A 60,948-nucleotide genomic window follows, 5' to 3' on the forward strand; every position below is an offset into this window, starting at 1 on the left:
CAATTCTGACATTATACCTTCTACTTCCATCTTCCAAAGCAGCCAGTCTGTCTCCGAGTTTTTTGCATTCGGAGCTGATATTTTCTGCTTTTTCTTCAGCACTGGTGGCTAAATTTTCTTTTAATTCAATCCTAGTCGTGAATGTCTCCTTGAGATCCTCCAATTGATCAGTAAGCGTTTCAATTTTACCCAGCACCTGTCGCATTTCCACTTGCATTTCTTGTCGCAGCTTTTCATTTGCCTGTTGCAGCATCAGCCGTTGCGTTTCGTTTGCTTGCTGCCATTCCTGTTTCAATTCCAGCAACTCTTGTTTCAGCCTCTCATGTGCCTTTGCCCTTGCTTTCTCATTTGCCTTCTCGGTTTTCTTTTTATCTTGTACGATCTCAGCGAGCATCACCTCCAGTTTAGACATTTTAATTGTGCTTTCTTGTACCGTGGGTGAAGCGTCAGACTCTACTGCAGCCAGTGCCCCCGCTATTCCCGGCTCGCGTGGAGTAATTGAGACTGTAAGGCCCCTTCCAGTTTCAGGTGTTCTCCGATCAGCGAGCTATCGAGATCTGCACTCCCGATCGTACATTCGCTCCTCTTTTCACTCTCAGCCGGCGACGATGTAGCGGACCTTGGTCCCGAAGAGTCTGTACTTTCGCCCAGCTGTTCCAGCTCTCTCTCTGAAAGGCCATATCTTGAGCTAGGGCTTGCGAACCATGGTAAATTTTGATACTGTATCTTTTTTCACAGCCAAAATTTTTAGTTTACCAATTTAGTCTATACAAATATAAATTCCTACTTATGTTATGGCCTTACATCTCACTTGAATGTTTTTTGGTTAATGATACGCTTTGGACATTACAGGCTTTCATGATTTGTACTGAGCTTTCCTATTAAATCTCAATTGAATATTTGTCTGTCCAGTCATCAATTAGTCTAATCCAGCCATTTTTTATACCCACACTTCTAATTATTTATTTCTGTTTATTCCAAGGCATCACTTTTTGACACTTTATAGATGTATTCTCATTCTGAAGAAAGGCCTCTGCAGGCTCTGTATTGGTGACCTTAATTTCCAGGAGATTTAAATGAGGCATTAACTGAAAATTGCAAAGATAATGAGGAAGAGCTCTTTCAATTTTCTTTATTCTAATTTTACTTTAAACATGGCTTTGTTTAGATGCATTCTTTTTCACACAGGAGAGGAATATAACTTTGATAAACTTGGGACCTCAGAGTAGATCAGCTAGCATCTAACGAGAATACAATTTGGGTGCTTCCTGCAGGAGGTGAGAGGAGACACCACACAATGAGCAGCTTATCAGCTGGCCTGGGAAAGCCTCGGAGTTCCCCAAGAGATACGGCAGATTGGTGAAAGGGTAAGGAAAGACTTTTGTGTGTTCAGCCTATTTTTGTGAAAGTTCTAAAGAAAATGAAAGAAGATTAGGTGATGCTGAAAGAATGAAACAGATAATATGGTGTGCTTAAATTTACACTCAAGAGTAGAAGAAAATATATATGAGCAGCTGTTATTTGCATCCATATTGAAATTAACCTCAAAAGAATGTTAATATATATATACAAATTTTCATAATATATTTATTATCTCTCAGAAACAGTTGTGCAAAAAATACATACAGTATCTAATGAGTCAATACAGCAAGAAATCATACTCTCACTTATAAAGTTTCATTTAGTTAAACAACCCACCCTCAACTGAGAAACAAAACCAAAAGATAAGGGTTTACCCGAAAGTGATGCTGTTGAAGTGTTAGCTCTATTATTAAGGCCAGGTGGAAACTTCAACAAAATCACGAGTTGACTCAGATTGAACTTTAGAAAAGGAAAATCCATTATGTGTGTTTCAAACCCTCTTTTTAAATGCATTTTCAATTGTGTTTTCTGTTGATTAAAAAAAAGTAAACTTTAAGTTCAATACAAGGAAGCTAGGAAAGCCAAACTGGCACTTGAAGGATCTCCCTGTGTAAAATAAAGGATGGGTTCCTAATGCACAAGTGACAGATACTGTACATGGGCTCTTCTCATTATTTTCATGAAATGTTACAATTTTCCAGAAACATTGTGAAAAGAGCACTGGTCTGGTGAGCAAACTGGTGTAACAAATCCACTTAAGAAAAGTTTCTTAGAAAGGGACTTGTCTGTTTAAATCAGTTAAGAGAACAGGCTTTCAACAGAGAACAGTGCAAAAAAGGCTGAATGAAATAAAGAGGGGTTAATAATAATAACGTATGCATTAATAATGAATGCATTAAAAGCACACAAATACACAAATAAGCCATGTAGTAAAGTGTAATTGTAACTGGCATACTTAAGTAAGTATAAAGTATTGGCAAAAGTAGCCAATGTACTCTAACAAGAATAATAACCTATTTTCTGAATATCTTCATTCATTTTAATCTGTTTGTCCTAGTGAAATGGATACCATATCATCAAGCAACAGTCTCTGACTTCTCCTACAGACTCTGCTGATGCTTGTATGTCTGCTAAAGGGTGTAATCCATTCAGCATGCCCTGAGTCAGCCTAGGTCTTCTTGGAGCAAGCCGCACATGAAACACTCAGTTTGAGGTGCCAAAAGTACTTCTTTCAATCAAAGCAGTGATTCATCTTTGAGAATCTTCTATGCTCCTCACAAAGAGTCAACCCTGCTTGAGAAGCTCACTTTATCTGCTTAAACTCACAGACTCATTCTTGTATTCTCTACGTGGGTTTGTTATCAAAGGAGAAGATGGAAAAGTGAACTGACAAGGACTTTAACTACTACTTCTACACTGTGGTCTGATGTAATTTCTACACAACCTTTACCTCTGCATCAGGTCATTGTTCAGTCTCATGACCATGATAGCCAGAAGTATTATTACAACTGTGGTTGTCAAAGGTTTTCAAACAGTTAAAAAAAGTTCTAGCTACTGAAAAGGGATTGCAGCAGTTGATATGACCCATTTCCAAAAAATACTTCACAATCCAAGTGTCTTCCTTTTTAAAGGTTTAAGTGAAATTCAAAGCAGGAGAAAGGTAATAATACAAGTATACACACACAAAAGAAAAACTTCTTGTCTATGATTTTCCATTAAGGCTGAAGTATGCAGCTGGAGCATAATCAAACTTGGGGCAATGTGTAATATGACTTAATATCTTATTAGTTATTTTAATATTGTGACTATTGGTTGGGGATGTTCTTAATGTGGCTCTGTAAACCACAGAATAATCCCAAAGAGGCTGAACTGATCAAAAAGCTAGATATATTCTTTGTAAAGGGCTTACTAAGTGAAGTGCACAAAATACTGTAAATAAATGAAAAATCCTTTTGCCTTTCTGGGCCTTCCTATAGGTCTGAAACTCAGGCTATCAAGTAGGATTTGCTCGCCCACTTGTTGGTCACAGCATAGCATACCAATAACTCCACTCTTTGTCTTCTGTCTTTCTTTTTCACCTCTATCTTTGTTTTGGGGTCTCTTCCTCCAACCTTTAAGCTCTTGCCCTTCTCACCTCCTGATTCTAAGCTCAGTGGATCATTCTCAGGGAGCAGACTTTACAACCTCCTCGAGGGGGATAATTAAAATACATCTTCCTTTGTGGCCACAACAATATCTAAAGTCCTGGGCACCCGCTTTTACTTAAAAGGTCAGGCATTGATTGCAGGTACCAAGTGGCATTCCCTTAAAAATATACAGGAACTTCGTGGCCACCTATGTTCTAAAGGAGTTCCCCAGGCAAATTACCAACCTCATGACTTCTGTCTTATGTCAGTGCTATTACTTGGAAAACACTCTTTAAATTAATATGTCACACAGCACCTAACAAAGACCTTCTTTCCACACTGCCATAAAAGAATGCATCTCCAATGCCATTATGTTTTTTATTCACTGTCTTAGGGCTTTTCTGTGATGTGTATTGAGCAAAGCAATGATTTATTAACAGAATGTGAATGACCAAGTGCTGTTGGCCAGAGTAGTAACAATATTAAATGAAGCCTTGTGTTGACCCTTCTTGGATCGAGGCCTTGCCGTAGCAGAAGGGCTTGCGCGGTCTAGTGATCCTTGGAGCTATGTTGTCAGGAGCTACATGCTCCTGGTAGGGCTTCCCAAGGCAAACAGGTCTGAGGTGAAGATCCAGACTAACTCAATCTTGAGACCCCACATGGATTTAAAACAAGGATTGGTGTTTCCCTTGCCTGTAAAGGGTACCCGTGGCCCAACCCTGGAGCCAGGCCTGGGGAAGGGGCTCGCTGGCAAGAACCTGGTGGCTGGACCTTTGAGCACAGGGCCCAGGCGGGCTCAGCCCGAAGGAGCAACGTGGTTCCACTCTCTTATGGGCCTACCACCTTCAAGAGAGGCCATATGGGTCAGGTGCAATGTGATATGGGTAGTGGCCGAAGGCGGGAACTCTGACGTTCCGACCTTCAGTTGCCAAAACTGGCTCTTGGGACATGGAATGTTACCTCTCTGGTGGGGAAGGAGCCTAAACTGGTGCGAGAGGTTGAGAGGTACTGGCTAGATATAGTCAGGGTCACCTCTACGCACGGTCTGGGCTCTGGAACCATTCCTCTTGAGAGAGGCTGGACTTTGTTCCACTCTGGAGTTGCTGTGGGTGAAAGGTGTCGGGCAGGGGTGGGCTTGCTTATGGTCCCCTGACTCGAGGCCTGCATGTTGGGGTTCTCCCCAATGGATGAGAGGGTTGCTTCCCTGTGTGTTCAAGTTGGGGGAAGAACTCTGGCTGTTGTTTGCGCTTATGCGCCGAACAACAGTTCAGAGTACCCGGCCTTCTTTGAGTCCCTGGAAGAGGTGATGCGAGGCGCAGCTCCTGGGGACTCTATCGTCCTGCTGGGAGACTTACACTCTCACGTTGGCAACAACAGTGAAACCTGGAGAGGTGTGATTGGAAGGAACAGCCTCCCTGATCTAAACTCGAGTGGTGTTCATTTGTTGGTCTTCTGCGCTGCCCATGGATTGTCCATAACGAACACCATGTTCGAGCATAAGGGTGTCCATAAGTGCACTTGGCGCCAGGATGCCAGTGGTCGCAGCTCGATGATCGGCTTTGTAATCGTGTCATCAGTTCTGGACCTTATGTCTTGGACACCCAGGTGAAGAGAGGGCCTCAGCTGTCAACTGATCACCACCTGGTGGTAAGTTGGATCAGATGGCGGGAGAGGCTGCTGGACAGACCAGGCAGACCCAAACGTATAATGAGGGTCTGCTGGGAACATCTGGCAGAGGAACCGGTCAGAAAGATCTTTAACTTCCACCTCTGGCAGAACTTCAACCTCATTCTGAGGGAGGCGAAGGACATTGAGTCTGAATGGGCCATGTTCCGAGCCTCCATTGTCGAAGCAGCAGAACGGAGCTGTGGCCGCAAGGTTGTCGGTGCCTCTCATGGCAGCAATCCATGAACCCGGTGGTGGACATCTAAGGTTTGAGAGTCCGTCAAGTTGAAGAAAGAGTCCTATCAGGTCTGGTTGATCAGTGGGACTCCAGAGGCAGCTGAGGGGTACTGGTGGGCCAAGTGTTTGTCGGCATCGGCTGTTGAAGAGGCAAAGACTCGGGCATGGGAGGAGTTTGGGGAAGCCATGAAAAATGACTTTTGGTCGGTACAGAGAAGGTTCTGGCAAACCGTCAGGCGCCTGAGGAGGGGAAAGCGGTGCTCCACCAACACTGTGTACAGTGGAGATGGGGCCCTGCTGACCTTATTGACTGGTGGAAGGAATACTTCGAGGACCTTCTCAATCCCACCAGCATGTCTTCCTTAGAGAAAGCAGAGCTAGAGGACTCTGGGGCAGACCGTCTATATCAGGGGCCAAGGTCGCAGAGGTAGTTAAAAAGCTCCGAGGTGGCGGGGCCCCTGGGGTGGACGAGGTTCATCCTGGGTTCCTCAAGGCTCTGGATGTTGTGGGGCTGTCCTGGTTGACACGTCTCTGCAACATTGCATGGACATCGGGGTCAGTGCCTCTGGATTGGCAAACTGGGGTGGTGGTCCCCCTTTTTAAGAAGGGTGACCGGTGGAAGTGCTCCTCAGCCTCCCCAGTAAGGTCTATTCAGGGGTGCTGGAGAAGAGAGTTCGGTCGATGGTTGAATCTTGGATTCAAGAGGAACAATGCGGATTCTGTCCTGGCCATGGAACACTGGACCAGCTCTACACCCTGTCCAGGGTCCTGGAGGAGCATGGGCGTTTGCCCACCCAGTCAACATGTGTTTTTTGATTTGGAGAAGGCATTCGACCGTTCCCCTCGAAGTATCCTGTGGGGTGTGCTCCAAGAGTATGGGATACAAGGCTCGTTGTTACGAGCCATTCAGTCCCTGTTCAGGAGGAGCAGGAGCTTGGTCCGCATTGCCTGTAATAAGTCGGACTCGTTTCCTGTTGAGGTTGGACTCTGCCAGGGCTGCCCTTTGTCACCGATTCTATTCATAAGTTTTATGGACAGAATTTGTAGCAGCAGCCAAGGAGCGGCGGTGGTCTGGTTCGCTGACCTCAGAATCTTGTCTCTACTATTTGCGGATGACGTAGTTTTATTGGCTTCATTGGACAGTGACTTCCAGCTCTCACTGGAGCAGTTCACAGCCAAGTGTGAAGTGGCAGGGATGAGAGTCAGCACCTCTAAATCCGGAGCCATGGTTCTTAGCCGGAAAAGGATGGAATGCTCACTCCGGGATGGGAACACATTACTGCCTCAAAGTGGAGGAGTTCAAGTATCTCGTGGTCTTGTTCACAAGTGAGAGAAGAATGGAGCAGGAGGTGGACAGACGGATCAATGTGGCATCCGCAGTAATGCGGGCTCAGCAATGGTCTGTCATGGTGAAAAGAGAACTGAGCCAAAAGGCAAGGCTGTCAATTTACCAGTTGATCTACGTTCCTATCCTCACCTATGGCCACAAGCTTTGGGTAATGACCGAAAGAGCAAGATTGCGGATACAAGCGGCCGAAATGAGTTTTACCCAGAGGACTTTCCCTTAGAGATAGGGTGAGGAGTTCAGTTATCCGGGAGAGACTCGGAGTAGTGTCGCTGCTCCTCCGCATTAAGAGGAGTCAGTTGAGGTGGTTTGGGCATCTGGTCAGGATACCCCCTGGGGGAGTGTTCCAGGCATGCCACACTGGGAGACGGCCACGGGGCAGACCCAGGACACACTGGAGGGATTATATCTCCCAACTGGCCTGGGAATGCCTTGAGGTCCTCCCAGAAGAGTTGGAGGAATTGGCTGGGGAGAGGGAGGTCTAAACTTCCCTGCTTAAGCTGCTACCCCCGCGACCCGACCTTGGATAAGCAGTGGATAATGGATGGATGGATGGCCTGGTGTTGAATCTAAGCTCATTTTGTGAATGTAACTTAGGAGTCCTGAGAATATGGTTTCACTACTGCTCATAAAAGCATAAATTGCTGTTTGATCAGAACAAGACAGCTACTTTTGAAAGGGTACGTTTTTACTCCCACCAGAAAATTGCAAGCTTTTTTTCCCTTTGTGTTCAAGTGTTTGAAGCCACTAGCATATTGTAATGGGAACCCTTGGTAATATACCTAGTACTCAATAGCAAGAAGGTATTATGGTTACGGTAAGTTTCTCTCTTTAGTACCTAACTGGGTGTTTACTGTATGTAGGAAGACTGAAATATTTTATAGTAGTCAAATTAAATTTTTTATAAAGTATGCACTTTCAAGACGTATGTAAAAATATTCTGCTTACAGAATATGAGGCTAAATATAAGTATACAAAATGGTGCTGTTGTTAAATAAATGAGTTTCTGTACAATAAATGTCAACGAGTGGCATGTAATAACCTAGAAATTATTTAAATGCTTTATTGTCATTGAATGTTTCCTGTTACAAGTACACGAAGAGCATAAAGTAAAGATCTGAGTACAGATTAAGCTACCACAAGTCTGAAGAAAATGAAAAACGAACAAATGCTTAAACAAAAGAACAAAATGTTCTAGTGAGCTGTTGTGAAAAAGCTGCATCACTAATTTTTATTTCCAAGTGGCTTGTTTGCAGAAGATGAATTATTGGAATGCTAAGTAGAAAATTAAATAGATAAGTAATTCGATTTTCTAATGAGATATTAAAAAATAAAAGCTGCAGCAAAAACAGGAAACAATATATGCATTGCATTCTGCACATGCTGAGTAATTTAGGATTAATACAATGGACTATATAAAGTAAATGTTTAATTTAGAAAACATGAACTACAAAAGCGCAAAAACCTTAAATAAGAACTGTAAAATAGCCGACACTGATCTATGACAAAATTACCTGACAGCATATTTTCCATGATTTAACAAACACACTTAATATTTTTAAACCCTGCTTAAGACTGCAATAGCCCTGGACAAATGTTCAGATAAAAGTTTGTTTGCATGAGTTTACTGCCAGCTGTTTAATCTCAAACAGTTATAATCAAGGAAATTGATTCAATTTTCCCAGCGTCGTACGAACTTTTTATTCTCCCGTTATCACCATTTCCAACGATAATATAAAAGTGCGGACACTTTTTGAACGTCCCTCGTATATATGATAGAAATACATGATCCCAAAGCCATCAAGATATTACTCAAATAAGTAAAATATGTAATTTATATTTCAACGTAAGTTAAGTTCTACCTGTAAACTGGCCTGTTGTGCATAATGTTTCACGTGATTGTGTGTTCTGCGACAGACAGGAGGCTGTCTTCTCTTGTTTAGGATTTGCTCCTGCTGTCTGCCCTATTTGTAATGCTACCTGACTATGATCAGGCTTCCCACAAATACTATTAAACAGGTTAAGACAATTGATTAATACATTTATCTAATATTATATCAAATAGTTTTTGAAGCTTGTCGTTTCTATTAGTTTTCAGTCACCTGTTATTTTCACATCATTTACGTTCTTCCTTAAAATTTTAAACATAGCGTTGCAGGGATAGGCTGCGTAATATAGAAACAGTGCAAACATAATTTTCAACAAAGTAACCATTGTGAATTGTTTAATAAATATGCGATTAGATGTACAAATTATTTAATATATACATTCCTTAAATGCATAGATTTTTCAACAAGACATTTTTTTTATTATAGCACCCTTTGTTATTCTGATGTCTTTAAGAAAGCGGTCAGTTTAGGAATTAGTGTCTTTAAGAATTTAAAGAGTAAAAGAGGGATACAAATAAAACAAATAAAAACTATTACTTTCAGCTTACACATCCCATTTAAAAATGCAAATTTCCAAAATGTTCTTCATTTAAATTCTGAGTTAGAATAGAATGAAAATGACATAGTCTTATTTTCTAGAGTAGATGCATGTATGTATGTTTCTGTCACTGAGTAAATGCATTCATTCATTAAAGTGTCGCCTGCCTGGATGCTATCCAAAAAAAGGAAACTCAACTTAGAAAATGAATGTAGTACTTAACATTCATTGGGATCAGTGAACATAAAGAAAATAAAATTTAACTGTGTAAAACTGTATAATAATAATAATAAAAATGATGACAATGATAATAAAAATACTACTATCACTAATATTAATAATAATAATAATAATTGTTATTATTCCAGACTGAGTGGATGAGATGAATTTAGCCCTTACTAATGAATTTCACTTCATTTGAAATACATATGACCATTACATTTTCTTAATAGTTAACAGAGGTAAAATAATTAATCATGTTTTTTGTGCAATAATAATACCTTTATTATTATTATTATTATTATTATTATTATTATTATTATTATTATTATTATTATTATTATCTGTGTAACTCACGGAAGTATCCAGTTTTTATGTATTGCATCTGTTTAATTTGGAAAAAAGAAAACATTAACTTCTTCAATTTCTGTTCAGTTTAAGAGCTACTGGAAGGAAGTAACTGAAAACGGTGATAATGCATGGGCATAAGAAACTGCCTGGGTAAAATAGATCTGAGCTAGTCTGTCTGGTTTGAGATTTATCTAGGATATAAACATACAGACAAACAGAGAAGATTTTTCTTTTCTTTTCTTTTTAGGCAAGAAAGAATAAGCATGAGTGAAATATATGATCACATTTTATGGTACAGGCTTAAAGTAATAAACCCACTTAATATAATTCAAAATCATGAGCACTTTCCATTAAGAGAGAGGAACTAACCATGGACCTCACCTCTTCTTTTTACATTTACTTTAAATATGTGCAATAAACTGAGACAATCTGACAAAGAACAAGAAAGTCTTCCAAACTGTGATATATGCTTCACACACAAATTATATAAATCAAGCAATTGTGATCATTCTTGAAAAATGTCAAACCTTCTAATGCTGATTTTATGTGCAGTAAAATAATCAGTGTTAGATTAACACAGGTTTAATGTACATACGGGGTTGTTGTTTGTCAGTGTTCATTTATTTCAGTCAATTTTTCTGTGTATAGCTTTAAACTTAATTTTCTTGTCATGTAATAATTAACATTTAATTTCTGGTTATTTAATAAAATAAATTTAATTGATATACATGGCTTATTTTTAAGACTTTATATGTACTTTTTTTCAAGCAAAGTGAAACAATAATAATTAATAAAGGAAAAACACACTGATGATCACAAACTGTTGGGGCAAACTTCTCACAACTCTACAATAGGATGAGGGGAATTTAAAATAGAACAAGACACATACAGCTTTGCTCGAAAATTTGTGAACCCTTTAGAAATTTCTATATTTCTGCATAAATATGACCTAAAATATCATCAGATTTTCACTCAAGTCCTAAAAGTAGATAAAGAGAAACCAGTTAAACAAATGAGACAAAAATATTATACTTGGTCATTTATTTATTGAGGAAAATGATTGAATATTATATATTTGTGAGTGGCAAAGTATGTGAACCTCTAGGATTAGCAGTTAGTTTGAAGGCGAAATTAGAGTCAGGTGTTTTCAATCAATGGGATGACAATCATGTGTGAGTGGGCACCCTGTGTTATTTAAAGTACAGGGATCTATCAAAGCCTGCTCTTCACAACACATGTTTGTGGATGTGTAACAAAGGAGATTTCTGAGGACCTCAGAAAAAGAGTTGTGGATGCTCATCAGGCTGAAATAGGTTACAAAACCATCTCTAAAGAGTTTGGACTCCACCAATCCACAATCAGACAGATTGTGTACAAACGGAGGAAATTCAAGACTAATTGTTGCCCTCCCCAGAAGTTGTCGACCCACAAAGATCACTCCAAAAGCAAGGCGTGTAATAGTCGACGAGGTCACAAGAACCCCAGGATAACTTCTAAGCAACTGAAGGCCTCTCTCACATTGGCTAATGTTCATAAGTCCACCATCAGGAGAACACTGAACAACAATGGTGAGCATGGCAGGGTTGTAAGGAGAAAGCCACTGCTCTCCAAAAAAAACATTGCTGCTCATCTGCAGTTTGCTAAAGATCACGTGGACAAACCAGAAGGCTATTGGAAGAATGTTTTGTGGACGGATGAGACCAAAACAGGATTTTTTGGTTTAAATGAAAAGCGTTATGTTTGGAGAAAGGAAAAAACTGCATTCCAGCATAAGAACCTTATCCCATTTGTGAAACATGGTGGTGGTGGTATTATCATGGTTTAGGCCTGTTTTGCTGCATCTGGGCCAGGACGGCTTGCCTTCATTGATGGAACAATGAATTCTGAATTATATCAGATAATTCTAAAGGAAAATGTCAGGACATCTGTCCATGAACTGAATCTTAAGAGAAGGTGGGTCATGCAGCAAGACAACGACCCTAAGCACACAACTCGTTCCACCAAAGAATGGTTAAAGAAGAATAAAGTTAATGTTTTGGAATGACCAAGTCAAAGTCCTGACCTTAATCCAAATGAAATGTTGTGGAAGGACCTGAAGCGAGCAGTTAATGTGAGGAAGCACACCATCATGCCAGAGTTGAAGCTGTTCTGTATGGAGGAATGGGCTAAAATTCCTCCAAGCTGGTGTGCAGGAATGATCAAAAGTTACCAGAAACGTTTAGTTGCAGTTATTGTTGCAAATGGGGGTCACACCAGATACTGAAAGCAAAGGTTCACATACTTTTTTCACTCACAAATATGTAATATTCGATCATTTTCCTTAATAAATAAATGACCAAGTATAATATTTTGGTCTCATTTCTGGTTTCTCTTTATCTACTATGATGTTTTAGGTCATATTTATACAGAAATATAGAAAATTCTAAAGGGTTCACAAACTTTCAAGTACAACTTTACACGCACATAAAATCCTCTTTTTCTTGTCTAGGTCAAATTTGTGAAATATTTTAAACTAAGAAAGCAATATTCCAAGTAATACTGATTGTTGATTTTGTTAGGGCAGATACTGGATCTATGAGTGAACTAGCAACATTTTTACAAGTTAACAGACACCAAATGATGCTCTTCTAATATATGTAAAATTTTGTACATGAATGAAGGCAAACTTAATTAATTAAAATACACATACAGTTATTTTGTATATAATCATTTTTGTTCCTTATTTATTAAAGAGAAGCTTGAGTTTGGCAAAATGCAGGAAAATGTGCTGGACAAGATATAGAAACCCATATTCAGACATACTATATTCTTGGCCTTTTAGGGTTTTCCAATCAACCTAACAATGTTAAATTTTCCTTCTTTGATTCCTGCCTTGCTTACTGGATAAGCACTGTGAGGCTATGAAACAGAGAGAACAGTCTTGATAAAGGAAGCAAAGATAAATAATCCACATAGCACACGTCTTTGGCACAAGTAAAGAAACAGGGACACAAGGAAAAAGTGCAAAAAAGGTGAAAAATGTTGACTATACTGTGCAATATTATTTTTGTTGTATAAAATATATTTAGTTATTTAATTAAAAGAGATTAAATATCAATCAATGTTCTGAACTTGCTTTCCCCAGTACAAGTCATTTTGAACTTTAACTTGGGAGATGAAATCTATCCCACAAGTAATTGGTTCAAGGTAGGAGCTAATATTGATTAGGGTAACAATCCGTCACAGGTCACATTTCCACTCAATGGTTTCTTTATGGCCTAGGCCATATTGCTGGATCTGACAACATGGACTTGCAATGGTCAATCTCATTTTCCCAATATTCTGCTGTTCCTGGACATACATAATTGTCATTCCAGAACAGTTTCTTTTATTTAACCAATCAGCCTTAAACATAATCTTTTGTATTTTGTAGTATACGTAACTTTAAAACTAATTGATTGAAGGTTAATAAATGCCTGTCATTGAATGACATTTTTGATATAATTCCAGAATAACAACAACCCAACAAACTCAGATCCGCTGAAGAGGAATATGGAAATAGAAAGAACACTCTGGACATGCAGTCAATAGCATTATGACCATTCTGGTGGTGAACCTCAAGCTGGGGCTCTTAAACTTCCCGTCATATAACGAAACATAAAAAGGTTCACATAGAGTCATAAATGCACTGGAGACAGTCCTGCCTAAGTCTGATCCATTTAGATTAACGGGTAAACAAAACAGATTGTGACTGGACTGAGTGAGAAATATACAGATGACAAACAGTATGTGCCACACCTGGGAACAGAACTAAATTCCAAGCAAAATGGGAGAGCATTGTGGTCTCCCAGCAAGAGCACACAAGCAAGAGGTCTGTGCATATTAAGAATATATTTTTATTTTTCTTTCATTGCCAGCTTTGTGCTAAATCTGTTTTTATCATCAAGTGGACTATACCACTACAATCTCTATATCCATCTATAATTGAAAAGTATGTTTAATCCAACAGAGAGTCACAATGATCTGGAGAGTATCATAGAAACACTGGATAATAGGCTAAAAGTAACATAACAGAGGCATCAATGTAAATGAGATGTAACAAGATTGCCTTACAGTATCCAAGACATATTCATTATCAAAACTATATGGTGCATGTAAGAAATGTGCGTATGTGACACCTCATGTATATGACTGCATATTGTATGTTATATTTTTTACAAGTTTTAGAATGTTGGATAATTATTCACTACTCAAGTTCTAAGAAACAATCCTGTTATTATAAATCAGTCGTGGTAATTTGGGGTCAAATTTTAACAACAGTTCATTTTTACTCTATGTTATTTCAGGTACTATAAAAGGACTTTCTGCAGTCATTCCACAATTGCTGGTAATGTCTGTACTCAGAAAATGTATGCGGGGAGCCATTTTCTTTATTCATCTACCTTCATTTATTTTAACTAAAACATATCATATTAGCTTCTTTCAAATATCTGTTTTTTAACAATACTGACAAAAAAAAAAAACAATGATACTGGGGGAAGGCTTCTTTCCCAAGGCTGAAGTAGGTTTTTACATATGGAGGTATGTTTCAGAACGTTTTTTGCATTTTCTGGAGTATTCCTCCTATAGAAGAGTATCCTGCATTTATATAAAGTATAGTATTTTGAGTTATGCAATACACCTTTGTTTTCAAAATGTTGCAAAGGGTTCTAGGGGATCCCACACCTTTGGAAAGAAAGTTGTAGGTTTTTAGCAAATTATTTTTGTGAGCGCCAAAGATGTTGTGTGACTGTGGAGACTGGTTTCTGTTTGTTTCTGATATACCAGTAAACATGTCACAAAGCCTTTGTCACCAAAACTCTACTAGTTTCTGAGACAACAAGGCGATTATACCTTGGATTACAGTTTAAATGCAATTAATATAAATTAATTTTTTTCGTTTAATACAGACACACATGTGTAAAGCATTAAATAATTTTATGATAAAAGAACAGTGTATATTCTTAATTTGTAGTATTGATTTAGTATAAATGGTAGTTTTGTTTAAAGATTGTTCAAATATTAATTATACCCATTGTAATTATGCAGCTGTCATTAGCATCATAGCAAAGTTAGTTAGAGTAATGTTGTTGCATTTTCTGGAATTACAAAATAGAACTGCTTCCATAACTGGATTAAGAAATTTTAACACTTTATTTTCTTCAGTGTGTGCAGTGATGTATGGGATCTTTTAGTGGGTGATGTTTGATGCTTTGCAGAAAACTTTCATGGTATGAAAACATTTCTATGATCATTAAAAAAACAGCTTGCAAGCACCTGCTTCTTCACCTGACACAGCACTAAAAAGCACTAAACACATTCTGTATGTTTATTGCTTTTATGCCGCATGTGTAACATAAATAGGTTTTCAAAACCCTCCTATAAGTATTAACTACTGAGAATCAATTTCACTTTTTAGTGTGTTGCATAAAGTATATGGCCGCTTAATATGCCTGAACTTGCAATATTTCTAAAGCAAGCTACAGTTGGCGGACTTTATTTAAAAAAGATAACCTTTAAGAATGTAACTGGCACACAATATTATACACAAAATGAATGGCACATGTCCTGCCTCTCTCCATTCTAATGTGTGAAAAGCAAGTCCGCAAGGATCTTCTGTATAGTAAAACTAGGATGAATATGTGCTTCTGTGAAGCTTCAAAAGCCCCAGACTCAGCTTCTGCTATCGCTCCTCCTATCTTATGTGGCAAAGCTAGTGGTTTCATGTGGTCTGTGTGTAGCTGCTCAGAGAGACATGAGGTGAATAAAACAGCGCCTTGTCATAAAGCGGAAGTCACAAAGGCTTGCAAAAACATGGTTAGATGTAAACTTTTAAAATGCAAACATCTGCATTATCACTGTACCCTGGCCAGTAGGGCAACCCAGATATCAGCATAGCAGTTTTCATGCATCATATTTTTAGTATTTTATGCATTTCATAATATACAGTAGATGAACCAACAATAGGCCTCAGTCACATTGCAGCTCATTAATAATAATAGAGTGCCAAAACCTAAATCTAAGCCCTATAAAGTAAAATAATTATTTTTTTAGTTTTTGCTATATCACCAAAGGTTCAACAGTTTCGACTACAGTACAATTGTCAAATTTAATTCTCTTTTCAAAATACAAAGCTGTGGTGCTCATTACTAAGTGTAAAACAGTACAAAATAGAGACGTGTATCACAAAAAAAGGCAAATAAAGGCTATCGGACTCATCACATATTGTGCAATTCTACATAACAATGTTCTGAATGTCATACCCTGTTTAGGTAAGTGAAAGTGTTTGTACTATAACATTGCTTGCTTAAAGCTTGAAGAGGAGGTACTGGATTAAAACAGATGCATTCCTCCAAGATGAAGCTGGGGGATCATGGATGAAGGTTAAGCTAACATGTTAATAAAGTGTTCAAATGACTGAAAAAACTGAAAGATGATGTGGTTCTTGGGTTGGGGCTTTAAAGTGCATTCTTTTCAAACACATCTTCATCTCTGAACCACGGACTTACCCATTCTGTCCTTTGAAATGCACCATGTGGTTGGGAATAACAGCAGAATATGCATCAGCTACAAAGTTGCTCCTCAAGTTTGGGATAATTATGAATTACATTATATGGTGGTCAAAAGCATCAGGGAGAAAAGGAAGAAGATGTGAGAGAATGTACCCTTTATATTTAGCAACTTAGTGTGCTAACTTTATGTGTTTTTGTGGTCTCTGTCTCTCACCCATTCATACACACTACACACTTTTAAAACAGAACCGGTCACTGAAGATCTTACACAAACCATTTTGAGAAAATGGATTTAAAAGCTGACAAGTTACTACAGTATACACAGATAAGGATTGTTAAGGATCTCAGATGTTTTTCACATTATGCTCTCAATCAGTGCAAACTGTATTAGCTTTTAATTATTACAAACAACAAACTATATAAAGATATATTTCACTTTTATTTCAGACGCATTAAAGGTATTTATAATGGAAAGGTTTATGTATTTTGAAATAACTTGGCTATGTTTCTCAGATGGCATTTTATGCTGTTCTCCATCTGCCAATATTATTAAACATAAGTATATTTAAATAATTTTTGATTACTTTAAAGGTGCACAGAAAATAAGCACTAAGATGAAGGTCAACAAAGTATATGAAAAATACTGCAAGTGAACTGCTCAAACAGCAGTGGCAATTTAAATATAATTTCTACTTGTTTAGACATTAGCTTAAACATTTTGCTTACAGATAGGACACAAATGTTATAAGGATTTACCCTATTGCTGTTAAATGATTGAAAACTGGAAAGTATTTTTCTTTTTCTCGTTGGAAAGACCCAAACAATACATTTTCCTCCCACTGCAGAAAGATAGCATGTCCTTTAATCTCACCTACATCACTGAAACCTAGGTCTTTAGATTTTAATTGTTTCATTACATGAAGTGTGAAGTTTTGAGTTAAACCGAGAATAGAAAGCTGCTCACCCCCATAATACCCTAGAACATGGCAGTCCTGTAAATGGAAATCCATGTTGTGGAAATACCAACTTATCATTAAATTTCCTGTTGAAAACTGTCTGAGAACTCCACTTCCAAATGTTTTTAAAGTGTGGTGTTGCCCAATTGGAAAGAAAAGAAAACATGGAAAATACTTTAGACAAGAATTTGATGATTTCCTTTGTTAAAATGAAAAGTTTGTGTTTTTATGGCACCATCAACTGAAGATTTACGAATTTACCATTTAAATACTTTAGCAGAATGTATGAAATTTGAGAAAAAATATACATACTAATCACACTTAGTATATATTGTGGTAAGCGGCTGGGGGTGGTACCTAGCCGGGATGCCCAGGAGGACCGGAGGAGGGCTTACGCCTCCTCCAGACCATGAGGGGGCGACCGCCCTGGTGGCTTTGGGGACCACGGGAACAGAGCTTAGAATCTCAACCCTATAGAGGCCCATGGTCACCGCCAGGGGGCACCCCAATGCCTGTGGGGAAGAAGACCAGGGACACCAGGAGTGCTTCCAGGTGCACAGCCGGTACTTCCGCCACACCAGGAAGGGCCGGCGGAAGCAAATCGGGAGGCACCTGGAGCATGACAAGGTGAGCTTAAATGGGGCCACCTCCCTCCATTTGATGGCTGGAGTCAGGTGAGGAGAAGGACATTGCTGGGGAGAAGAGGAGTGGAGATGGACCTAAGAGGCAAAGGCATTGTGATAGGCCTGGACTTTGGATGTGAAAGTGGGTTGTGTGCTTCACTTTATTGTAAATAATAGTTGTAAATAAACATGTGTGGTGCTTAAAACAATGTCTACCTTTCTGGGTCCGGGCTGTTCCCCACAATATGTAAACCAGCCCTGACAGCTCATGGATCCATTGTTTTGAACTTGAACCCTGCACCCATCTGTTGTACTCACGTTCTCATCGTGCCTGCATTGGTTTTCATCTCGGATATTCCAATTTTTCTCCTCTGTCCTCAAAGATTTGCTGGTTTGGTTGACTGGCTTTTCCAAACTAGCCTCTGTGTACGGGTCAGTTTGAGTGTTGTGTGTGTAAGTGAGCTAGCTCTACAAAAAACTGATACACTGTGTGAGTTTGTTTCCTTGTGCCCAGTGCTGCCCATACTGCCCATGACCCATAAATACACTGGACAAGTTTGAGAACATTATATTATGGTATGCTGTAAGTGTAAAACCAACTGTTAAACCTGCAACAGAATCTCATGGTTTGTTTTGTCATAATATATATCTACTATATATTATGAGATATCAGACAGGCCACAAATAAAATTTGTGACACCACCCTGGTGACCCTGTTTAATTAGAATGCAGCAAAAATGCCTTTTCAGATGCAAGCTTCATAGTGAACTGTTTTCAAAATATCCTAACTTTCAGTCACATGTCCTTCCAGGAGGAAGAGGTGGGTCCAGAAGGACTGACACTGGAAGTGAAAATAAAGGCGTTACAGTTGTCAATCATCCAGTCTGCAGAGGGAGGAAGGAAAAGGGCATTAGAACACAGTACCGACTCCTGGTGGGTTGGGTAAATAAAGTACAATCATGAGAGCACTTAAGATGTCCTCTATACACACACGTGACAATATTAGAATGATGATTTAGTATCCTGTCTATTTTTACAAATTGTTTAAAATGAATTATTTTCTGAAAAGTATCAAATGATTATCTTAAAGCAAAGGATCCACACTGATGGGGATGCCAATATTTTTACAGGACACCCTCAAAAACAGCTATATATACCAGGCCAATATGAAATTACTAGTAAACTTGACTATCCTTTATTGACTGAAGGAGGAGGCTGGAGACAACAAGAAGATGGGTAAAACAGTTAACAAACAACATGGAAGGTAAAAAGCATGTGTCCTGCTAACCAACTGACAAGAGGCAGAAATGTTATTCACAATCCTGTAAAATTTAAAATCCTATCAATATTCTAATATTCCCCTTGGGATTAATAATCCAATTTAATCCAATTCTGTACTCAAATTTATGAGTTTGAGGAAGCTGATGTCTGACCTGGATGAACTAGACACAAAATATCATTAACTTACATTTGATGTCAGTCCACAATAGACCAATTTGGAGACATCATTCAGTCTAATGTATAATTTTTTGGGGATACTGTATTACATGTTGTTAAGTTTTCAGATTTTGAGTCCTGCTCTGTCAGTGTGGTGTGTGCACATTTTTTTTCTATTTCTCTCTGCATTTTCTCAGAGCTCTCTGCTTCTTCCTCCTATTTCTCAGAAACACAATATTAGGTTAAATGGATAGTGTACGCCCTCAATGTGTCATGTAATTCACTAGCACCTTCTCCAGTGTTGGCTCCAGCCTTACAGCCAGTATTGTCAAGATAGGCTTCAGTTCCCTGTGATCCTAAATTGCATTGAGCAGGTTTGATAATGGATGAATGGAAATAATAAAGTTATTTTTTAGTGTTTCATATATAATGATAACTATGTTGCTAGTGTTTTGATACATTATGAATATTATACTTCCATATGTTTTATGGGAGGGAGCATAGTGTAGTGGCTAAGGCTCAACCTTAAATCCTAAGATTGTCTGTTCAGTTTCAAACTCAGATTTACTGTGTAGCTCTGTACAAGTTACTTATCTGCTCCAATTTTAGAACAGGTATGTAACTGCAGTGTATTCTGTAAGTCATTTTGGATAATCCACAATAATTATAGAATTGTTAAAAAATTCATAATTACAAAGCAATACACAGGACTTTGTTCTAAAGAAAAGTGTAAGAGAATGCACTTTTCAAAATAACAGTGATTAATATAAAACGTAGCAAGCTTAACTCAGACAGCCACAAAAAACGTGTACCATATATCAATGAAAATCTATGAATTTACAGTGATGGAAAATATTTTTTATGTCTTGGATGGCAGCATTGTGAAATAAGCTACAGTATATTACTGTCTGATATGCAATAATAAGTTACAAAATTGTGAAGAAGACAGGATAATGAAAACAACTTAGCCATCTGGGCATGTCTGTGTTCTACTTTTCCTCAAAATATTATGTATGTCACAAGTGCCACATTTGAAGGCAGAGAGGCATCTGGGCTACAAAAACATGCAACTGCTCTCAATGGCAATTACAACTGACACATTTTCAGGAAAACCGCACTCCTCATACAAAGGTTTGTCAGGGAGCCAAGAAATTGTACATGAGCTTTGGTTGCTGCATGTGTTTTAAGGAGCATGTGATGCAAAAGTTTTTAAAGATGAGGTTTTGAAGAGTAAAACCTTATTTCTTCACATTCTGGTTTGAAAAATAAATTTTATAAACAATGGCATCAAAATGTTAATATGCCACAAAGAAGTACACTCCATCAACTGTATAACATAACAAGTCTTTCTTTTTTAGGAGACCATTTTTTCCTAATTTATTTTGTATTGTGGTTTGGGACGACTTTCCCAAATGATGGATGAGTTGAGCTATTTACACAAACAGTAAACTTCTTATTAGTGTATTTCCTCAATAAAGTAAACAGAAACAATAAACATAAAAAGTTAATAAAATAAAAAAGGCATAATATATACACTATTCAGTACAAAACATAGTACATACCAATATAACACATACTGCAATGAGTAAAGCGTAAATCTTTTAGTGTGATGTCAAACTCTGAACTTACTGTATATCATAATTGGCCTGCTTAAAATCTTTACCTTCTTTAAAATTAAGTCCTGAAACAAGCCTCAATACCAGATTAGATTTATTATAATATAAATTGGCTTCACTTCCTAATATATTATTACCATGAGAGTACTATGCAGTCATGTTTGTTACACTTTTCTGGATAATCAAACCTTTCCAAATCAGTTCAACACATTTGTATTTAATTAATTATTATTATTATTATTATTATAATTATTATTATTAATAATAATAATAATAATAATAATAATAATAATAATAATAATAATAATAATAATAATTAATAAAAGCTTTATGCTTATTTAGACAGGCTATTTTATGTTATGTTACATTAAAGATTTCCAGGTGATTGTGGGTTTAGTGAAAACTATGACTGGCTGTGTTTGGATGTTCATTTTTCCATTAAATAATAAAGGGATGGGGTATCTGGAGCGCACCCTGACTGTGCTTGGTGCAGGGCACAACTGGGTACAGTCACGCATTCCCTCACACTGAGCCACAAAGACACAGGGAGATTTACTGGAACTCTACATAGTCAGAGGCTCAGCCAGACCTTGAACCCAGTACTGTGAGGCATGGCTGTCAGCCACTGTGTCATCATGTTTCCCTGGTTTATTACATACTCTTCCAAAAAAATATTAAAACAAGTTTAAATACACAATCAAAAAACATTTCAGAAATGTGTAGCTTTGCAGTCTATTTTAAATACAGTGTACTGTAGAAATGATTTGGTGGGGCCTAGTATGAAGGTTCTAATTAACATTTTTTACAATATTGAGAAAGCATACTTTATTTGTAACAAATTACAACTATAAGATAAACTGAAATTAATAACAAATATGTGGTTTGCTATTTGCTTTAATTATTACCTTGTCAGTCTACCTCATTCCAATTAAATTAAATAAATATATAATGTTGAGATTTCAGTAAAACCCATTATATGCCAAAAAGTAGAGAAGCTATCAAAACACTTTGAAATGATTTAATCAATGGCATTCTCCACAGCACAACTTGAAAATGAGTAATTGGCCAAAATAATCTTCATAAATGAACTGACCAATCTAGACATGTTCAAGATCAGGATGCTTGTGACTGACAAAAGGAAATACTAAAGAATATTTTTAAATGTTTCCTTATAAAGAATTACTTTTTAATCTTGAAATCTTATGATTCAAGTCCTTCATTCCTTCCATTAAAATGACATTATATTCACAATGTATGCACCCTTGGTGACCTCATTAATGGAGAAACAATACATCCAGAACAATAATAGATTATTTGAGCATTCTGCATATTTGGTTTTATCATAGGACAAAATAAAAAATAAAGTAGTACTCATATCTCTAAGATGTAAATACAACATTTTAAACACATTTATTATAGAATAACATGCTTCTTTGGGTAACAATCTCTGTATGCCTAAAAAAAATAAAAAATAAAAAAAAACTGGAACTATAAGCAACCACAAACTGAATGACCACATCTTTTGGGTTAGTTTGGCAGAACCAATTTAATGTAATTCAAGTTTGATTCTGTTTTTGCTGAAGCATTAAATGCTAAAAGGAATAACATATAGATACTTTATTCCTATAAATTACATAAAACATTTGCGATTGGTATTTCTTAACTGTTATGGTGGCTTCAGAAACATTTTAATGATGAAAATAGAAGGTAACTTTTACAGCTGTTCACTACTTCTTTTAAAAAAATGTCATTCATTACAAGTTTTTCTCTGTATTTATTTGCTGAGTTTTAATTACTTTGCTAGAGTTTCACTGGTGGTCTGTGCTTATTTTTCTGTATATCCTACCCTGTATCTCTCTTATACCACGTTTTGCTGATAAATGTCTCCTATTTTCCACAACAACAATAATGATAATGATAATATCCTGATTCTCCGTTTTAGAGTTGAACGCTTTCTCAAGCACTGAGCTGCCTGTATTGGCTCCGGCGTCCTGCCACCTTGAATTGAAATTAGCAGCCTAAAAAAATTGAAGGCAGCAACAATACTACTAGTAAAATAATAATAATAATAATATCATTTAATACTGAAATGATATATTTCGTTTAAAATGACAATAAATGAGTGGATGAACAGATCAGCCCGAAACGATATATAACAATGAAAGGTACGTATGTTCATCGATTCACCCTTAAAAAATGTTGGTCAATTTCGCAGCAGTAGCGTCTTTTCTGTAAGTACTTTGAAAAATCGAAACTTCTTTTTAACCTTTTCTTTCCCTTTAAAAAGAATGTTTTTAATTAAATGTTTCGTTTTAGTATGTTAGAAATACGAACTTTCAAGACATTCCATGGCCGTTTTTCCCCCCAACACAGATTCTTAATTAAGGAGCTAATTACTGCTACTAAAAGAACATGTTTGTATATAATTTTATTTAATTTACTCGTTGAGCCTCACAGCCCTTAATCACTTCTTTTAATCTTAAATCCTGTTTTACCTAAGGGCCTGTTTACACCTCTGTCAATGTATCATGATGTATCTATTTAATAACTACTTGGAAAGAAACGGAAGAAAAAAGGTGAAAGGCAGAACATTACTTAATTGATGCACGCTACAAATTATTTAGATAAAATTAGATACAAGAACGACCTGACGTGATAGAATGAAATTCTAAACTGAATCAAATAACAAGCCACGTCATCGGCAAAGGCAAACAATTTCAAAATTGAGATGAAATAAAACCCTGCAGCCATTGCTGCCCACAAGCACTGAATCTGAGGACCTCGGGATTAGGCCTACAATGTAGCTCCAGAACAAACACAGAAAATGTTAGGTTTTGTTACCGCAACACCTCATATATAGTCGAACGTACATGACAATTAAAACAGCAAACATTGATTTATACAAAATCATTACCATGAATCCCCCTTATTTAACAATACAAGAATATGTAAAAATTGAGTCTTCTCTGCCTTTTCCTTTTTCATATTTGTCCAGTTTTGTGAAGACTTAAGACTCGGACAGTTCTTCAACTCGGAGCTATTTATTGTTTTTCAGGGGTCTTCTTGGCATCTTGGGAGATATGGCAATGGACAAAAGACTTAAGTGACAATCTCTTTCAGTGCAGGCAGGCTTATACTATTCTTTGCACTAAATCTATAGCAAATAAAAAGCTATTAATATTTTCCATAAAATGGATGCAGGTATTTACAGTCTTCATATAGTAAGCGTTTTTGAAGATCTCCTCAAGCCAAGTCCCACGCAGTGCCAGCGCTTCAGTGCTTTTCAGCAAAGGCTGTAAAACAGGAATATTGAAAAGCATTCTTAAAAATTTGCATAATCTATGGGGGGCACAATAAACTCGACATATAACCACAGTTCTGGATACGAGATATCACAGTATAGCTCTTTTGTATTTAGTATGGTGTAATCTATTCTTGTATTTTAACTGAGAATTGTTCCCGCACTCTGCGCCTGCTATCTGTTAAGAACGCTACACAAAAAAAGAAGTTGTTTATTATGTAAAACATGAAAACTGCTGTTGCTGAAAATGTGAGAAAGTTGTATTGATCTGAAAAGCATGTTTCCGTTAGATTTGTTTGACTTGAAGATTAAGTAAATACAAGGAAAATACCATAGGCACACGGAGGAATTTGTAAATACAATTGACGACTATATGAAAACACAAACGTTTCATGTAGTCATTGGATATGTAAACCATTCATGATTTTAAAAAAGCCGAACGAAGTTTTCTAATACTTTAAAATATTCTTATTTTAAGGACACCCGCTTTCTCATATGAACATGGTATGCTGCAGCGATACTCTCCTCCGATGCTTGTAGTTAGGGTGTCAGCATTAAGTCGAACATGCACTCGTATAAATAAAGGTGATGGAGTAATCATTCTTCAGAGCGATGCCATAGGAGATCCATTTTTGGTTCCTAAAAGACTTCCAGAAAGAACCTTTATTTAGATCTGTAACAGGAGTCATATGTAAGTAACGATGAAAGATGGTAACAGATTCGTGAAATAGAAATGGGTCACTGCATACATAAGGTAAGTCCTGTTTTTTTCTTAATATGTTAGTGTCCTGCCATAGGCAGCCTACCATACAATAAAGATTTTAGTTTTTTTCAAACGTTAGGAAGTTTTTCAAAGCACAAAGAACAAACTTCGTATAAAGAACACTTCCCAGAATGAAATGGTGCTTTGTCAAGCAAAGATTCAACTAGAAACCAAATACAATCCAGTAAAGCACCATAAAGTGCATTATGGAACTATGATTTTTAAGGGCATGTCCTGGGAATAGACTGTTATAACTTTTATAAGGCGCTGCTGACTCTGTAGGTGCTACCACCTGCGCTGGTGTGGGTGGCGACGGGAATCTATGAACTTCTATTATCACTGTTTTGAGATTTTGATATATTAATCGCGGGTTTGTTTGATGCCCTGCGCCCTGCGTTGGCTGGGATTGGTTCCGGCAGACCCCCGTGACCCTGTGTTCGGATTCAGCGGGTTAGAAAATGGATGGATTTTTTAACTATACCCTAATTGTTAAACCATAACGTAACAGTTTTTCTATTTTAAACATTTCTTAAAGAGTTAAAGGTTTTCATTAAAATACATTTTATTTTGAAATTGTTTTTATTGCTACAAACGTATGCACTGAATAATAATAACATGGTATTCACCAGTTTTGAAGCTTATACACATTGTGGAGATTGATTTCTATGCAAGGAGCATCGAGTGCACTGCAAGAACCGGTTCTGGATGGACGCGATCCCGTCGCTTATATTTATTACCTTGACCTGTCGGTTCAGTCTTTGAGAAATGACAGGGTAAGACAATGATCACAGATCAGACAGTATAATAATATGAGTAAAGTAATCTAAAAAGGAGGTTTGACAGAAACCAACGTTGAATGCGACACCAGTTCATTGTGGACTCACACACACCCTACAGTAATACTAAGTTGATCTGTCATCAATAAACTTAAAGAGCGAATGTTACAAGCTGGAAAGGAGGGGGATGCTGACATTCAGTTTAAGGATGATTTTTCTTTTTTCATTCATTCATTCATTTTTTTGTACCTGGTCATTTTAATTCAGGGTTGTGGAGAACACACCGTATCTTTTTCAATGTAATACTACTAATGAATTTGGAAAAGGGATAATCATCCTCATCATATGCATCAGTCTGTTTCCTTAACACTGTTTCACATAAGTGTAAATCAACATTAAAAATTGATGGAGACAATTGTAACTAATCCTATTAATACAGAGAACAACACATTGTATCCATTTGGGGCTCTCCAATGGTAAGATTTATATACTCCTAGAGGAACTGTACACATTCTTAAAAACGAGAACAGATTCTCTTTGTCAATACAGATTTCAAACCAGTTTCTTTTTTATCAATCTGTCTTTGATGTCTTTGTAGATTATCTGTTAATTCTCTTCTTTTTCAAAAGTCAGTTTTTCATAGACTTCCAAATTCACCTAATATCATTTATCACTTTTCACCATCTAAAAGATTGGGTTTTGGGTAATAAGCAGTTTTTCTCAATCAGGTTGTGTTTCAAGCTACATTAAATATAATATGAAATATTAAATTCAAATGGAGAAAACATTCACAAATTATGTATTTTTGTTTTATAAATGTATTATGAATTTATTGTATTCATGTATTCTTTTAGTAAACCGAGTTATCAAAATTTCATATTATACTATTTAATTTGTTTACTATACATTAAACCTTTATTTTTTATAAAACTCCTTTTCTAAAGTCTACATCATCACAAGGCTTTTTGGAAACACTTTAAATGCATCTATTATTCATTCACTCTTATGTGACAAGACCTTAACAAAGGCTTCTTTTGGTCTTCAAGGCACTGCATCTCCAGACTCTTTCACATCTGTCACATGTGCTCAATGTGAATCTGCTCTCATCTATGAAGACAATGAGGCACCAATGGCGGTGCTATCTATTGTAGTATTCTCTGGTAAAGGCCAATCGAGCTGCATGATGATGGGCTGTGAGCACAGGTCCCACTAGAGGACATCAGGCGTTAATGTCACCCTCATGGAGAGTGTTTTTGACAGTTTGGTCAGAAACATGCACATCTAGCCAGCTGAAAGTCATTTTGTACAGCTCTGGCAATGCTCCTGTTGTTCCCCCAACCTTGCATAAAGTAGAAAATACCAGCCCAGCTGCTGTGTTGATGCCTTTCTGCAGTCCTGTCCAGCTCTTCTCTTTTAACATCCCCTCTCCTGTTATCTCCTCCACGCTCTTGAGACTGCACTAAGAGACACAGCAAACCTTGCAATGGCACATATGGATGTGACATCCTGGAGGTTCTGGACTACCTGTGCAACCTGTTGTAGGTACCACCTCATGCTACCAGTAGTGACAAATATGCTAGTAAAACACAAAATTAGAAAATAATCAATCAGGAAGGAGAAAGAGACAGGAATTGTCTTTAGTCACTACCTGCAAAACCATTCCCTTTTTAGAGGTTGTCTTGCTGTTGCCTCTTCAGTGCACCTGTTGTCACTTTCATTTGCACCAAAGCAAGTGAAGTTAATTCACAATTACTTATGCTTTGCAATTGGACAGATTAACATCCCTGAAGCTTACTGACTTGGTGTGAGAATGTGATGATTAAGTGTTCCCTTAATTTTTTGAGCAGTGTATAATCATTAACACACACAATTTTTATAATTGAGCTCCATTTGCGTTAAGTTGCTTTTGGTAGGTCAGATAGTGATTTGGGAGACTGGACTAAAGTTGCAGTCTTGGGGTCTATTAGGTCACTTTGCCTGCAAAAAAATGTTTTTTTTTTTATTTTATTATTAAAACTATACATTACTGACTCTACTAATAAGAATACGGCATATTTTCCATTGTTACATTAACATTTCAAAATGTATACACAGTAAAAGTGGTCCTGTATATACATCTTAAAGTGTTAACACTATTCACTAAATATGAAGTTAACACTGAAAATGTTGTGTTTCAAATCACAAGATCATGAAAACATTTCTAAATATACTGTTTCAACTACTGGGGAAGGCTTATAGACTTTCTTGGGTTCACACTGTGAGCTAAACTGGGAACCATGTGGTTTATGTCAAAAATCCTTAACCAATAAGCCGTAATGACTGCTCAGTTCTAAGGATCTTTTAAGAAGATGTGATTCAGGGGTGTTATAACACCCAACCACCTTTAATCATATAATGCTTTTCTATTGGATCTAAACTTATAAACTACTAGTGGGAAGTCCTATTTAACAGTTTGTTGTTCAAAGAAAACTAGGCAAAGGCAAACATGTGCATTTTCCATGTTCGTGAGCCAACTGATTTTCTAATTTGCTTTTAAGCATGAAGTAATGAATGAGTTATTTACTCATTTTACTTAGTAGAACTAAGTATTTGCTAATGTGTTTGTTTATATATTGCTACAGATAGTCAGTTGAAATCTTCCTAAGCTCTCTGCTTCTCTTAAAGCATTTAAACGTGATCATTGTGTAGAAATGAGAGAATCATAATACTTTATTAGGTTAATGATTTTTATGGTTTTTTGACACTTATTTATGCCATATTATGTAATGGCTTCACAATCAGATGATTTCCCACCAAGAGACAGTACCAAGTGCCTTGGCCTCCACAATCACAGAAGGATGACAAAAGTGAGAGTTATGAACGTGAACTAACCTATGTGTACACGTTGTTTTATTCTTTCAGAACCCCCTCTAAGATGATCACAGGCTGTTATTTAAATTATTACATCTATGTTGTGACAGTACATTGGCTTAGCCAATGCATCTTGGCCAGACATTTTCTAACTGTAGGTTGGATATCTCCTAATGGCTACATGGATTTTTATCTTGGCAGGCCAGTTTACATCCCAAAAACATGCAGATTATATTGATTATCTGCTTTAATTGCAATTACGTGCATTAATGTCCTTCTGAAGTGGAGTGGTGACCTGTTTGGAGTTCCTGTTTTACAAATGATGATGGCACTGCCCCTACTCACCCTGAATTGTGTTAAGTAAAATTAGAAAATTCAGTGATAGACTGTGACGAATTGTTCAGAATGCTGGCATATTTTTATTTAAAACCAAAGTTAAAGAAACTGATCTCTAGTATAGTCATTTGGATCTCACATCTTGGTAAACAATTGAACCTTCTGATGTAAAATTTAGACTACTTTTTAATGCAAAATTTTTATTCATTAAATAACATTTCATGTAAACCATCAAATATTAGGCAGACCTACCTTTAAATTTTCCATGGACACCATATGATATTAAACTCTATCTTATTTGCTTCTTTCTGGAAAAGTAAAAGTTGAAAGCTCAAGTTTCCCCAAAAGTCAACTGAGGTTCACATAACTTAAAGTATTTATAGATGTCTTAAAGTACTGCACTGATATGTCAAATGCCACAATACAAGGCCATAAAGCCATAATTGTAAAACCTCATTATAGGAGCCATATCATAGGTTGGTGAACACCACTATCCTTTACCACAGAATCATTGCAGTGACTTCACCTTCATTTTACACTGTAGGTTGTATTTGGTCTGGGAGCTGTACCTAATTTGCAGAGCTGATGTGTACTAACTTCTATATCATAGATTGCATCATGACCAGTAATTTGTATACCTTGTTACCTTTACACTTGTAATGATTTAAAATTATTTTCAATGAACATCTGCACTTTTTTTAATAAAAAAGAGCTTCTTGTTATATTCTGATTTCAAGGCAGTTATTAAAAATGCAATGTGTTGCAAAACTTTGCAACTTTACTATTTTTTGTTAAGAAAACTGATAACAGATTGTTCATCAAACTACTTGTTTACTAGTATTTGAGATACATAGGCTCTGTAATTGCAGTGAAACAATCAATATGAAGGCAGACTTTGCAAAGGGCTGCCTGATTGTGAAATATATTCTAAACATTCAAATTCTGAATCCAAATGGAAGTTATTCTGGACAGAATATAAAAGAAATATTTCTTACTTTATCATTCCATGCCGGCATTTCTTAGGGAGTTCTAGTAAAAGGCAAAGAAAGAAAAATATTTTAGTAAAGGATTATTTCTTGATCTAAACATGGGTGAACATGACAGTATTTCATTTTTCAAATAAATGTTATGTGTTATAGCTGTGCAGCAGTGCAGTGGATATTTTCATGGACCTAGGTTTAGTGTTCATCCTGGCCTGTGTCTGTCTTCACTATGTATGTTCTTCTGAAGTCTATATGGAGTTTCTCTGAGTAGTGCTGTAAAAAAAACTCATTTTATAACATTTTGACTGGGGTAACTGGTGAATTTAAACTAAATCATTTACAGTTCTCTCTGTGTTGACAGGGAGACCTCCTATGTGGTTCAGGAAATGGATTGAATAAAGAGTATTGATGTTACTCAATCATATTTTTGAATGAGCCAGTTTTCTCCATTATATGGTGATGAGAACAATAGGACCATCAGACCCATCTCAGTGTACACTTGTCCAGAGTTACTTAGACTAAAAACAATTAATATTACTTGCACAATTTGGGATGACATGCATCATGCATACTTCACATAAACATTGTCTGCACGTGAAGCTGAACCCAGAACCCTAAAGTAGGGGAGTCATCAGCAGCACTAGCTACTGTGCAGCTCACATTGAAAATGTTTTAACATGCATTTCACATAAAACAGTACAAAATAGAATATGAACTTAGTAATTGCTAAATATATTAACATGCTTGGAATTTTAGTTGAGTGTCAAGTCTTTATTTAAATCTAAGTGCACGCTTAACAATTATTCAGAAGCTTTAATAATTGGCATTGTACAAAAGGCTGACAACTTACTACTGAAGTAATATAAAGTGCAGACCAGTAAAATGCACAAAACAGCAGCTGTTCCCAACAGGGGTCCTAAGATCTTTGGTAGACAAAAAACACCTAGGAAAAAATAGATAAAATAACTGTAATAATACTTTTGGTTCCCCTAACAATTTATGAATGATTTTTAAAATTGGCATTTTTTTCTCTCTCCTGGTATACCTCTTAAATAAATGTTTTCACAAATCTACTAGTAACTAGAAATACTTGTACTGATTGTAGAACTACTATGAATGCAGAAAGATGCATTTTATGGAGTTTTTGGGAGATTCTTAATAGACAGTAATTGTTAGAATTAGATCATAGATTAAAGCAGAAAGAGATTATGCAAAAGAAGAACATTGTTTCCAGTAACATTGCCATCATAAAGCAGAATAATACTGTTTCAAGTCCATATGGATATAGTGTATCTTTTAATCATTGTTTGCATATTAATGTGGTTATTTATAAAAAAAAACTACCGGTACATTTTCTGGCCACAATCTAAAACATGCTATTAACATTACAAAGTGCTCTAAATAGGCCAGTGAAGTGTGTGTATATAAGTAAGTTTCCTCTGCAATGGACTGACATCATGTCCAAATTCTGCCCTGTGACAGGTAATACTTTGTGATATAAATGAAAAGAGCCAGTGGGTGGAAGCTCCCAACCTACACAGACAAGAGGAGTTGGAGGAAACAACATAGAGATATTCATTAAGGTGCTAATGAGCTAGAAACAATCATGCTTGTTACTTGTAGGTTGGGTCCCTACAACCCAGTACTGAACAAAGAACTGTCTTGAAGTATATGATGTGATGAATGGAAAATGACTCAAAACAACATATTGCATAGGCTAAGGCACTATAGTTGATTAGAAAAATACAGTAGAAGCCATTATGGAACAAGAAGTATGCTAAATAGGTTTATAGTTTTGTTTGATCTACTAAACAAAAGAAAAATATTAAAGATGAAAATACATTGTTAGCATGTGATAAAGACAACATGGTAATTATAAGAGGCTGCAGGCACCGTTTTTGTGCAGTACATGTCAAATAAAGTTTGACTTGACTTGACTTGGTCAAGGAGGCATAGCTTTCAGATATCAAACAGCGTTTAAAACTACTGGCTTTCAGCTTTCTTTCATGTAAAAAGTAAGAATACCTTATTCACAGGTAATGTGAATATAAGTTTAAAAAAATTGAACCTACCTTTTGGCTTTAGATTGTTAGAATTGAAGTTTCTACAGTCACAATATTTTTTTGTTCGCACAGTAGAACGAATCGGTGGCGGAGTTGTAGGCTGGTCTAAAAGAGAACAAAACACCTTTCTGAAAATTACTATTCTTTTGAATGTACTCATCATTTTGTCAAATGTAGATATATAATTGAATACAAAAACAGAATTTAATTTTTGGAAAACAGAAGAAAGGCATAAATCTATTTGTAAATCAGTTCTAATATATCAAGGTTTTGGTGCCTTTTTATTTGTCTCATAAATTTCATTTAATTTCAGAAACAATAGAACCTTCGGTGACAGACCAGGCTGCAGCAATAATTGTGAACACTAACCATTACCATAGGACCTTTCTGAATGTGCAGTGAAGGTCAGCAGGCCACCTGTCCTATAGCATTCTAGATTTGCTTTTACTTAATGGCCGAGAGCCTCAGGGGTTTATTTTCAGTAGTATCTGAGTTGATTTATTTAGTTTGTGTTTTACAGCTCTTTATTCTGTGCTGACCTAAGCTTAGGTATACATCACCATTTACTTAAATGATTACAGTTAGAACATAAATACAAAAATGTCTTTTGTTCTACATACAGGCTGGGTGGTGTTCTCTTTTTTACTTTCTTGTATATATAGTATAGATAAAGTATAGGATAGTATAGCAATTGTGAAAAAAATCAACCTTGAGATTTTCATGAATCTTCATGTTTTAGACCTTCCTGAGTCCGAAAATGCCATTTTTGAAATTGTCTGTCTGTGTGTCTGTATGTGTATAAACATGATAACTTGAAAACGCTTTGACCTTGATCAATGAGATTTTGTATACCTGCTTTATATCAAAAATAAGGAATCCTATCAACTTATGGGCAACTTGCAGTGACCGGAAGTGGAACTTTACCTGAACACACTTCAGATTTTTTCAAGTAATCTACGGCTATAAATAAAGATATGATTCAAATTTTGTGTGGATATTAGAAATGGCAAAAAATAAGTAGATATGAAATTTGAGAAAAATCACTCAACTGGAAATGATACTTTAACTGAAAACTTAAGTAAGCGTTGGTTATAATTACAGATACTGTACTAGATTCAAATTTAGTATAGATAATTATAATGATAAAAAGCAACCATATATGAAATTTGAGAAAAATTTCTCAACTGGAAGTAGTATTTTATTTAAACAACCATCCAAATGTTTTCATGCAACTAAGGTTTAGAACAGAGTTGTATAGAGATTTACAATAACAAGAAAAAAATAGATATGAAATTTAAGAAAAATTGTGCAACTGAAAGTGCTACTTTAATTAAACACCTACCCAATTTTTTTTGTATTATGGAAATATAAATGTGTACACAATATTAAAAACTGTATTCAATATAATGCATATTCTTTCAATAACTATTAACTTATTAAATTATTTTAAGTTATACATCATCAGTTTAACAATAACATGTAAACAATGAATATGCCATGTAAATATAAAGATGTAATGGAAACAATAAGCTGCTATGGTCCCATCGTGTTCTTGGTAATACATTTAATTTTATATATATTTAGTTTCATTTAATTTTCATTATCATAATTAAATGAGGATAAATGCAGTTTTATCTGAAGCAATTTATTGCAACAAATTTCATAATACTAGCACTTTTCCTATGTTTTTAGGTGACTATAACTCTTTAAACTTTCAACGTAATCTAGGTAATACATATGTAATCATGAAAAAATTCCACCACAGTTTATGACCTCCCTAAGTGCAAAAATATCATTTTAATATAAAGTTTGATTAAAAATAAAGATAAATGAGTGTGTATCAATATTATGAATTAGTTGTGATAAGAAACAAGAGATATGATATGATATTTGAGTGATATTGCTCAATTGGAAGTGGTTCTGAAGACCTTTTCCTCTATCACAGTATACGAGAATGTTGAGGGGAGCACACTCCCGATTTTTTTATTGATACTGGAATAATATAAGATCCAGATTCCAATAGCCTTAATGTTTTATATTTTAACTGAAAGTTTTATTTTAACTATTAAACTTGGAAATGATGAGCGTTTTTCAATATGAAAAGTTCCATAAAATCATTTTAATTAAATGTATTAATTTTTATATGGATATTGCTAATTTACATACAACAGCTGTCCACCAAGATTTTTTTCTTTGCTTACAGTTTTGTTTATCACATCTATAGCAGTTAGGCAAAGTTTCTGGTGAAAGTGAGCTAAAAAAATTGACTTACATGACTTTATTAGCATATACTAGAAGTCAGTGCTTAACGGAACTGGGAATCAGCACTGCTCATGACAACCAGCAACTACAATCAGAACTTTTCATTAGCAAATCAAGAGGTATTGTTACCCTAACGTCTCTCACAGACAGCTCTAGGATGTGTTTTTCCACCAGTCACATATAGCTTTTTAACAAAAAGCATCCTCATTACCAAATCTCTTTGAGGAGCATAGAGTGTGTCCACCTAAGAGTGGGTCATATGGTTTGGCAAAATCTTTGAAAATGTTGAACTGCTTCTCCAAAAATAGATTTCGTTAATGTTGTGACTATATGTATCTCAGAGTTTTTGTGAAATGCTTTTAGATTTCACCTGTTGTCTCTGTATGCCTTTTGCCTCTTTTCTTCATGAATGCAGTTGATTGGACAACCATGAACATGTCTAAATATAAATCTTAACCCTTATGGTAAATTAAGTGACTTGCTTGGTGTTACACAGTTAATCAAAGAGGGAGATGGAACTAGACATTTTATGTACTGTACTGTATTTTTTTGTTAAATTATTACAGAATTTAATAAGATATAAAAGACTAGGGTATGTGATTTAATAATTGCAAAAAAGATTACATAATTATTTGCCTTAAACGATGGAAAGGGCAGGGTTGAGGAGGAATACTTGCTCATAGAATTCTATAAATCAGAAAAGGCCACATGAGCTGAAGTTCTCTGAAAAGGAGGATTTATGTAAAGAGAGGTGCTTTGGTTTTCTATTTTCTTCAGCTGTACATATTAGACCATTAATGATCATTTTATGTTCTAGAGACTTTAGTGCAAGAAAACACATCCACAGCACACAATATTCTCTGTCAGGTTGGCAGTTGTTTGAGTCTCAGCCTAGGTACTACAAATAATATTCTTCTTCCAGTTTTCAACAGCAGGATTTTTATTTAATTTCATGTCTAATAGATTGGTTTGTACTTCTTATTGTTTTGCTTGGTGGTTTTTAAAGAATTTGCTCATTCTACCTTGCCTCTGTATGCTCAAGTATAATGCTCTTCTGAAGAAGGTGATGCTGTCATGTGCCTGAGAGTTCAAAATAGAGGATGAGAGTGAAAGATGAAGAAAGTGAAATATAGGAATGGACTCTTTAGTTGGTGCGCTTTTTGCATTGTTTAGTGACATCATGTCCAGTCTAAATGCAAAAAAAAAAACAACTTTTTTAATTCTTGTGAAATATGCTGTAATTCCAAACTATTTCTTGATTAACAACAAAGAATCTTTAGTTTAGACATTTGCTTAAATGTAAAACCTTATATTTGGCTAGAGCTCCATCTCAGGCAGTATGTAAGAATAAAAAGCTGGATAGTTCCACTTTTTTAGTGCCATACAGAACATTAACCAGATGACGACAATCCCTTTTTTAAAGTTACACTAATACAGTATTTCTGATTGGTCCAGTTTGAATATGCATTTGATTGTGTTCTGTGAACGACTGGTGTTTTCTCTGATGTTGGTTCCTGCATTCAGTCTATTTCTGTAAGAATAAGATTCAGCTTACTGCAACTAGTATTAATGGGATTAATACAGTGTACCACTTACCAAAATATAAATAATGACAAATATATAGAAATAGTATTTTAAACTCATGGGTATATTATAATAGCAATCCTATTGGTTATTTATTCTGTGGGTCTCACTGTAAAGAAACACTTTCCGACATTTGTGTGATATTATCTACTGAGTTTACATCTGCGTCCGTCCCCATGTTCTTGTTGGAGAATTAATCTGAAAGTAACGGGATAAACTTCATTCATTCCCTTATATTTTAAACACACTGTCTGTTTTTGTGGTTGCTCAAAATTTTGAGTGTTATTTTTTTTTTGCTGGTCACATGACATATCTTGTCATTAGTTCCTACTTGTATAAGATGAGAGTGCACACCTAGAATATGTGTATTGGATTCCTTTATAAAACTCTTTCTCTTTACTGGTAGAGAAAGCTAAAAGGAGCTTCAGAGAAGACTTCACTATTGATTTGTTTTCTCAACATTTTTTGGACTTTTTAATTCTGCTTAATTTCTTTGGCTTTGTTTGTATGGTTTTTGTTTGTTTTTCTTGGTACCTGACACCTTCGCGTAAATATATATTTTCACTCTATGCTTCCTCAGTTTATTTTCTGGTTGCAATCTTCCATTAACTTCCATACAATCTTATTCAGATTCTAACACTAGTGGCTTTTCCCTTTACTTTCTCAGGCACTTGTAGGTGTTTTCTGATAGTATTACCGAAACTGCACACAGAATTCCAGAATGAAGCCTCCATAATGCATTACATAGTTTAAATATGATATAACATCCTATTAACATTTATAAAATCTGATTTTTCCAGAATCATCACCTGTATGTATGTGATGTGTGGTTTTATTGTTCTTACGGCCATCTGAGAAGCATGCTGAACTAATTTTATACAAAATAATATTTATAATTTAAGGGCACGATAATAGTATGAAAAATCTGGTTAATAACAGGAAAGTAAATATATGTAATTATAAAATGCATTGTAAATGGAAATCTATTAGTCGGATGTTGAAAGCAAAAGATTCAGTGAAGTCATAGTCGTTGTTAAATAGCAGCATGCTTTTGCAAAGTGTCAAAAAAGCAGATACTCAAGAGCAAATCTCTTTTTAAAGTGGTTGATTAAAACAAATGCAAAGTACATCTCTAAAAGAAGCTTGCTTTACTGGAAATGTAATGAATGCAATTAGCATTCAGCTGTGTGTGTGTGTTTTTAAAACAAAAACATTAAAATATTAGCTTGTTATAGGCAGTGCAACTTTTGTGAAAACTATATTATAAGGAAGTGATAAAAACAAACAAACCACAACATGCTGCCTGGCTTCCTTTAGAAATAAGAAGATCAAAGACTCCATAAGCAGGCTGTAGAGTTGCTCTTGTTTAATTTACTGTAGATTAACTAAAGAATACAAAACTGTACTTAATTAGTTACAGAATATGTAATGTAATTTTAAACCTGTCCTGAGGTTATTGCATAGTATGTTACCTATAATTTTTTTTCTAAAAAACTTTGGTCTATTTTATTAGCTAGAGTGTTGATCACAATGACTAGGCAAAAAAGAGATACTTTTGAAGCTCTAACCAACATATTTTTCATCCATCCATCCATTATCCAACCTGCTATATCCTAACTACAGGGTCATGGGGGTCTGCTGGAGCCAATCTCAGCCAACACAGGGCACAAGGCAGGAAACAAACCCCGGGCAGGGTGCGCACACACACACACATACCCGAACACCAAGCACACACTAGGGACAATTTCAGAATCGCCAATGCACCTAACCTGCATGTCTTTGGACTGTGGGAGGAAACCGGAGTACACGCTACCCACTGCGCCATCGTGCCGCCCAACATATTTTTTATTCTTGTAATTTTAATTGATAAGAATTTTATTATAATTTACTATCTATCATATTTCTAATCATTAATTAAAGTTTGATTTAATTCAACTCAGACTTTAAATTGTATAACAGACACTGCTGAATACACTTAGGCTGCTTCAAAGTGAATTGCTCACATATTATGCACCATGAAGGGGTAAATTGTTCAGGACTTCGCTCTGCAGGCCAGCATTTGGATCTAAATGACAATGTTAGCATGTTTGCTGACAGTGAGGGATGAAATGATACCTCTTATGGCATTATTAATGCACTTTAGCTACATCTGTTTAACTGCTACACCTCAAGATTGAAGAGTACTTTTTGACAAAAACAAAATGTGAGCAATATTTTTACAATATACCAAAAATGACTACATTTAAAATGAATGTTTTCATTTTAATCATGACATTTTTTTTTATGTGTCCTGAATTAAAAAGAGGAATTTGCGTTTGCAATGTATGGCACTCTGGCATCATTCTACATCAGGGGTTCATTCTTGACTTTTGCCTGATGATGCAGAGAGAAGCTGCAGATACTCATGATCTATGCATAGATTGGGTTGGTTCAAAGATGAATGTATGTTTACATTTAAATACAGTTTAATTAAATAAACAGAAAAGTTTACTAGTAGTTGTTAAACACTACTCTAATGGGCCCAATCAAATAAAATGTTTGCATTTGTTTCTGTTTATCTTATAGTCATCTCTTCTTCCTCACTGAGGTCATATCCGGTGCCTCCAGTTCTTTTCCTAGGCCGCCTGCTTGTAGAAATTGCTTTCAACTGCACAAGGTCACTCCATGTTATGTGTGTAACTCCATACTCCGAGATTGTTTAACCAGTCTTTCTTTAGTAAGTCACCCTCGCCTTTTTGAAGGATGTCTCTTCATGCTAAACTTACTGTATTATGTCCATTGGTTTTGGTACTGTTATAAATGTTCAATGCAAGATGATGTCCTGTCCACAAGAAATTATATGTATCTAAGTTACTTGTCTGTGTACCTTGTGAAGAAAAAACATGCATGAGATTGTTGATTGTGCTGGCAGTCGATGATAAAGGTTCACTTCCCAGAAGGGGTTGTATATGTTGTAAACAAATCTGTATCCAGTTTGATTTACTGCAGGAGTGTACAGTGTTTGCACTTTTCAATGAAAAATGTGATATCTTTTAACCCAGCAGAAAGTGTTTGAAAACAAAGTGGCAAATGGCATACAAAAAGCATGTTGCATGTTTCTGGAAATAATTGCATTTCAAGAATATTTTTCTTTGCAACATTTTCTGTATTTGACATGGCCTTTTGGAAATTAAGATTTTGTGTAGTGTCATACATTTTATGATTCAGTTCTCCTCTTCCTCATATGTAAGAGGAGTATATTAGGTCAGGAGTCAATGTTGCTATAACACAATTGTCCTGTCTTCATGTGATCTTTGACTGGCATCTCATTTGTTGGTTTTGTTTGTTCTTCACATGCTCATTTGAATTTTCTCCTGAGATAGTCAGCTATAGGTTAACTAGCTACTCAGTGTTCATCTATTATAACCTATTAGGACTTTGTCTAGGAGTGTGTATTTGAAAATGAAGTGGCATCTTACCTGGACATGTGTAGAGGAGAGATGCTGAGTATATTGGGAGAAGGATGCTAAGGATAGAGCTGCCAGGGAAGAGGAAAAGAGGAAGGCCTAAGCAAAGGTTTATGGATGTGGTGAGAGAGGATATGCAGGTGATGGGTGTAACAGAGGAAGATGCAGAGGACAGAAAGATATGGAAGAAGATAATCCACTATGGCAAACCCTAACGGGAGCAGATGAAAGAAGAAGAAGATACATGTTACTATTATAGGAAGGTCCAGCTTTAGTGGATTAAAGAAACATACAAGTTTATTTTTGTAATTAAGTAGGAAGTAAGTAGGCTGTCACAGTCTCAACAAGAGGAACAAAAAGGAATTGTTAGATTCTGAATATTCTGAATACTAAAATAATTTTATTTCTCCATAATTACTGTAAATGGGTAAGTACAATAGGTGCTAAAGAACTATTGCTTTTTATGTCTTATTTTTTCCAAAATGCACTGTTTCTCCATATATCTTGTAAAGCGGAATTCTTTTGCAAAACCATGTCCAACACGTTGATGAGCACCAGCAAGTAAGACTTTCACAGTACTCTGTACACATGAAAATAATGACTGTGTGACACCCTACAATGATCTGTAAAGTGGATGTGTATCTTCCAGACCTCCAACCTGCTCCTAACTGATTGCTATTCCTCCTACCTGCTGTTGCATAGCAACTTCAACCACTCCTGCATTACCGGTCTTTATTTGTAATTTATTGTTGGATTTATTATGTAAGTAGGCACACAGCATGTTTCATGGGTAAGTTTTTGCAGTTGCAAGTCTAGTTTTTATTGTCTATCACTTACGTTTGCAATATTATTTTTTTTTACAAATTATATTTCCTATTTTATTTTTTTTTTAAATATATAATGAGCTTTTGTCTACATGTTTCACTACTGCCATGGATTCTGTTCAAGCAAAGTTATATGTCATGTTTTTGTCCAACTATGTCTCCTCTCCATGCAGTTGTTTGTCTTTCAAATATGAGTTTTTTTAATATGAATAAAATGTATTGTAGCAGTCACTAATTATGTGTCTGTTTATAATTAAAGGCATTTATTTGTGATAAAAGTAAATGAAATATTTTCAGCAGTTTGCAAATAGGACCCAAAAAAAATTAAAAGTTTTTGTTGTAGCCATGACTGGGAGATATTCAGTATCACATTAGAACTGATATGACAGCATGTTGAGAGTACAAGTCCCCAAGTGCTTCCATCTCTTACAAGAATGTGTTTGGGAGAGGGCTTGTTGCTTTTTTTCTGTTAGTCATTTCAGGAATGTCTGCATTGAGTATGGCAGGAAGGGAACATGTGCACTGCTGAAAATCTGGGAGATATAAATCTACAGGCTGATGACAACAAATGAGACAGAGGAAACAAACAGTAGTCATCTTCCAGCAGAATTAAGCAGGCTTATAACTTATTGATAAATTCATTTAATAAGAACCCAGTTTCTGCCCTCTGATGTGGGGTTGGCTGCAGATTCATTTATTTATTGTGGAGGTAATGTGGGGCAATTAATGTCTACCAGTAAAAGATCCTGTGGCTGTTATTTGACTGAACCATTACAACATAATGTGGGCTGAGGCAAGAGTGTAACAGTCCAAAATTATAACAGCCACACATTTTATACTTACAGAGATGAAGTAAATCTTTTCAGCCTTGGAAAAAAAAGATATTCCATAATTGATTCTCAAAATAGTTACATTCAGTTAATTAGATCTAATAAGCAAGCTATATCTATCTATCTATCTATCTATCTATCTATCTATCTATCTATCTATCTATCTATCTATCTATCTATCTATCTATCTACTGTGTTGATTGTTGTAGACACATCTGCAGGGCAACCTGGTGTTATGCAGAAGTTATAAACATGTGTCATATCTCATGTAGGCATTTTTCAAGCCACACTACCTGCAAGTTTTCAATGGAATCTATTTTTAAACCAGAAATTAATTTTATTGAAGTATTTTTTAAGTTCCATCTAGCCAATAATATTTTATGGTTTAGAATCATTGAACACAGCTGTTTCTATATACATTATGCTAGTGAAGTGCATCTTTATACCTTTTTGTGCAAAGCAATAATGAGCAAGGATAATAATTCATACTCCTGTAAACGTTGAAAGGTTTTTATAATGGGTTTTTATAAAACTAAAAAAGCTTTATAAATAATAACAATAATAACACTAAGTATACTGTATTATCTTCTGTAACTATAGTATACAGTAGATTGGTTTAATTAATGGCCCACTGTATATTGAAGCCCTAACTGGGTATGACTTTGATGTGATTGTTAGCACTGCTACCTCAATAATTCATCATCCATTTGAATGTCACACAGCTGGGTGTGTGGAGTTTTATTTTTGTGTTTACAAAAGGTTTTCCTTTAGTATTCCAGTTTTGCCTCTAAGACATGCTAATCAAGGTGGTTGATTGTTGATTCTAAATTATTCCTAGGTGAGGTTGTTTGTGTAAATTCATCCTGAAATTGAATGGTGTCATGTTCAGAACTGCTTCCAGAATGAAAATATAAGATGTTCCTTAATAAGAAAAGGCCATTCACTTCTATATGTCTTGGTAATCCATATTCACCTGACTTTAGTAAAACATCATCCAGTCGAGTTTTGAAGATTCCCAAAGTGCCTAACATCTACCACCATACTTGGCCAATCATCTATGAATTTTCTGAGTGAAGAAAAACATTTGGCACAAATTCACCCTTAAACAGCTATAATTTATGTTCTTGTTGCGAAGCTTCTTTTAAAATAACAGATGAAATCCACTATACTAATTACTTTCATAATTTTTAACATGGTCACGTCCTCTCTTATTTGTTTACAGTGAAACAAACTCTTTCCATTTTTCTTCATAGCTCATGCCCTGCAGTCCTGGTATCAACCAAGTTTCTCTTCTCTTGGTTAACCTCCGCTCTTCTATCTTTTTTAGTAATACAAATGGCAGAACTGCAAATATTTCAATTGTGGCCATACTAGTGCCTTGTATAACTCCAGAGTAATGCCTTGTTAGCATCATTGAGATTAAACTAATTTTAGTAGAAAAATGCAAAATAATCTGAATTTCATTCAGCATATTGCATTGTAAAATAGTGCAAGACTATATAAAGTTTCAAATCTTTCAGTTTAATTTTCATAAATATATTCAGTAGAAAAATTCTCAAATTAATTTTACTTACATTGTACTGGATTTTACTGAGCAGTTTCTAATCAAATATGCATATGTATGCAAAATATATTATCCTTCTGACCTTTTAAGATAGTAAACTGTGACAAAACAATAGATGTACAGGTTGCAATTTACAAACAGAAAACAGTCTGAATTCGATCTGAATGCTATAGTAAACTAATGATCTCTTCTTAAACATAATTGTAAAATGAATTAATAGTCATCTCATTATTTTCATCACAGTAGTAATTAAAATTTAAAGGATAATCTTAGTGTCATCTGAAGTGGGATTTATTTGTACAATATGATCTCTTTAACTAGGTAGGACATAGACTGGTTACTGTTATAGAAAGGGAAGCTGGTATTTGGACTGGAAACTTTCTGAAGTAAGGGATTTTCTTTAGGTATATAGTAATACGAGACCCCTGCAAAGCACCATCTTATAATTTTCACAAAATACATGTTTAACATTTTTTTTAGTTTTAGCAGTAATTTTGGATTTGTTTTGCAAATAATATATAAGGAATATCATTTTATAAAGATTAATATTAATCTGCAACTTGGGAAGCACATATCCACTATAAGTGTATTAGCAATCATAATTATGGGTTTAGGCAGTGTGTTTCGCTAACATGGCTAAATTTACTCCAAAAATATCGAATGTATTCAAGCATATAATATCATCATCTTCTCAGTCATGAAAAATGAAGCCTATCCTAGCAGTATCTGGTGTAAGGCAAGAACCAACCCTGGGTAGCATGCCAGTCAATGGCAAGGCCGACTCACATACAAACACACACACATGGCCAATTTAGAAATACCAATTAACATAACATGAACCTGTTTTTTTTATTAGGTAAGAACATTAGAGCCAATGGATGAAAAATTATTTTCAAAACTGTTAAGATACGTTTCCTCAAAAGAGACAAGTGATCAAATGAAAATAAGTGGATATTCAGGGCACAGGGGTACATGTGAATGCAAGATTGACATAAACACAAGAAACAACAGGTCCAATAAACTTTATTTGAATTATGTGACGTTAAACGTGAAGTCTCTCTGGAACTTGTTGGGCCGAACAAACCAGAATTGTCCCAATGTTCTTATCAATCCAAGAGACTGTTTTTTATTATTATTATTATTATTTTATTTTATATAAATAATCTTAATAAACATGTATCTAGCAATCTGGTTATATATTTGTAGACTAATTGAGGAGTAATAGTATGTACTTTAAAGTAAGCAAAATTATTAAAGATGGCCCCTTATAAAACTAAATCTCGGGCAAATATATAGCATAGGTTTTATAAGAAATAATGAAAAAAATGGTATAAATACACAATAGCATTAATGCTAAAAAATTAATTAATAATTACAGTTAATTATGAGAAATATACAAAAGTCTTAGTGGGTACATCACTGTCTCAATCACACAGTGTACAGTAGCGTTTAAAAAGGCAAATGAGATGTTGGGTTATATGGCACACTGTATCAAGGAAAAGTTAAAAGCTGTTATGTGTAAGCTGTATGTCTCAGTTTGTTTTAGTTTTTTTCCTGGCAGTTTTGGCATTTGTATTTCAAAGGGCATAAAGCAACAGCACTAGGAACAGTTCTGAAAAGAGTTACTAGACTGGTTTCTGGGCTAATGGGAATAATCAGTGAATGTTTCACATATGGAAACAGAAATTAAGTGATGGAATTATAGAAGTTTTTAAAATCATGAAGAAAATAAGTAGACCACTTTTTAAGTAGCTTAACAGGAACATGGTCTGAGGAGGAGGAGGACACAGTTGGATGCAGATTATGTTTGCATGGTATTTTGCAAGGTTTATGATGGAATTGACAAATATTGATCTAGTTAGCAAGTTCAGGTACAAGTAGCATATTTTCATGCAAAATTCATTATTTAATGTGACTAATTTCATATTTGTGTAATCTTTGTCTTTAGTTTTTTAACATTTAAAATGTTATTTAAAAAAAACGGTCACGATTCTGATTTTTCTGAATTAAAATGATGAGCATATCTAAATGTATACAAAGGAATGGTTAAGTGAAACATTCAGGGAATAATTGCTATAAGTTAACTTAATCTAATTGGTACTCTGAAATCCTACTTGTGATATATGGGAGTGGGATAATGATTTTTGTGTAGCTCTTCTGACTTTTTCTTCCCATCCTTCCTTGCCTGTTTTGTAAGGCTTAATCAGCCTTTCATCTACCATATACCAATCACTCACATTTTGTACACAGCCTACTGTATTTTTAACCAATCCACCTGACAGCTTGCTGTCTTTTATATTTTATTTTAAATCTATTATTGTTTTTATTTTTTAAGCAATACTTTATAGGTTTCTTAATCAAATTATTTCCCTATTGTTATGATGACTTTGTGACTTATCTGGCAAGAAATGGGCAAATAACATAATCAAAGACCATGCACACCATTAACAGTCTCCATAAGTGATTACTATCAGGACAGGCTTTCAGTTCACTCAAAACAAAGAATGCTCATTTTGCCATCTACTTTATTTCTCCCCTGCAGCTAATTACTCTATCAAAAACATACAAATGGCTGTGCTTCACTCAGGACATAACTCCAAACAAAACCACCTATGATCTTCTTTTAAAGGATTGCTAAAGTATGTTTGCAATTACACTGCTCTGTGATTCTCATTTATGCACAGAATTTCATATACAGGGAAATACAGGGTGTCCATAAAGTCCATGTGCAATTTAAAATAGTTGTAACTTTGCAAGTATATGTGATAGAAAGAATTCGTAAAAAGGATTAGAAAGTTTGATGTATCTAGTTTTTTTTTTCTTTAGAAGTTTTATTTTTGCCGTATTTGGGGAACTGAAAATCCACATGAGTCTTTGAAACATGAAAGAGATTCTCCCAAACATAATGTGTGGTGTGCTTTGGGAATAAATCGAGTCATAGGGCCATTCTTTTTTGAAGGGCATGTTGTTAATGCTGATAGCTATCTAGAAATGCTGCAAAGTTACTTTATTCCTCAACTTGAACAATTAGGACTGATAGAGAATACAGTGTTTCAACAAGATGGTGCTCCTTGTCACTTTGCTTTGCATGTTAGACAGTATCTACATGAGAAATTCTCTAAAAGATGGATTGGAAGAGGTGGACCATTTTCTTGGCATCCACGTTCGCCAGATTTGGCTCCATTGGATTTCTTTTTATGGAGACACGTGAAAACTAATGTTTATTCAACCAAACCTCATTCTTTAGAAGACTTGCAAGCTAGGATAACTGATATGATTGCTGATATTGCTGAAAATCAGCCTGAAAATGTTTTCCGAGAACTTCGTTCTAGTAATGATGATGAGCATGTTGAAAATTAACAAGAACAATAAAAAATTTAAGAGTTGTTTCTTCCTAATCCTTTTTACAGATTCTTTCTATCACATATACTTACAAAGTTACAACTATTTTAAATTGCACATGGACTTTATGGACACCCTGTATATAGTATTGAATCTTTTGCAGTTGTTTATAATGTTGCAGTGAAATAGTATCATATATTATGTTCTGAATTTCAAGTAAGAAGTTTTCAACTTGAGACTCAAACACCAAGACTATAGTTGCATCTTAGTAAAGTTATTCAAATTAATTTCAAGCAATACAGGAATCTATTCTGGTCTTTATACAAATGTGGACTCCTTATTATCTCTCAGGTCTGCTCTTTGTAATTATGTGTATATTTATGATATCTCTCATTGTCACAATATGATTGAGAGAGAACATCACATTTCAATCAGTCATATACAGTATTTTATACAATTAGCTAATCACAAAGTTCTTGTAAAAGGTATTAAAGTAGTAATAGTACAAGCTGAGTTACACATTGTATGATAAATGCTACAAATTCACAAAGGAAACAAACAAAGAACACAATTAAGAGTTGCATCTTCTTTTGCAAAGTCACTGTTGATCAGAATAGTATTTAGAGAGAATACCAATGTAAAAAAGAGCGCAACATCATTGACCGATGTTGAGATCATCCTTCTAGAAGCATCATTTCACATAGCATGGATTATGTAAACCTAATTGTATTATTTAAGCAACAGATTTCCCAACTCTATACTGGTAATAAATCTCACAGTTCATGAACTGAAGGAGTGTGCCTGATCAACTTAAATAGTTTTTAGATTGTAAATGTCTCCTCTCACAGACCACAACATTAGGTGGTACTTCACAAAGTGGCATACAAAATACTGCCAAAATAGAAATAATTAAAAGAATAACTGTTGTATTCTGTTCTGTTATTTTAACTACTGCATAAATTGTGTTCAGTTTCTATCTCCAAAAAGTCTACTCTCTGTTTCTTTATTATACATCATTAAGTCATGGTAAGCTAATCGGACACTGGTGTCAAGCAAATTGTTTTTAAAATGATTTATTTGCACTTCTGTTGGCGATGGCCAAGGATACCAAACACTACCAAACATCCTTAACAGATTAATGTTTCCAAATTAATGTATCATCTATCAGTAGATCAGAATTAGAAGTGAAATGCTTAAAGTGATGAACATCCTTCAGATCTTTATATGGGAAAGGTCATATTTAAAGCTTGGAAATAATGGAAAAGGGAATCATTTTACTAAGCTTAACTTATTTTCATATGAAAACTTGTAAAAAAAAAACTTAAAACAATTCCACATTTGTTTATATAACAGTATTTTAATATATTTAAACACAAGTAAGTGTATCAAAATGTGGATTTTTACACTATTCCAGAAGCCAAACCAGAATCTGTGTGAAGACCACATAATGTAAATTTCAGTTTCTTCAGCACAGTTGGATATAACCAATGTGGAGGATAAGCAACTGTGGCCAAATTGTATCACTGTTACAATATGTTATGAAAATGGGCTCGTTATACAGTATGTGTCATGTTATGAAAGTTTAAAGTAGCTGCTGAGATGGTTATAACCTAAAATAGGACGTAATTACCTTACATATACTGTATAAGATATTCATAATATGCATTCAAAAATGTAACGTTTAAATGAAAATGATGCTAAATATTTACATCAATAGAAATTAGCATTATTATAATAGTTGTGCAGATTAGACTGGTCACCACAAAATAAGCCTTCTTACTAACCTCCAAGTATTAGCTTGGTCATGCTTTCCATTGTTAGGTTTGTCTGGGTGAACAGAGCACAGTAGTATGTTGCAATATCCTCTTCATGGAGATCACTGATCTTCAGGGTAAAGGTGGGCTTCATGCTATCTCGTTTGGAACCTTTAAAACGATTCGTAATGCCAGGTCCTCTGGTTTCTCTAGAGATCACACTGATGTGAATTACAAATTCCAATTCTTGTGTGCCATTGCGCTGTCTGTACCAATAGGCACCCTTTTCTGCTTCCTTTTCATCTTTGACTGGACACATGATGTTGATATTATTTTTTAGCTTGACATATTGAATTGTTGACGTTTGAGTAAAGCTAGTCACTAAAAAGAAACATACATTTTTAAAGATTAAGACATTTCAGTAAAAATTAAGTAATTTCTCAAAATGTTAGTTTTTTTCTTCAGAAGCAGTTGATTCTACTAACTGAAAGCAAGTTCAATAAAAACTCATAGGTTGTGCCTGACAAACAGGGTGCTGGTTAAAAATAGTATGAAGAGCCCTGGCAATCTAAAAGTGTCAGAAAAATGTGAGTTACCTGTACAGCTTCACTGGAACTGTAAAATGTGCAAATTTATTTAAATGGAGATGGACTTAAGAACTAAAACATTAGGTAAAGCATATTTAGTGTATGGGACCTGAGAAGGCCTGAGGACTTAATCAGGGTGGGTTCCTGCTTTGTGCCTGACCCTATAGGCAAAGGCTCCAGCTGCACACTATACGATGTAAGGGATTAAGTAGGCTCATACAATGAGTGTGGCGGGATAAATGTGCATGCATTGTAATTATAATTGCCTTACAGTAATGAAGTTGATAGTAGGTGTTGAGATGCATCTTTGCATAAAATATATACAAAATTATATACAGTCATCATTTTGACAAAATAACATAGGTGCCATCGCCCACTGACAAATTAGTACATGTGAGTAGCTTTAAACTTGTTGATCATGGAGTATTGAGTAATGTTGGTTAATAAGGTTTAAAATAAGTAAATTGTAATTTGGATAACATAAAGCATAACATCTTTAAACTCACTTACTCCAGATGTTTTTTTTTTTGGAAATTGTTAAAAATGGGTAGGATTACTTATAATGTCCTTCATTATGACTAAGAGGCATTAATTAGATCACTGACAAAGGTGGTACTAAAGGGCAGAGAGACACATTTTAAATGATTTTCTGTACACAAAGTTGAACAAACCACATATTCACCAGTCTACTTTTGTGATCCTCTCTTATGGTAAAGGGCTGCAGGGAGTGGGAACATATCCAATAGAAGTTATAGGATACAAACCAGGCCAAGACAGGAGAGTAAGCCATAGCGAGGTTCACCCATGCTGTCGCCACACTTAAATGCTTCAGAATCATTCTGAGTCATAATTCAACCTAACTTTTTAGTTTGTAGGAGGAACAGGAGATAAAGAGGAACATAGAAACTCCAGTCCAAACCTATTTTATCTAGATATTGAACTGGACAGGGACTGAACAGTCAATTAAACATTGTAATCTTAAATGATGTGCAATTATGCCACTCATAAAATATACATATGAATATATAGACTGTTTTAATCTCTCTCTCTTATCTAGCTTTACTGCTTACTTTTCTCCATCTGATTGATTTCATTTTAGAAATTAAAGAAAGTTTGAAATATAACTTACTACTCAAAATAATAAAATAATTTAATGTAACTGTTTGACCCTTTCAACACACAAAACAAGTACAGTAGGTCACATAGCTATGCTCAAGTGTTTATTGATGCAGCCATTACGGTATTCAAAATTCTCAACACCGTGTTTAAAAGTGAAGGGTTTGGTAGAAATTCTATTACGTCATAATAAATAAATTAATATTGACTCTTCTTTATTTGCTGAAAGGATCAAATAATTTTTAATCAATTCAAAATCCATAATATATATTTCCAAAACATTTGAAATATGTACAAATTAATTCAAAATATGTTAATAACTACTTATTGTCCGCGCCTACTCATTGTGGTGCTGGTCATAAAACTAAAAACACTATATTTTTATGGGTGTTCAATTAAGTGAGATAAAGTTTAAACTTCTATAAGCAGAAATACGAGATCAATGGTAGGTTTGCGATGGACTGTCCACCTTGTCCTGGGCTGTTTCCTGCCTTTAATCAAGTGGTGCTGGGAAAAGCTGCCACCCTGAATTGGACTTAATGGATTGAGAATGTGTTTTTTGGTATTTAATACCCTTTATGTTAATTATTGTAGGTAGGAGATCTGTTTAAAAAGGTCTGTAAGACAAAATCGCCTTTTTGTCTTTAGTACTCTTTGTGAATAAAATGAAAACTTTTTTTCCTAATTATAATTACAGTGAAACTGCAGAAGGTAATGCACTGTAAGATACAGTAAAAACAAATTGTCCACATATTATTTTTATCAAGTGGAAATTAAAGAATGATGTTTAATTTTAGTGATTGATTAAAAAAATGCAATTATCTGAAGTAAATTTTTATATCAGTCATCTGCTGTTAAATTACTTCAAGTTTAAGTTTGAGCCAGGGTTGCGTTTATATGCAAGTATTCACCAGATGCTGAGGCATTGTTTTAAATGGAAGAGTTATCAAAAAGTAAAAAAAAAAAAAAGAGTAAAATATTAAACCTTATGTATAATGAGAACAAAGTTCAACTTCAGTAGGTTGACAGAGGGAATTATGAGTACAATATTTCCAAGATTCAACCTGACCAATATTTTATCACTCCATATGATCCCCATGACCTCATCTTGCCCATATCTCCTGGTTTACTGCCACAATCCAAAAGCATTAATTTAAATGCCAATTTGCGAATTGTTCTGTATTGAGTGAATATGGCTGTGTGGGAGAGTGGTTTGTGATGCACCGATGTTTAGTAAAGAGCTGGTTCAGTCTTTTGTTCTGTGCTACCAGAAATACACTCAAAATCAAAAAATGAAAAAAAAAATGTAATGTAGTGAACAAATTTGAAAATTAAAATAGATCAAGTCATAACTTAACAATACTAAGAAAAGCATTTACTAATTATAGACATTGACAGAGCAAAAATGAATAAATAAATAAAGTTAGGTTAGTCTTCGAGCGTGGTAGTATTTTGTTGAGTAGGACTGAAAGTCATCCGTAGTTTTTGCTGAAAAATATATTGGAAGTCATTGTACAATGCTAGAGTACATCAAATCAGTAATTAAAGCCAAATTTCCATGTATAGTTGCATTTAAATGTCAGAAGGCCTTTGACATAGACAGTCAGTACAATTATGAAAGGGCTTTGCTTCTTATTGTCCAGGTAAGTAAATACTGTGTGTAAAGGTAATTGGATGATGATAATTAGAAAATAAATAGCATTGTAGCAAATCTGCAGGCTGCTCAAATCAAGTTGCATTCTCTGTAGACATTAAAAAAACCAAAACAATTGCGATCAAAAGTAAATCACCTGGTAATACTGAACAAATAAGCTTCTGAACTGGACAATACATGTCCATCAGTTCACTCCACTGCACTGCTTCAGTGACTGGCCCTGAACAATTCAAATTATCCATCCATTCTATTAAATAAATATATTGTGATTTGTAAATTAACCTAAATAACATTAAGAAAATAGAGTGTTCTAAAATAACATTGTCAACGGTACTCATTCAGCGAAGCATTTGAAAGAGGGAGATGGGCCTTCACTGATAATATATTAATCATGCTGTAATTTATCACAAAATAAGCTCCTAATTATAAACTTACCTGGCAGAAAAAGTCTTTTACCTATTTTTTTGTACTTCTTGATTCTTTTTGATTATTACAGAAACAGAGGTTATTGTTGAATTGTTATTTATTGATTAATGGTAATAAATGAGATGGTTGTCAGCTTCTATATTCTCACAAACACCTACCATATATATTTACTCTGCCATTTTACACAAATGTACATAATCCCAGTATAACTTTGTTTCACTACATTTATGCATCAAAAACTGACTCATATAAATCCCTGTTATAAGAAAATTCAGAAAAGGTTGTGTATATTTCGGAAAAGAAATACATATGGTGCTGTTTAGTTATAGTAGGTATGCTAAGCAGCTCTTTCAACCAGGAAATGTAGCTTTATAAAATATCATTTTAGATTTGGAGTGCTTGGAAAAAAAATGAGAGAATAGAATGTCACAAAAAATAGGTTGTCTAACAATAAATTAGACACTCTGTCAACACTAGGCCTTTATGCTATCAGATGAAATGTAACTTTCTTAAATAAATGAATTCTTTAAAAAAACAACTCAAAACTCATCTGTTCAGGAAGGCTTTTAACTTTACTTGGCTTTATTACCCTTCTCTCAGTTTACCTCTCTGTCAAGATGCTCATGTAACTTGTGTGTGTGTGTGTGTGTGTGTGCTATACCATCAATTATGTTGCTGTTAGGCTTTTTTCTCAGAATTCACTGTCGTAATCTTCTTAATTTATTTATTTGATTTGTACAATGCTATATACTGTATACCCTGCCATTCTTTCTTATATTCTGTAAGTGCCTTGAGCATAGGAAAGGCACTATATAAATAAAATGTATTATTATTATTAGATATGAAAAGTTAAGATCTTCTATGAAAGTTAGGCTTGATGAGATTAACCGACTCTTAACAATGACATTAGGCTTAATACACCACTGAGTTTCTGCAAAGAACTGTAAGAAACACGCTAAGCTGTGTTTAAAACCCTTTTTTTTCTTTTTTAAACAAGAAAGGGTTTTAGAACCTAATAAAGCATTTGAATCACCTACCTATGTTCCATAAAGCCACCCAAAAGACTATCCAAATAGACTGCATGCTGTGAGACCGGGCCATGTTTTGCTCTCTCTGAAGTGGAAATGCTGGTGAGGATCTTCCTTTATCGTTCAAGATGCTGGCAAGCAGCCTATCACATGACACTGAGGCTTCTCAGTTGAGATGACTGCAAGACTGGAGGCTGAAAGCTGATAACAACATTAAAAAGGAGATGAACTGTGTAGCACCTGCAGAGTAGATGAGGGGGATGATCAACAAAGTGATGAGGAGGTTTCATTCTACCCTGTACAGAAACTAAAGCAATGTCAGCAAGTGAGATGGTTAAAAGGAGACCCACTACAAGTAAGGGTATGCACTGCTATGTCTGCAGGAGAAAAGTAATACAGATTCAGGATACAGCTGCAGCAGTGTTTAGTTGTTCTGCATAAACTATAATCAACTTTAAGTTCATACTGGCCAGAGATTCCTTTTGTAAACATTATTTAATTTTTTTCTGAATGACAAAATCATAAGAAAAGATACGTGGCTTATCCATCCATCTAGAGATGAGAAAATTCCACCTTAGATAGCTGCACTTGGATAATGTATTTGTTTCAGCCCTTCTAACAATCTGCAGGTACTTGGACATACTGGGAAGACTTTGCCTATAAACACTTAATTATTGTCTTATTGCCTGACTGAAAACATTTAAGGTATCAGGATGGGTTTACATTGTTCCTGGCATAATATGATACAGCTTATTTGGGACTTATTTTCTTAAAGGCGGATGACTTGAGATGAACTTACTCAGCTGACAATAACATCCAAGCCTATGTAACTGAATTTAAGTGATTTACAAAAAAGCGCTTGACTCCAAAAGAAGAAGCAAAAAATATATATATTATTTTTCAAACTATTATACTAAATGGTAATTAAATAAAGGGGTTGATAAAGTGTGATGTAGTTTCTGACTTTTGGTTTGTAGCTATAGTGGACCTCCATGATGGAATTCGCACACCTCAGTGTACCTTGCTTGTAAAGAAGATGCAGGTATTTAAAATTGTATTCTAATCAGCTTTAAGGAAAAAGGTGTGGGCTAATGGTTAAGGCACTACACTAGAAACAAATGGTAGATAGTTTTAAAATGAACACTGTTCAGATCAATAACTTAAACATCGTGTTATCTGTATCTGTCGGAATAATTTAATAACATATAAGACTGATGAATGAATGATGTATGAAGGCTTTTTAAAGTGCAGAGCAACCAAAACAAAACAAGGAGACTTCCATGAATGTAGGTGTTAAAGAGCACACAAAAACTTTTTAAATGTGCAAAGTAAAAATAAATAAATAAATAATTGTGTAAAGAATGTAGAGAAGTGCGTTTTAAGTCTAATTAATGCCAAAGTGGGAATTGATACATAAACTGGCAAATGATCTTTAATTAATTAAATAATAATTTCTGTCTCTACTTTTTGTTTTCTTAGGTAACATGTGATGTCATTCTATATAGTTTTATGTTTTTCCAAACTTTTTTGCTTTTTTAGAGAACAAATGCAGTTTATTACAATTACATTGAGTTCACAATGCTGTCCATTTTAACATATCCCACCTAGATGAACATTTCCCCCAAGAAATAGCTACAAACGTTGAGAATACAAATTACTTCTTTCATCGTTTTTAATACCTACTGTATTCTTTAATGTAGTTGTTTTACAATTTAGTAGTTCCCTCTCTTAACTAACTGATTAAGAGAACTGCAGAGGACAAGGTGTTATGATGAGTCTCAACTCCTTCAATTTTAATTACATTTAACAGAAAGTGAATAACGTTTAAAAAAAAAAAAAACAGCAATCAGAAAAGCTTTTATTTCAGTAGAGTCTTAAAGTAATTACTATTTTCTTGTAGAACAGACATATTTGTCCTTATTTCCTCAAAATTAACAACCACAAATCAATATCTTTGTTTTAACAGGCTTAGATAATAGAGAGTCATTTGATTAGACATTAAAATGTCTAAACTCTATCTAACTGAAAAGTAACTTAGTGGCTTCAAATCCACTGCCTGTAACAATCCCCCAGGATCAGAACTGAAAAACAGTGGCTTGCAAATCAATCAATTAATAAAAAAAGTAATTTTGCACTATAGGACCTTTATAAGCTTAGAAAGGTGTTAATCTCTAAAAGAATATTTTCCATTTATTGGTAATATTCATTTTCTCAAATTAAATGTTTTAAGAGATTATGGTTGTGAGAACCATACCTATAATGATATACAGTATACCGAATTTTGGATCATTTAAGATTTTTGATTTGATGTACATGGTCAGTTTGTATCTTTAATGTTAGCTGGATGTATCCATATTTTTGTATAATATAAATTGATTTTAATTTAAGCCCAAATTTCTAGCATTGGATTATTTTTGGGCTTAAATTCCCTTCCAAAAATCACAATGTCATTTATCTAAGACAAAGGTCCTCAGTTACAGTTCTAGAGGGCCGCAGTGACGGCAGGTTTTTTTGCATTCAACCAACTTATTAATTACTACCCACTTATTAGCTAATAAAAATATATGGTTTCTTTGGGATCAATTTTAATTAATTCACGTGCTAAAATTCAAAACCTTTAATTACTTACTTCAGATTTAAATAATTGAATGTAGGGTTTAATTGTTTCCTATTTTCTTAATTATCCACTAGTTATCAATGAAATGCAGCTGGTCCCATCAAAAGCATCAGATCTTGGGCTAAATTAATTTGTTTAATCCTCTGTATTTGCATCATGATGTTTAAAACATGTGAGAAAGAAAATGGAAGGTCTAAGAAGTACAGATGTGTTCTAGTCAACAACATATGGATAATGGTCTCAGAAAAGGAAAATATACAAATTGATGAAGCTGTGAAATAATGAAACTAACAAGCCATACAATGAACAAGTTTCATTATCATAAAGGACTGGCTTCTAACTAAACAAAACTGGTTAGAAAGAGAGCCTGCAACTACTGTGGGTCTCCAAAACCATGACTTGGGACCCCAGTCTAAGATGAGGAGGCAGCTGAAACAGAGGAAAATCCATGCACATTTGTGCTACCATCTCCTAAAAATAAATCCCACTCATGCTGTCATGTATTTTTTTTTTTACATCTTTGGTGGGTCATTTGTTTTATTTCTATTAGTGCTGAGTATATGGAGAACACAGTGAAAACTGCAGGTTTTTCAAAGAGCAACTTTTCAGTTTTTCCTCAAGGGTGTTTTTTTTTTTTTTTTGGTTAAATGAGTTACTTTCACATACTGTATTAGTTGGTTAATGTTGGTTTGGTAATAATAAAAGTATTATCTTCCATTATGGTGCAGATAACTACAGCATATCTTCCAAAGGGTTAATTTATACATATTTTTGTAAACACACTAAATGCATTCATTCTTAAATCCATTGTTAAGGGAGAAGAATTGGTAGTTAAAGGATCCTAATGTGTGAGGCTTTCTTTTCCAAAATAACTTTCACCCTCTCATTTGTATTGTTAATCGACACTTTAGAAATGATTAATCAATCAGTATTTCAGGGTGGTGGGTAATGATTAAAAGGCACAAGTGCAAATGACAAAGCAAAAATCCCTAGAAAAGTAAATACCTTTTTTCATCTTTTTATTATAACATTAGCTATGACCACTTTGCACCATCTGCAGCTGAATACTGACTGAATAATCTAATATCAGCTTATGAAACAGTCATTGGGCCAAAATAATGGTACATATTATAGTTTAGCTGCTGTTAATAATTGATTGTTGCAATGTGCAAACTCAATTTTCAAGTGAAAATAAATATCCTTTTTGAAATATCATTAATGAAGACTTTATTTAATAGCATATCAATCCAGCTGCATTTTTTAATAATTATTTGATCAGAATCAGATAAATAAAGCACTCTGCTGCTTTCTTTAAATGTGTGAACAGATACGATTTGTTAATATGCTCTGCTGCAAATGAATTGTAAAAGAAACAATCACATTACATTGTTGATAACAAGATGACTTTTATTCGTATTCTTTCTTTTAATAAATGCCTTTTAAAAAATCGATTGAATTGTTTTGCATTTTTGGAAGAGAGATTGCAAATTATAACATAAATTGCAAGACAGTCTTATAAAAATCTTCCATGATAACTTGAACTGGTACCCAGGAATTTTACAATGAAATCGGAACACCTTAATCACCTTAACATGTCTGCAGTGGTTACCCTCACTATGGTAATCCTCTCTAACATGGCCATGATGGTTGTTAATACATTCATGGGACAAACAAATGCTCTCATTGCAGTTTCATGTAAAATTCTGCTAAAAGAAATTCTGTCCAAAATATTTACAATACAGTACTGCATATCTATCTATCTATCTATCTATCTATCTATCTATCTATCTATCTATCTATCTATCTATCTATCAGGAGGAAAAAACATTAACTGTGTAAGTATATTATGTAAGTTATTGAAATCTGTAAAATACTTATAAAAAATAAGCAGGTTTAATTAGTTAATAGATTTTTACTATGTTGTATTAGATGTGTTAAAAAATCATGTAACCTTTATTTTACTTTAATAGGCCATTTATGTAAAACAACAGGTTTACCATGTGCACCTTCTGTATAAAGACATTCCTGCATACAGTAAGTTACAACACAAAAGATAAGGAGGTGATGAGGAGTGTTTTTCAGCTAATCTTAAAATGTCTTTTGACATTTTTATTTGTTTTATTTCTTTTTTTTCACATTATATACGATGTTATGCCCTGGAAATTGTGTATGTTTAAAAAATAAGGGAAGTGTATGAAAAAGATTTAGGTTCTTAATTCTTTTCACACTGTAGAATTTTCACGCTTATAAGCACTATTGGAGGTAAAGTAGGACTCGCACTAAAAACTGAGAATGTAGGACCATGCGAAAAGGCGAAAGTCATTTTATCAGTGTAATGCTTTTGACATGTATGTATGCGTTATTGAAATTTCAACGGTTGCATAAATTCTGTCATGTTGTGTAATCATAAAAATAACCTGTTTACGCACTACACGGAGATGCGTGCCACATTGGCTGGCACTGATGATCTGCCGTTGTGCAATTGTACCGACAAGATATGTAATCTCTTGGTGCGTTTAGCTTTTTCTAGTCGTATGGAATACTGTTCTTACACAATTTTCTACAGCTTTTTGAAATATGTATGCACATAAATATCATCACTATCTGCTCGATCACTCTGAAAACAGGAAGCGCCCTTCTTTTTTGCAGGACCTCATTTTTCCACCGCTATATTTGGAAATTCAATGAGTTAACTGAACCCGCTTTGTCCTTTGTAAGCGAAAGCTGACTGGCCCTGTATTTTCCTGTTTCTCATTCATATTTTTATTTAAAGCCTCTGCACATAGGCTACTCTTAGAACATGTGTTTTAACATCTTTTTGAAAATGTGCATTTTGTGAAGAAAAAAAAAAGTTTGATATACACTATCGGCTGTTAGAAAGGCTAATAACTAAGTGAGACAATACACGACTGTCTAGTTTCTCAATAGATTCAGCTATTTCATTTCATTTCGAGTCTGCCTTTGAATTCATATTGTCTTTAGTGTGACATTCAAAATAAGTATTAATATCAGTCAACGTTATTAGAGATTTCCGAAGGTTACAAAGTGAGGTGCAGTAAACTGCGGGGTTTTTTTTCATTTATGCAGGCTTCATCTTAGGATGCTCCTGCATTCAGCAGCTCTTGAATCTAATGATCATAATCTTTGATTACATTTTGTAGGCGTTAGTTGTTTTATTCAAATCCGAAAGGTTTGAGTTTTGGACAATTTGGACAAAGTGTTTATACGTAGAGCAATTATGCATAGGTTTGCTTTCAGAAGTACGAATTGCACAAATTCACGTGACCTAATTGTGTGGGATTCTTAAAAGTATTTTCTAAAAGATTTTAGAAAATATCACATTATTAACGCATGCACATATGCAAACATTTAATTTCAATGTCAATTTATTTATAGAGCACATTTAACACACCATCAGTAAGGCAGTAGCCAAAGTGCTTTACATTAAAACATACAATTAACAATGAACATAAATACAATTAAATGGAAATACATAGAAATAAAGTACAATAAAATTAAGTATAGCCAAGCACATTAAAGAAAAGAAAGAAGATGACTAAGAGTAGGGCAACCATTAGTATCCGTAAAGGTTACTGAAAGCTCTAAAAGAAATGAGTCTTCAGTCTAGTTTTAAACAGTTCAGTTGGAGATGTCTCCTTAATGTTGCGAGTTGCAGCAGCTGTAAAAGCCCTGTCCCCCTTAGTTTTTCACTTAGTGCGCGGGACCACAACTGGTAGTTCTCTGGATGGCTGGAATAAAACACAAAATTCAGATAAATAGGCAGAGGTATACCTATGTACTGATTTAAAAACTAGCAACAACATTTTAAAGTAAATTCTGAAACTAATATTGGAGAAAAAGAATCAAACTTTCTTCCCCAAACCAAAAGGGCAACAGCATTCTGAACCAACTGCAACCTGTGTATCAGGAACTTGGTGATCCCAGAATATAAGGAGTTGCAGTAATCAAGCTGAGAAAAGATAAAAGAATGAGTAGCTTTCTCAAGATCCCTAGGAGATAAAGGAAAGGTTTGACTTTAGCTAAGCTGGAAAAGCAAGTTTTGACTACAGAGTTAATCTGTTTGTTAAAAGAGCGGTTACTGTCAAAAATGATACCAAGATTACAGACTTGAGGTTTTCAAAACTTAGCGAAAGAACCCAGAAGTTCGAAACCAATCTGAGCTTTGGCAGTAGGACCAGCTATCAGTACCGCTATATTATTTTGATTGAGATCAAGAAAATTGTCATGAATCCAGCTCAAGAAGACAATTGTGCAGCCAAATAATTGCAGAGTTACAAACAGGAATACAAACCCGTGTATTATCAGCATAACAGTGAAAAGAAATATTACATTTCCTGAAAATATCTCCTATAGGATGAAGATCAATTGAAAATAAAATAAGACCCAAAATGGATCCCTGAGGAACATCACATTTAACTGGAGCAGTAGATGAGAAACAGGAATTGAAAGACACTGAAGAGTGTCTACCAGTAAAATATGACCTGAACCAGTTAAGAGGAGCCCCTTTAAGCCCCACTAGATGTTCAGGCCACAACAGTAAGATCTCATGGTCTATAATCTATGGTGTCAGAAGCTGCAGAAAAATTGGTTGTAATTATTTTGCAATGACAGTACTTTCAATCACTTAATCATTGCTAACATACGCGAAAACATAGATATTGTCACAATAATGATAGAAATCATAAATGCAGTTTTCTTTCTTTTGAAGGTTAACTGCAACAAACTAGTTTTGAAACATGTTTATAACTTCACTGTCAGATACAAATATATCTTGTAAAACAATATAGGCAAAATGTTACTTTTTGATTTTTTATTTCCTTTGGCTGTTTTGCGTTTTTCATTGTTCAGTCAAGCAGTCTGCCCATTAAGAATTGTGTGTTTAAATTATTTTTTCAAGGAATCTAATTATAGAGCTGGTAAGACAGAAAAAGAATACAAAAGACTGAAATAAGTCCAGTAAATAATGTGTTCTACAGTAGATTAAGCTTTAATGCTGTTTAATTTTATGTATAAATAAAATATTAATCACTGGATGTTTTTAAGGATTTCCATGGATTTAGAATTCAACGAAATTTGTCTTCACTCAGATGTCAAAATGCTCACATCTAGGAGTAGTTTTATCTTTATATCTGAGGTATGCAGAAGGCAGGCAGGCTTCTGCACCACATGCCTGAGGTGAAAGTGGTTGACGTTCACATCAAATGGGGAAATGCCACATAATTCTTTGAAAACAGGAGAAAAGTGAAAACAATTATAAAGAATGTATTTTTCACCTCTTACACATCTCCTGAATAAGTTGTCTAGCTAGAGAAGATGTATTTATGTAATTAATGAATTTAGCAATATTAAAAGGTGCTGAAACAGGTGTTAGTTGACAAAACAGTGTTCATGTTATATTCAAGATTTTAAACTGATTACAGGGTTTGAACTCTGAATATTAGGATAATATGTTATGATAAAGCAAACTGACCTACTGGATTTCACTTTATTTGTCAAGCCCTAATTGTTATTGCACTCCGGTCAATGCAGTTTGTGGATTTTTTTTATTTAGTTTTAGTTGCTTAATTTGTTAAGATTCAAAACCTTTAATTTTATAATTTTCCTTTAATTAGGCACATTAAAAATCATTAATTGTTTACAGTAGACCTCAGCTCTTTTATGCAAACAGGCTATTCCAGGAATTGGCCAAGATTTGTAAAGGTCTTTAATGAGCAAATGCCAGATAATGAGGACAGTATGGAAATGTTGGGAATCACTGTTTAGCCAAATTGTGCTGATATGATTACCAGCTAATGCAGACAAGACACAGTATAATATTGCAATAACCTTATACAGGTGCATGACAAAGTTGATTTATTTCAGTAATTCCATTCAAAAAGTGAAACTTGTATATTAGATTCATTCATTACACACAGACTGATGCATTT

At 34.8% G+C, this 60,948-nt stretch overlaps 1 protein-coding gene across 1 annotated transcript; it reads right to left on the minus strand.

The window, feature by feature from the left end:
• Window positions 1–21,704: 21,704 nt before the first annotated feature.
• On the minus strand, window positions 21,705–52,552 carry cd8b (cd8 beta). Its single transcript, XM_039759094.1, has 7 exons — window positions 52,393–52,552; window positions 47,603–47,953; window positions 31,976–32,071; window positions 30,754–30,846; window positions 29,916–29,949; window positions 29,173–29,228; window positions 21,705–24,187 (listed from the first exon to the last, which is right to left on the minus strand). Exons 1-6 carry the CDS (start codon window positions 52,454–52,456, stop codon window positions 29,210–29,212), a joined length of 657 nt encoding a protein of 218 aa, XP_039615028.1. The 5' UTR covers window positions 52,457–52,552; the 3' UTR covers window positions 21,705–24,187; window positions 29,173–29,209.
• Between the last annotated feature and the right edge of the window lie 8,396 nt (window positions 52,553–60,948).

The sequence above is a fragment of the Polypterus senegalus genome, chromosome 7, assembly GCF_016835505.1.
Source record: "Polypterus senegalus isolate Bchr_013 chromosome 7, ASM1683550v1, whole genome shotgun sequence".
Taxonomy (NCBI): Eukaryota; Metazoa; Chordata; class Cladistia; order Polypteriformes; family Polypteridae; genus Polypterus; species Polypterus senegalus.

What these genes read in the sequence shown, in the direction of transcription:
- cd8b (XM_039759094.1), bottom strand. Translation starts at nt 52,456, where the DNA reads ATGGCCCGGTCTCACAGCATGCAGTCTATTTGGATAGTCTTTTGGGTG. An exon ending in GGTGGCTTTATGGAACATAG is followed by an intron (nt 47,954 to 52,392) that starts GTAGGTGATTCA and finishes GTTTCTTTTTAG; the next exon opens with TGACTAGCTTTACTCAAACG. An exon ending in GACCAAGCTAATACTTGGAG is followed by an intron (nt 32,072 to 47,602) that starts GTTAGTAAGAAG and finishes GTTCTCTTTTAG; the next exon opens with ACCAGCCTACAACTCCGCCA.